The following is a 72,089-nucleotide window of genomic DNA, read 5'->3' as shown; positions in this document are numbered from 1 at the left end:
CAGCAGGGGCCACCGATCTTGAGTGCTTGACTGAACAAATACATGCAGGGCTTCAAGCTGAACATGAGAACATAGCAGCAACATAAATCAGTGTTTTCTTTTGAAACTGTGGTTGTGGATTGAGGACGGCTGGAAAGGCAGCAGCAACAGCACTAGCGCTCAGTCCGTTCTGGCTCCTGTCTTACCGCTGAAACTTTACCTCTTTCTAAAGACCTTGTCCCAGAAACGCCCACTTAAATGCGAGCTTTAAGATTGCAAAGAATCACAATGAAATATTTTCATAACTCGTAGTCACAGGGTGCGCAAGAAATTTTCTGCAAATTATTTAACCTATATAAATTTAGAAGCAGTTACGGTTGACCGACCTGGGTACCGGGGAGGGGATCACTGGCTTTCACACAGGCGACCTAAGTCCAATAGATGAGTATCTGAGCAGGGTTAGTAAGAAAAGCAACAGTGTTTAGTAGCAAACTGAAAGTTTCAATTTATGCTAAACTTTTGCTTCTCATACTCCTTTGCTGTATGCCAACAGACGCACAGGGTCTCCAACTCCTAAAATAGGATTTGCTGTCTTTAATAGGATAGAGCGTAAAATGCCAACTCTGATTATTAACCAGGTTTCCTATATGCTAGCCCTACAATATTGCTGCCTTCTATCAGCCAGCTCATTTGGGGTTTGCATGAACACCGTTAGCATAAGATAAATTGCCCTAATCACTGAAAGTAGTTTCAGTAGGTAATTTTGAACACAAACTTCAACAGTTTGTCAGACACATGGGAATGGAGTCTTGAAGAAAAAAAGACTACTTACACAGAGAATTATCCACTAGAAACAAAAAAATATTTGAATAGCTTTATTTTGTTTCTAATAGTATTTCTTTTTATTATTTAGATATTGTTGTTGTTATTATTATTATACATTATTATTAAGCATTATTATAGATTATTATTAGTTAGAACGTGGTCATCTAACAAGATTATCCATAGATGGATGTTTTTTCTTTCCTCTTTGGAGCCAATTGTGTTACCCTTCAGTTTCTGTATTTCACCTACAAAACTGGATAGTACCCTTAATTTGAAGGTTTCTGGGCAGCCATGTGTGAGGAAATATATTGGAAAAGATGCCACGTACATTTATGTAATCAGCACACATGGATAAGTGCCCCTATTTAGGCAGCAGGAGATGTACTGTCTACAAATGCGCAAGCCTCGCTTCGCTGGGAGAGCCATGCGTTCCTAATTTGGCAAGCTGATGGCAGCTCTATAATCACTGCCTCTCTCGGTGAGGGGGGTGACCACGGTGACTGGTGAGAGAGTGTGCTTTAGTGGTGCTGTTAAATCTGAAGTGATGTGTCAGCATCTGGGCCTTTATGAAGCTTCTCTAATTCTGGTAACACAAGTGAAAGGACAGCTTTTGGAGGAATACAGCATGTCTCTCCCTCTCTGGCTCCCATGTGGAAGGGTCAGGAGTGAAAAGGGAAGTGAAGACAAGTAACAGCCCCAAAGCAGACACTACACAGTTTAACATTTCAAGCAAAATATAAAGAAGAAAAAAAAAAAAGAAAAGGAGGAAGAATGAGGAGGGAAGAGGACAGTGAACCTTGCTTCTAGCAGTCTGCCAAACAGTTGCCAGATTTGCATTTGGGTAATTGCTATCTGACATGAAATGTTGCTTGATGCACTTGTGATGGACTTCTAGCTCAGCCCTTCTGCAGCAGAGATTGGTAAAATACTCTGCTAGTACTAGGAAAAAGTAGGAGCAATACCACAGGAGCAATACAATTAATGTACTTCTTTGAATCCCTGAAGCCAAACCATGAGTCTTACAAACATCATATGCAACTTGCTAAAACAGTAATTATGTCAGTCTTAATGCAAGTAAGGTGCTACTACTTTCAAGGCTGACCCTTTAGCTGTCTGCACTGGGTTACACTAGAGCTGCTACAGTGACTAGGGAAATATTGTGCCCAGTGTGTTCCGTTGCAGATATAAAGTGATGTTTCTCTTTATTCTTCGGTTTCTGCAACAGAGAAGATGATGTGGCCAAGCTCATAAGGAACAAATATTCATCATCAGCTTGAGGTATTGCCATTGATTTCCATCAGAAAAATATGACATGAAGAGGGAAACTTGCTTAAAATCGATGTCACATTTGAGCCCGGTATTGTCTCCAAAGCCAGGGATTCAAATCACCATGGCTGTGGCTGAGAGTCCTTTCAACTCGCTCCTCGGCTCTCAAGACCAGGCACGGTGCTGGGCTACACCGTGTCACATCCCGTTAAGTCACTTCACATATGACATGATGCAGCCTGACATAACATGTTTGGAGGGTTTAAAGAACGTTATCTCTGTGTCCACAGGTGCTGAACACCAAGCTACTAAGCCTAAGCATGTAGGCGGCGATTCAGGGAATCAGTGAATAGGGCTTTTCTTCTCTTTCGGGGAGATTACATTAAGGCATAGTCATGAATCATTTTTCACTTACTTTACACAAGTCATACTAGGAGTCTTAAAATTCAGATTTTATGCCTTTAGATACATTTTTGCACCTCCTAAGAATTAGCAACCATGCAGAGAACTCGAGCAAACCCCAGGACTCCAATGCCAGTACAGACATCTGGGTTTGGAAAAACACTCCTTTCGGTATTAGATTTATGAAATCTGGAGTTAGTGAATTTCCAATTGAGATTTTCTACTTATATTAGAAAGCGGTTTATGCTTATCTAACATAGACCCGAGCATAGGTATAGACCTATTTGTATGATGGGTGAGGAGGTTGCAAGGGACTGAGTGGTGACCTACTAAAATTAATAAACGTAGATTCTGTTTCCAACTTTGCCTGTGACTGTGTATGTGATGCTTATCAACTGATTTTTCTCTTTGGGCCAGAGATGATGAAGCAGTATCATACAATAAGATCAGTAGATGTCTACTGATTTAAAGTATAGGGATCTCTTGTCATATTTTCTCTGCATTGATTTAATTCTCACTATAAATAAGCTTCAAAATAAAAGATAATTTGATTTTAAAATAATCCAATTTTTTTCCTGTTCAGAAAATGACAAATCAATACACTTTGACAGCTTTGACATTTTTACCAAATGGAAATTAGATGAAATCAACCCTGTCAACTCATGTATTCTGATCCAAAAAAAAGAAAAGAAAACCAAAAGCAAAGTTCCTGGTCAAGCTTACCTGATAAATTGCTTGCAATGATCTATTTGTCTCCAATGAAGGCAATTAGCTTTACTAATTGTTGAACATATACTCCACTTGAAATTCAGTTGTTACAATACAATTGCATTGAAAACCCATGCAGAGGCTAAAATAGGAATATCTGTATCAGCCTCCCACCCCCATCCTCCCAAATTTCTTCCCTGGTAGTTAGGCGCATAAAGAGCACTTGCCAGCATTGCAATTGCTATGTCGAATCCTGTTTGCGGTGGGACTAGCTCCATGGCTCCAGGTCAGAGAGATGAGCAAAGTCCATGTGGGACACAGGTGTCAGGTGAAGGAGGTCCGCTGGGTGCAGCACCGGCCCAGGTATCTCCACCCAGAGCTCCTCAAACAGGCGCTGGGGCACCGCAGCCCCAGAAGATGATATGGTGTGGGGTGGATGAGGGGCTGGCGTGAGGCTCAGCTGCCCCATATTCGGTTCATATTCTTGTCCCTTCTCTGTGCACAATAGCATGGGAAAGCTCTCGGCGGGGCTGCCCTCCCTCTCCTGTTCACTCTGCTCTCTCTGAGCCATCAGCCTAAGCGCTGGTCCTCGTACCCTAATTCCTCCCGTAGCTTCTATTTGCAATAAGCCTAAATGCTTCCATATCACCTGCAAGCAACCCCTCTAGCTACACGGGGTGAGAAACGAGCGGGCTGTATCACAGCTATAGGTGCCACGATGAAAACTGACCACTTCTTTATCACGGGACAGCAGACGGGTGCAAGCAGTGCTGTGAAGCTGTGGGGCATGACAAGCATCGCTCCCGGCCTCCCAAACACTTGTTGCTGGAGAAGTTGTCTTGCTCAGGTGGGAATTCAGAGGTTTTGAGACCCAGGCACATTCCCTGGTTGATTCTCCCCTCTCCCTCCCTCTGTGGTATCCATGCGTTTTCTTCTTACAGTGGTGAACATACTGAAAGCATCCCTCATTCAGAGTGAGATGTTTCAGCCCAGAGCATCCAGAAACTCACAACATATTTTGTTTAGATGCCTGCCTCTTTGATCAGCTGCAGTCACAAGCTCCCGTGTGAATCTCCTCGAATGAGCAAGTGAGCGAATGTGCCTCAGAGACTGCCGTGTTCAGGAGAAGGTTGCAATTCCAGCTGAATCAGACCAATTTTACTGTCACCTTTTATTAAAGGCAGAAATCAAAACTTGTGCAGGAAACACAGGTAGGTGAGCTATACTATGCTGAAAGCGCATTTTTATATACATGCACATATTTATCACATGTAGAAGAAATATGGATATACCTATAGATCAGCTTCTCATAATACGTAGACATAAAATGGGTTTCTTTTTTCACTAGTTAGTTCTATTAATGATTTAAAGACAGTTACATATTCATGACCCCATGAATTTAACAGGTTAACTGCAAGAGAAAAATGGTTTTAATTTCATTGAATCATGAATACCTCTGGTTACTCAGCTAGTGACAGGAAAGGAATTGCATTATTTTCTTTTAAAGATGAGGGGTTTGATGTGCTCTGACAAAACATGGCTAGTATTGTCACACTGAAACCATCGTTACCATATATTTTTGCAGTCTGCATTTCCATAACTGACAGCTCCGAAACAACCCATATAAAGAGCAGTCATAAATAATAGCCCCAGTAAGGGTATATATACTGTGCTATCACTGTCCCTTGTTAGTGGAGTATTCACTCTTTTATGAACAAGTAGAATAAAATACTTATAACTGTTGAATGAAGGCTTAATATTTTTTAGAATTGCCAAGATACCATCATGTCCAGGAAAGCCAGCTGCGCGTGCTTCACACTTCCCTAATGCCTATGGCATGCCTATGTTTTCCGAGTGGGTAAAACAACAGAAGGAAGAAACTGAGACAAGTTCCCACATACCAAGCTTCCCATCATCTGGCTAGATGAAAAAACACACTGATAGGTGGTGAAATATAGTTTTCATAAATTTTTTAACAAGGAAGGCAGGAGACGCAATAGCTTTTAGACTACACTTTAACCTAACTTAGAAGCAAAATGAATAGCGCATTACTGAAGCAGGACGAGGAAAGAAAATGCAAATCCCCCAAACCCTTGGATAATTAGTAACTCACCCAGCTCTGCACTCTTTCTAAATGTTGCATTAAATATGTACATGGAATTCTGATTAACTGTTAGGTTGCTGCCAACATTTTTCTCCATTTGTATTCGCTTTGGACAGATTTCTGTCATGGAAAAAAATGTTTCACATACCAAATATCAGTCTCTGCTCTTGTAATTTTCTGCAATTATCCTAAATTGAGTGACTCCAAACTGATTTTGCTACATGAAAAAATATGGACTCAAAGGATGACAGCAGGAAAACATAACACTTAGAAATACAAGTAATCAACTTTCAACTGTAAAGGAAGTAGAGCAAGACCCACCTTTTGTGTATGGGAAAATCAGTCATTAAGTGACAGCAGATGCCCAATTTGCAAACGGAGCCATTCCAGACATACCACAGTTGTTTCGTTTAGTTTTGGTTTTAATATGCTATTGATTTTCTAAACAGTTGAGTATGGTTTATAACAGCAATAACCTGCAGGAAGCCAGCCATTACACGGCATAACACCTAGCTTAGAGAACATTAGCTTTTGCCTCTAGTAGTTAACTGAGAAACTAGATTGAAAGGGGGGGGTTAGTTGTTGTTTCTTTCTTTCTTTTGTTATTAGTAATGAGTGACACTAAGGTGAGTATTATTTGCATATTTTCGGGTGCTCTTGGAGTGGGGGGAAGATAGGAATGGTCAACCATCCCTTTGTTTTAAAGACATTAACTTCCCAGTAGTTTTGCAAATGGTTCACATACAGGCTGCATTTCATCAATTTATTTAAGCATGTGTTTACTCCCTACTGGAATTACACGCACTGAAAATTAAACATGCATTTAAGGGCTTTGGCTGAATTAGGCTGTTTAAAAGAGCTTTGGTTCCTAAATGAGAGGTGGCAAGGGATTATTTGTATGTATCCTAATGCGAAACATTGGAACCTGGTCTTCATGCTTTCCCCGAAAGCAAGTAGAATATTGCCCAATTTATCATGTGTGTTAGATGTGAATAATTTGGGGGTGTATTCAATTCTGATATTATTAAGAAGCCTTAAGAAAGTTATTCCTACCTTGTTAAAGGATGTATGAATGTTCAAAACTACAAAGTGCAAAAATTATTATAAAAGCATATTTCAAGTGTACCTCACTGCAGGCTGTTGCTGGCATCTTCTCATGCACTGATATCTGCCCTGCAGCATTATTTACTGGCTCCACCTCTCTTTCTCTGTTTTATCTTTTTTTTTTTACCTTCTTTTTAACAAGCATATTGTTTTGCAGCACATTTAGCATGCAAGCTTAGTGAAATGGTCATGTTAGTTATTGATGGTTGTAGCTAATGTATTATTATTCATCTTGTTACAGAGAGTGAAAGTCAATATTTTTTAATCCCGTAACCACAAGACTGTTTATGCTGTGGTGTCATCTCTTGTACTGTGTCCTAATCCATTTCCACAGAGGTTTGAAGTGTTCCAGAAAATTTTGTTTGTTTATCTCCCTACTGGTTGTTTCATTTTAGTATATATATATTAATATATATATATATGTGCTAGTGTTCATAGTTTTGACAAAACATATACAGTCATTACACAAAACATAGAAAAATCTCATTTTCCTATTTTGTTTAAAATATGTTCAAGTCAACAGATAGTTAGTTACAGGCACAGACTGTGAAAACGTCCAGACTGGGATATGCTCTGGTCTGTAGATATGAATTACTACAATAGTAATAAAGATCATTTGCAAAAACCTGATTTCTGTACTTCAGTCTGAGGTGCTTGGTTCAGCCCTCTAAATTAATTTCCTTTTAATCAGTACGTGTAAAAAGCTATATGTTTAGAGGAGGCATTATTCATAGAGGAGGCTGTTCTTTTTCTTAGAAGCCTGAAAATTGTAGTAACAGCCATACAATTGTCAGCATTTACAAAAGTGAAATATATTGTGTGTTGTTTGTGAGTAGGACTGTGTTTAGGGGTGGTTTTTTTGTTTTGTTTTTACCAGAATGCATGATATGCACAAGATGTACCATCCTTGGAGGATATATTGCTGAAAGAACTATGAAAGCAAAGGGGCTGTAAGCTTTTAGGCCATCTATCAAGTCCAATATTTTGACCACTGTAAATTGTAGTCTTCTACTTTTGACACTATTTTTGGTAACTTTTCAGTGATAATTCAGTGGATTTAGAAGAGAGCTCTAGCATTCAAATAACTGCTTCAAGGTAAGTGAAATCTAAGCTCTAAATAACTTCATACTGGTTGTAGAACACTTTATTACGACATCTCAAAAGCTGTGTTTGGATGAACTTAGTGGAGCTATTAATTACTTTCTGTACTTATTACTATTAATACCATTTCTATAAGCTCTGGAATTAAAAATGTAAATAAGATATTAAGCTGCCTAAGCATTCAAAAGGTTTAAAGGAAAAAAGGCTTGCATCACTGTTTAGTGTTCCAGTGACCTCCAAAGGACTGATAACAGTGAAGACCAGCAAAATCAGACATTGACTTCAAAAAAACATTAACTTGTTATTATCACATATTAACATGTCATATATCTCTCACTCTTCCAAATTCTGATTGTAATTCTGGAAGCCGTAAAAATACCATGCATTTCTCCATATTTTGATTAGAATACAAATATATTTACATGGAATCATGGTAAATTGTTGGTGGATGGATATATTGATTTCTTTTAGACTGCAGAGTAAAAGCACAATAAGAAAGACAGGAGAGACAGCACAACAGAAGCTATGGTTTTGGAAAGAGTAGAATGCACTAAGCAAAAGTTGTATTGAGATGTCTAAATCTATAAAGCAAGCTCTGGTTAGGTCAACATCATATTAGATTTTGTTGCCAGCATAGCTTACTTTCCACATTGAATATATTTTTTAAATCTACCATTTTCTTCATAGAAACTATCAGCTTCCATATAAACTGTCCTAAAAATTAAAAAAAAAAAAAGTAAAACTTTAGTTTGAAATTCAGCCCTGCTGCGGCAATGAACAAGTGCATATTCTGCACCCATTTACTCCAGCAGAACTCCATACCTATCATATGGGGTTTGCCTTGTGCTGAGGTCTATTTGTATGTTCTCCATAAGAGTTTTAGCATTTAATCACGGAATCACAGAATGGCAGGTGTTGGAAGGGACCTCTGGAGATCATCTAGTCCCACCCCCCTGCCAGAGCAGGGTCACCCAGAGCAGGTTGCACAGGAACGCATCCAGGCAGGTTTGGAATGTCTCCAGAGACGGAGACTCCACCACCTCTCTGGGCAGCCTGGTCCAGTGCTCTGCCACCCTCAAAGTAAAGAAGTTCCTCCTCATGTTTAAGTAGAACTTCCTATGTTCAAGTTTGTGCCCATTACCTCTTGTCCTGTCACTGGGCACCACTGAAAAGAGCCTGGCCCCATCCTCCTGACACCCACCCTTTAAGTATTTATAAGCATTCATAAGATCCCCCCTCAGATAAGATCCCCCCTCAAATACCTGAGTACAAAGTTTTAGGCTTACTTGTTACCCGAAAAAAAAAAAAATGCTGCATGCTGCATTTTTGAACTGGAGTCTTACTGTTCGTTGTTGAAAATATTTCAGTATTTTTTACGCCTTTATTATTTCATTCAGCTTAGTTGTGCAGTAGAATGTGTGAAAAAACATGATTGCAGGCTGCCGCATGATATGCCACAGTACTGTTGCCCTTCTGGGCACCGTCTCCCCTTTGAACTGCCCTGTGGGCTGGATGGTAACAACCTCAAGAAATGGTCGTTTGTAGGGAAAAAGTGGAGACTGAATTGTGACTGTGTTCGTCTTTGATCCCTGCCTCCGCCCAGCCTCACAGAAGAAGAAAGTTTGCAAGTCCACTTCTTGGCATTGGGTCCCTTCGTGGCATAAAGGCTGAGCTCCCCACAAGTTGCTAGCCCACACCAGAGCCAAGCCTCCAACCATGTTCTCCCCTTTCCACCACCCACTCAGGACTCAAATGGGTCCTGCCCACACCATTGTTCTCACACACAGGAGAAATCATAGGGAACCAAAGGACTCTCCTTTTCCCCTTTATGCCCATCCGTAGTGTAGCAAGATTTCATTTTCCCCTGCTCCCAAGGCTGAGATGGCTAACAGTGTGGTGGTCTGTGACACTCTGAGGTACATACGGTAGCAGCGAGTGGCAAAGCTTGAAAAGCAGTGGGCAGAGCTGCTCTGTAAATCATCCTATTCATTAGTAAATGGTAACTCTGATTGCACTTCACTTTACAGGCTCATACATCAGCTGCACACTGCAGCCACTCTCGGTGCTGGTTTGCCAAGTAAGGAACACCAGGGTTGTTAGACTGCAAAGCTGTCCTCTTTCTCCAACATCTGAGGGACACAGGGCTAGCAATCTCACCACTCTGACCCCTCATTACTGACTCATGGCAATAGGCAAAGTAGAAAAGTCAGGCTGCTTCTAGTCAAATGGGAATTTGAAATGTGTCTAGTGTTCTCCAGACCAGTCAACAACGTAAGGCATTGAAAAATGTGTGGTTTAGATCATCTACACATTCAGTCCAAAACTCACGTGCACGTTTTACACCCCTGGTTCAGCTTTGGTACCTTGATTTGGGATAGCTCAGTTTTGTGTCCTGGACAGCCTGAATTTGATCCGCGGTTTGTTATCTAGGAGGGCACATGTCACATTAAAAGATGCTTTTCTATTATTCAAGCTTGTGTGAGTTTTGAGAACCTCTGTTGCTCAGAAGAAATATATCACCCACTGGCGGGTCTGTCTGACAGGCTCCCCCCAGCACCTACATGGCATAGGAGGTCCACTTGCCCCTGCTGGATTTCAGCAAAAGCCTGTGTTGGAAGAACATTAGTGAGCCACACCGGTACAGATGTCTTCTGTGCTGCAGCACGTTCACTACTCACAGCATCTTCATTAGAAGCAAATAATTCTGTGGCAATACCTCAGTCTCTTAGAAAATCAGCTAAAGTCATAACAGCAGCAATGTTTCCTTTACCTGTTTTATATGGAAAACATGAGCTGGGGAAGCTCTCCTGAACTGTGTTCATGCTGAAATCAAAGGTCTTCCTTCTCCTGACGCGTACCTGAAGGCTTCATCTGTACCAAGAGAAGAGAAGCCCCTTGCAATGGCTGCACTCCAGAAATGCTCCATCCTAAAAATGGAAGGAAGTATTGCACAATCCACCTAGATTAAAACAGATTAAAAGACATACCTATTAAGTGGAAAAACAATTGGAAGCAAATTTCAGGATAGTTCAGAAACAGCTGCAGGAAACCCTGGTTGAAGGTCCATGTCATGCAAACCCAACTAAACCTGTGATGGTGAAGATACAGTATGTACACTGGAACGGGCACATGATGCTACTATTAGGAATGCCTCCTGCTCCCCGGTTACAGTGTGGGAACTTGTATGTTCCATCACACCACCACCATTTTGCAAATGCACCATGCGTGTTTGGAGAAGCTTTGCTGTTGTACGGAGATGGGGACCAGGAGGTCATGAAGCAGCTAAAGACTTTCTTCAGCTGAAATTGCTTGACATAAACCTCTTGTGAGGTGTGGACTAGATGGCTTTTTCAACTGTCAAGTCTAGGAATGGTCATGTCGAGAGGGTATTGTGCAAAAACTTCTAGCTCTACAGGAACTAGAGTTCTTTGTCAGGTATCCAGCTCTCCTAATTTCACAAGCGCTGGTATCTATCTACAGAAGCTGTTAGAATCTTATGGATGAATGCCTTGTTCAATTTAACAGAAAATTCTAGTAAACCACTGATTTTGAAAACTTCTTGCTTCTGCTTTTAAATAGGAATATGGGGATCTAACTTTGGATTCTTAATTTGAATGGAAAAGATTAAGAGATTTCAGATCTTACTTAGCTTTTCAATTTGCAAATCAATTTTTATTCCATATATTCAAATACAGATATTGTAATGTTAGGTACTTATTTGTGATTTTAGAACTGGAATACTTATTGATTGCCACATTTGCAGCATTTGAATTGTTTTCATCTCTCAGCATATTAAGGGAAAAGGGAACATTTAGGACAGAATGGGAAATTTTTTACTGGGAATTATGTGCTTGCATTGAGAAACCAGAACGCAGTCTGAGAGCAGGGAAGACCAAGGCTGAAGTAAATTCCCTGACGAAGACCAAAAGGACTATACAGTTCTTTTAGCAATACAGTTATCTTTCATGAAACAAAATATTGCATCATATTGAATCTGATGCATAATATAAAAAACAGAAGATTGTTTTAGTGCCTGGATGATTACTATTCTCAGCAGCCATAAGAGAGACAAATCTTCGTCTCTTAATCTCATTAAGGACACTCCAGGTTTTGCTCAACCCTTGAGAAAGGAAATGTTTTAGGCTGCTCTGTAGCGATTGTTTTATTGTCTGCAAGAAAGGTTGCCGATGCCCCTACAGGATCTGCATGTGGGGAGCCCAAAATCTACCTGACATTGTATCTTATACAGTCATATAAGGATATGGCAGAAGATACAACAAAATGTTGGAGACCTGGGGTTAAAATCTGACCAGGTAAATAAATTGAAGCACATGGAGAAGTATGTGAAGTTGCACGTATGTTTGGAAGGCCCAGGCTCAGCTATGCATTTCTTTCATCTCTGTTTTGTGTCAAGCAGACTCTTAACACTCTTCATGTACTTCTTTGGAGGGTAAATAACAAGAAGTCAGCATCAACCATCTGTTGCACATTAACAATTTTAATTTTAATGCAGCCGATGATGCCTGGTTCAATGGTCTTTCTGACTTAGTTGCCAATATCAGCAGGATGAGCTTGATAATTGACAAGAGTATGTAATTGATTGTTGCAGGTGGAAATGTACAACTTATTATTGTATACACTGAGATAAGTGCCTTCAGAGACTGTGGGTTTTGATCTCTAAAATGCAAATTGTTTTGGTTTTGAAAGATGAAATTTGGTCATTAAGGCATTGTCAAAGGCTACATGAAGGAAGAAGAAAACAGCCCATTCAGGAAAATCAAATCTGAGCTGTAAACTAGATATAAATTGCTGGCAAAATATCTTTTCTGCAGATCAGTTTTCAGCAGCAGCTTTGACAAAGGACAGTGAGGAGCAACAGAAACTAAAAGCAGAACAGGTGCCCCTAAGAAAGTGTCACTGATGTCATCCAAAAGCAGTAACCAGGATCTTGTATCCGATGACAGTTGAGAATGCAGTATAGAAAAAAAAGTCTCGTCAACACTGGTATTGCTTTTAAGCATGATGTTTGGCTTGTTCCACAAGGATAGAGGAGAAATAGGCATCACTGCTCTTATCCTAAGCTGAACGGAAATGGGCAATTCTAGTACTTTTTCAGGGGAAAATACAGGCTTTAAACTCCAGTACAAAAAAAAAGGAATAACCATGCCTTATTTTTCTCACCTTCACAAATAAAAATTTGGAAGAGCAGAGAAGTAGTTGTCTTAGAAAAAAAAAATGGCACAAATTTTTGCACCCACCTATTAAAATAGCATTCATCTAAAAGAATCAGACACGTGCTATGCCCTTTAATGTTGAATACACTTCATAATGTTCAAATGGCTGAAGGGGACCATCTTCTTCAAGATTTTCACCACAGACGGTTAACTTGTGGAAAACATCTCTCGTGACTATTTGAAATTTACTCTCACATAGCAACATGGTATCTTCACGGTGGAATTCAGGAGCTACCAATTACAAGAGGAGACAGAAAAGATCCAAAGATGCCACGGAAGCATTTGTTCTGAAGCTTGGAATAAGATATATGACCTTCCTGTCATATTCAGGAATGATAGATAAGTGAATTGGGCTAATGGAGCGACACAAAGGTGCACTGTAGAGCTATTCATCCAGAAAAATGTTATCTGCATTTTAATGTTATGGGTGGTAGCAACCTTTGAAGCTGGTTTAATAAAATAAGTTTTGGAAGTTTTGCCACTTCATTGTAATGGATGACTGTACAAGAAAGTCACAGCTATAACAATATCTGGTAGAAATACATCAAGTTGGGCAAATACAGCCTGCAGGTTTTTCTGAGCTTTTTCTTTCCCAGAGCTTTTGTGCCACTCATCACTGCAGTATCTAAGTATCCTCTGGTTAATTAGATATGCATGATAGGTTCCTTACTGGGAGCCTGCTTCCTAGTTTAGGAGGTTTTGCTTTGAGTAAACATGGCATTTTTACTCTTCTCCATCCTCCATTAATTTAATGATGGTGAGAAAGCTTCTCTCAAAGAGGCCCCTGCAGTGCACCCTGAATGACATCATTAGTCTGGAGGTTCATTTCTCTGCTAAATATTTCAGCGGAAATTATAGATTTCCTGCTCTTGCATACTTTGATGTAGGCTCTTTAGCTTACCTTTTCCCACAAGATTGCAAAATACCTTGACAGATTATGGCCAAAGGCTTGGCTAGTTGGACCCTAACTTGCTGAAAGTGTTGAAGGTGAGCCTTATGTTGGTATTAAAAGTCTGCAAGAAGCTCGCCAAGCAATCAAAGCACAGCAGCAGCCCGGACCGTTGACGTGCCATGTATGAACTTGCTTCCATGTTCATCCCTGATACAGTAAGTGCCACAACTCGGTTTGGGACTTCTGACGGTGGGACATGGTCTTGGATGGGGCTCTGCGAGGCCTTCCCAGATGTGACTTTTGTCTGTGCTAAGTGAAAGATTAAGTCTAACAGAACCCCAGAGCTGGACATGTGTCTCACAAATACCATTCACTCAGAGCACAGGCACAGCTCCACCAGACTATTGCCCTGTTACAGCTCTTAGCGCTTCTCTCTTGCCCACATGAGGTTCTGCTCTGGTCTGTATAGGTTCTTACACTGTGTTGGTGTCCTATACTTTTAATGGCAATCCAATTATTTCTTTTTCTTGGGACATTTTTGTGGCTGAAGCCTGTGAATTTGCTTTGCTGAGCTTACCACTTTGATTATTTATCTATATATATTTATACATCATAATCTGCATAATAATAATTTTATCTAAATAGTCGTTTCCTACTCTAACTGGCCTCCAAAAATTGCTTTTGTCTGAGAACTTTGCGAACAGTGGAGAAAGGAAAAATCCTTTCTTTTAAACTGTAAGATGCCATGAGTGGCCACATTTTTATAAAAGCTGTCAGTTTTGTGAATCATGAAGAAATTAGTAAGACTGCAACCTGTCTGTCGATGGCTTGTAAAGAACTTTGAATACATTCATTTTAATGGCTAATTTTACCACTGTTAGCTCAATCAGCACAAGAATTATATTTCTGAAAGCTAAGACAACTTGGACACATTATCCAAATTTCTTTCCAACATATTGGAAGCAAAGCAAACTGCTGTGTTTACCGAAGAGGACAGCTTTGCTGTGAGAGTTTATTTTTATTCCTCTTCTTACTCAGTTACAGGGAAAGATCCTATAATTATCGACTACCTTTTAGTGGTGATTTACTTGCCGAAGATTGATTAGCACAATCAGTCACTCTAAAGCAATTTTCATCACCAAATATTAGATGGTTTCTGTTCCTACTTGATTAGCAGCCCTTCTGCAGGTTACATTGTAGATGTAATTCTATAAACATGGCTTGCAAAGTGTTGTTATATGGCAAATCCATACCTAAATATAGAAATTCTTAAATATTTATGGGTACTAATTGTGTGCATGCGCATGTGCACACGCGTGTGTGTGTTGGTATATATGCATATGAAGAAAATCTGAAAATATTGGTTATATTCTAAATATGGAGCTAAAGATTTGGATTCAAAGATTAATCTTCCATATATGTATATGAGTAATATTTTTGTTTGATCTTATCATCCTGCCCCAGCATAATATGGGTAAAAAAAAATATAATAATAATACAAAAAAATAAAACCCCCTTAGATATGCTTAGCATTTGTCCTTAAAAGTACAGCTAGCTTAATACATTTTAACTCAGGAATTGTGTTCAGAATGTTTTGCGTTTTTTTATTTATTTCAAATGCTTGCTTTTTGAGCTATTCTGTTTTAAGCTTTGGACTTTAAAGGCTGCGGTGTTCGGCTCTGTTCTCTAGGGCTGACCTCACGTGAACTGCTTCCCCAGCTGAAGAAATCATACGTAATTCCTACCCTAAAATCTCCCTCAGATTGAAAAGAAAGCAGAAACAACCATGTTCAAGTACAGATTCAGCAGAGCTGCTAAATTGTCTGCAACTCTAGGTTGTAAGGCAATGTGTATAGTATAGATCAAATAATAAAAAAATCTCTTACAGCCATGTAAATAATACATTTGCCTATAAAGATGTTATACGTGCATTAACAAAAACCCAGGTCTAATGAGCAACTGAACATCATTGATTCTGCTTCTCGGTGCAATTTCCTATGCTATACAACCACGAGGGCTAGAAAACTGCAGGTATGTGCACAGGAGGCACAGAATATCTGCCAGATGGGAGGTTTCATTGCTTTGAGTAACTTCTTAACCTAGGGCCATCTAGAAAAAAGGAAAGACGCTTCTACCTCCAGACCATGGCCTGGGGCAGCAGTCGTTGCTCAGTGAGGAGCAGTGATTGTGCTGCAAAAGGAGAGGCGGAATGTGAAGCCGGTATAGGGGACGAAGGACTTGGGAGAGGGATGGGTCCAACACAGGCAGCTCTAGCAGGAGCCTGTCTCCCACCTCGACTAGCAGCCAGCGTGAGGATGTTCCCAGTCTCCTTCAGTGGCCGAGATGAAATTATTTCCTGATTTCCCAGAATTTTTTATTATTTTTTTGGCGGGGTGTGGTGGTGGTAGTAAATTTAGTATTTCACTTTGCCTTGACTTTTCTTGCAGCGCCAACTTGGCTACTCAGTTCCAACAGCAGATAGAGCATTTTAGACCAAAACAGGAGAAATGAACGCCTTTTGAAGTTTCAGCGGACTTTCTCAGTCTTCAAGTTGGGCAAGTCTTCCTGGCTTGGCACAACCCAGCCCACAGTTGTGCACAGGAGAATATACTCTCCTGTATCTCCTACTCCCCTGCAAGTCACAATGGCAGATAAAAACAGGAAGGCAATCTTGCACTTAAAAATTAAAACTGAGAACTACTTCTTAATTTTTCTTGAGTTGCTAAATTTGTAGCCCTGTTTTCACTGAAAACTTAGCTCTGTTTATATCTCTTATATAAACACACAGTCCCAGAGGTAACAGTTTAAAAAGGATTCCCCCGATCTAAAGACAAAAACCGCATGTTCACATAGAGGTCTAAGTTTGAATTCTTGCTTACCAAGTGCCAGAAAAGACTAAGTAACCAGGCTAGTACACACAATTCATTTTTCTAAGCATGGTACCAGGCTGTAAAATAATAATTAAAAAAGTCTGAGGAAAGAAAGGCAGAATATGTAAGCTTTTAGAAAGGTATAGGCAACTCTGTTGTATCACTGTAACACACACAAAAAACATGACAGTATCATCACAAGGAAACGTTATTATTCTGTGTAATTTTTGTATTCTTTCTAACAGAGAGGCTTTAAGTCACTAATGTAGATCCTAAGTTAACAAAAATAATAGGAAAATTTCTTGAGTCTCCAATACTCCATTTTTTTCCTTAAATATACATATTTAGTTCTAAATGTATAGGATAATAGCAAATATAGCATAGAACTTTTTACAATGTAAGAGATGTTAGTAACAGGAATCGCTGGTATGCTAAACTTACGCTGTAGGCTCTTTGCAGACTTTTTCTGCAAACTCTCGCTGTTACAGGCAGTGATGGTAGCAGGCAGCATGCAGCGTGGTGAGGCGTTTCATGTCAGGTCATTTTCCATTTCTGACTTGCCTCTGTGCTACTAGTAGTATACACGTACCACAGTTTGAGACCCCTAAATTTATGTCAGGAATCTGGCTGAAAACAGTGAGCTCATGTAGAAGGACTGCAAAAGTTTTTATTTAGCCAAATGGGAGATGCTGAGATTATTTTAAATAGTATTTGTGGCAAATCACTATATTCCAGTTGAACAATAATGAAGAAAACTCACTGATCTGTAATGATTTCTGTTTCTTGTAAAACCTTTGATTATTCAGGTGGAGAAGATCTCTCAGATCATGCGGTATGACCTCCTGAGTGCAGCATGATATTCCTGTGCAGTAAGCCAACAAGAAATGTATCTAACTTATTTTTGATCTCCATTAATGAAGGTGACTCAGGTTCATCAGTAGAAAGCATTTTTTCCATTATCTAATTGCTTGTCTGCTAAGAAATGTTTCATTTTATCTAATTCTGATCTTTTAATTTTGCACCATTAATTCTGATTTGATTTCTAAAAAGAAAGCAAGCAGTTATTCCTTTAGCTTTCTCTTCAGATGTAAGCAACTGGTAAATAGTTTCAAATATAATTAGTAATGCCAACCTAGTGCTCCAAAATATATAATAATCACCTTTGCCATGGCTGTGTTTCAAATGAGACCAAAAAAAAAAAGGGGGGGGGGGCAACTTAGATAGGTATGTGGTTTAAAAAATAGGCTTTAAAAAAAGATCTTCTGAGTAGCCAAGTCTAAAACATTAGTCACAGGAACCAAACCCAACCTTTTATAAATAATGTATTTCCTCCTGAAGTGAGGGATACATTTAGGTTTTGTTAGATCTGAGTGGATACTTTCAAAATACTCTGGCAGACAAAATCATCTCAGTTATATATTTGCACTGAAGAACATACTACTGAATTAGATTTATTAGCACAAAATCCCATGATAAGCCCTCAAATCCATTTGAATGCTACCTATAACTATTACAATTTACAAAAGGAGTAATTAGAAAATGTATAATGAACCTTTAATTCAAATCCCTAATCTTGCCTTTGAAATGTGTGCTGTAAATAGCAAATCATATAAGACATCAAATCAGGAAATAATCAGTGTCTTCTATGACTTGTTTTCGTTACGATGCAAGCTCAAACTTTTGCAAGAAACCTTTTAAATGATAGGCAGGAAGTGAAGGTTTTCTGCTGAAGAACATTGCAAATTCCCTTCTCGGTGAGTGATTATGAGCATTGCCTGATGTCAACAGCCAGTGTAGTTGCTTATACCCTATTCCACTCTCCTTTTAAGTCCCAGGCTTATATCACACTGTCTTCTCTAAACTCATTGTAGTTGGGACTAGAATGTGCCGATAAGTCATAACGTTTTCCTAGAGACCATCTGGCGTCCAAAGTCACGGGAATGTTGGCTGCTCTGCCTGACCTCACATGCAGTTAATCTTAAATGTGTTACTCTTCCTTTAGTGGAGGAGAAAATGAAGTCAAGAGTGTCTCCTTCGGTTACAAAGACGACAAGTTTAAAAGAAAAAAGAAACATTTGAAATAGAGGCCAGAACAGTTAAGAGATAAAACCTAACCCTGTGGAGCTGAGGTTGAGAGCTTGAAAGCTCCTTTCTAATTTTCAGATGAAGGGCAATTATTACACAGCAAGCTTCAAATTCAAAAAAATAACAGTAAAAGTTGCAACACGAGAATTCAGACAACAGACGAGTGATGATGGAGAAACACCCCTTTGTTTTGGACACGGTGGAATTTTTAACGCAGGTCTTCCTTCCCATGGAGTGAAAGTCCTGCCTGCTGCTGCTGTGAGGGGTTCAACCCTGCAGCCCCTCTACCACCAGATGCTTCCCCAAGAGCTGCCTCCCTGCAGCTGGTGCCTCTGCTTGTCTAAGAGCACGTGAGGGACACATCTCCTCACCCTGCTCTGGCAGGATGCTCTGCGTTGTCCCTCCAACAACAGAAGCCAACTCTAGCAAGGGCAAAGGGGATTTATATCACCTTCAGGAGGTGTGACACCCTGAGCCTCGCCAGAGGCTGCATCCATAACCACCACCTTGACAACCAGCATCTGCAGCCTCTCCTGTCTGTACAGCTACATGGGGATGTATTCACCTAGCAGCATTCTCAGGTCATTTTTTCCTCTTTCCCTTCAACACAAGACTAAATCCATAATTGTAAAGCTGCTCAGAGGGATGGTGGAGAATTATTTCTTCCACGCTTTAAGGAGAACTCTAGCATGTAGACAATGCTTAGACCAAATCCTTTGACCACATTTATCCTCATTCTACAGGGAACTGAACAGAGCCCTTGTCTGCCAGAGTTTTCTGCCAGTTTATTCATATAATCAGACATGGTTACTTTATTTGTATTTACTTTTATCCACTGAAAGAAAACAGCATTCTTTTTTCCAGAAGAGATTAATTTTATTTCATTTTTTCCAGAGAAAGCAGCATACCCCAAATTGGAAGATATACACTTAAGGACATTATAACACTGAAAATAAAAAAAAAAAAAAAGCAACCACAAATCCAGCAAGAAGTCTGGGGATTATTCTGAAAGGCAAATAATAAAACAACATTTTACTGGTGATGATGCCTATTCTAGACAGACAGTGACAGTTGAGTGTCAGTGATGGATGAAGCAATTCCTGTGTGTGTATACACAGGCACTAGCAAAGCCACCAGGACTTTGTGTTCTTTCCAGTAATGTTAATTGGGGTTTTGCCATTAAAATTAGCTTGAGCAGACTTAGGTCCCTAATTACCATGAGTCTAATTGTACATATCCACAAGAAAGAATTTAAATAAGCAATATTTTTAAGCCTCTTCAGCTATATGAATGAGTATTTGACACCCAACCAAACGATTTTAAAGTGAGATAGCCAGAGACCTCCCAAGCTCAGACCTAGCTGGAGACCGGGAACAAATTTCCTTCCAGAGGCATTAAGCATATAATTGCAGGGTGAATTGATGCCACCTGGATAAAAGAACCCAGATGATCTGCAGATGTCAGGTGTCCAGTCAACCAAAAAAAAAAACCAACTCAACTGCACAGTACTGAAGATGGATATAGCATTGTCCCACCTTGGCTTTAGACAAGGTAAATGCCTGAAGAGATCATTAATGCTGGGGGATAAAAGAATTAAATATTTCTCTGTGAAGTGGGTGCTTTTAATCAAATGGCAGATGCATGAAGCTGCTATAAGATTTAGCACATTATAAACCTTGAAAATATATATTAATAACCCTACCATTGGTAGTATATGTAACTACCACTGTTACATAAAAACACATCCATATCCTCTTATTTGCACAAAATTACTGCCATTAAAAAAACATGTGCTGATGCACCAGTGTTGTGACCCTTTTTACCTTTCATTGAAGTACTTGTTATGTCTTTGACTTACTAAATTCTAACTTGGGGAAAAGCATTTAAAAAGTACTCTGGTCTGAGAGGCATAACTGTTTCAGAGACTGATGTTTAACATAAATGACAATTCATCTTTTCTACGCCAAATTTCATAGCTAAGCACTGTAATCTATTTCTTTATTGTAACCATTTGATAGCAATCTATGCACAATGCTCAAGTCTAAAACTATTAGATCAACTTTTATAAAAGAAGTTTGGCTGACAGACAAAGTCTGGAGAAGATAGCAGATTCCTGCTAATAGTTGTACTTCATGTGGGAAATACAACTTACCTGAGTGGGACTAGAGTACCAAGGTGTTCACGAGAAGACATATTAATAATGATTAATTTAAGGCACTGAAGTCCGTCTCAGGTAGCCCCATGGGATATGCTTTTCATCCTACACCTTTAAAATGAGCAGGGATAGCAGCAACGCAAAGATAATACTACTAAACTAAAGTTTACTTGGGTTTCAAAGTGATCTTAGGTATTTTGAAGCATCTGAGATTATTTATTTTAGGAGTTCCATATTAATACACAAAAGTATATATTTTATAGTCAATTGTGAAAAGTTTTGCCTTTATATACAGACCCATATCTTCTGATTTATTTATCCTGAGCTATATCAAGGTTAATAGGGTTATACTAAATCTCTTTACCTGTGAATGCAATTACCAAAAATTTGACATGTAGTTAAACAAGAACCTTCAGGAGGTCCTCCTGCTGGAGTTAAATCCAGTTGGTGTCCAGTCACAAGTGGTGTCCCCCAGGGCTCGGTGCTGGGGCCGGTTCTCTTTAATATCTTTATCAATGATCTGGATGAAGGGATCGAATGCACCCTCAGTAAGTTCGCAGATGACGCTAAGTTGGGCGGGCGTGTTGATCTGCTTGAGGGTAGGTTGGCTCTGCAGAGGGATCTGGACAGGCTGGACCGATGGGCTGAGACCAATGGTATGAGGTTCAACAAGGCCAAATGCCGGGTCCTGCACTTGGGTCACAACAACCCCATGCAGCGCTACAGGATTGGGGCAGAGTGGCTCGAAAGCAGCCCATCAGAAAAGGACTTGGGAGTGTTGGTTGACAGCCCGCTGAATATGAGCCAGCAGTGTGCCCAGGTGGCCAAGAAGGCCAACAGCATCCTAGCCTGTATCAGGAACAGTGTGGTGAGCCGGACTAGGGAAGTGATCATCCCCCTGTACTCGGCACTGGTGAGGCCCCACCTCGAGTACTGCGTTCAGTTTTGAGCCCGTCGCTATAAGAGGGACATTGAGGTGTTGGAGCGTGTCCAGAGAAGGGCTACAAAGCTGGTGAGGGGTCTGGAGGACAAACCTTATGAAGAACGACTGAGGGAGCTGGGGTTGTTTAGCTTGGAGAAGAAGAGGCTGAGGGGAGACCTTGTCACCCTCTACAACTACCTGAAAGGAGGTTGTAGAGAGATGGGGGCTGACCTCTTCTCCCTGGTGACAAGTGATAGGACGAGGGGAAACGGGTTCAAGTTACGTCAGGGGAGGTTTAGATTAGATATTAGGAAACATTTTTTCACTGAAAGGGTTATTAAACATTGGAATAGGCTGCCCCAGGGAGGTGGTGGATTCACCATCCCTGGAGGTGTTTAAAAAAAGGGTAGATGGGGCACTTAGGGACATGGTTTAGAAGTGGCTCTTGTCAGGGTAGGTTAAAGGTTGGACTCGATGATCTTAAAGGTCGCTTCCAACCTCAGCAATTCTATGATTCTATGATTCTATGATTCTATGATACATGTTGCTATATGAGAACCTCCCTGTTCAAGTGCAGACATTAATTTTTACCAGTGTTTATATTAAATGTTTGATTCTGTGCCACAATAACGTAAATTGAGGGGAACAGTGGGGATCAGTGCTACTCATACTATGTCTATATTATGCATGCATCTGGGGCTTTACCAAGACAGAAGGATATGAATTTCTGACAGTTACTCTTTTCTTTCTCCCCTTAAAATAAGTGTGGTATAAATATGTATTTATAGGCAGATTATGGTGGATAATTTAAGCATATTATATGTATGTTGTATGTGTTTTATATGCGTGTGCGTACATACGTTTGAAGGTAAAGTAAAACCATGAAATAAGAAATATTCCTTTTATTGACATTGTTTTCCATAACCAATAGGTATGTTAAAAGGTGATTAAAAAAACACTGCAATTCAAATAGATTATCAGGCAGTTCCCTCATCTAAATGAATGCCTATGTTTCTGGAAAAAGTTGCCTTTTTAATAGGATGAAGGTACCTTCTGCTGTGACTAATCTTATCCAACCATCTGAGAAAGGCATAGCAGGAAACAATTTATTGAGTGTAATTATTCAGTATGCAGGTAGCAGCAAATAACAAACACGAACTTCTTAGAGTTTACAGTCAGTAGAAGAAATACCTAATTACTCAGGATTTTTGCAAGTCTCTTTTTAGACCAGAGTCAACATCGAGCTCATGATCATCGATCATGATCTCCAGATCATGATGCACTATCTAGGAATAGTGCACCATGATCTGCTGTGGAAAGACTTTGGAACAACAAATCAGCATTGGTTATTGTTGCTGTATTTCTGTGACAGAGATAAAATGGATAATATAGTAGAATATGGATAATATAGCAGTCTCATTTTATGAAATAGAAGAACTCATATTTACTCAACCAAGTTGTTAATATATATATAAAATAATCCTAATTAAATGCTTCTGCTGCATTGTCCTCTTCTCTGGCTACATAAAATGTATATTTTTTCAATTACAGTATTTTTGAATCTATCAATTCATCATCGTCTAGATGGCTATTATCAGAAATTATACGAGCTTGATATATAAGATGGGTCAAAATGTCCTTTAGACTTCATAGTCCCTCCAAAAGGAAATCAAGTATTCATTACATTGATCTCTTCAGCATATAAAAAGGGAGCCTGAATGTGCCTTCCAGAAATTTGGCATGTGCAACGTACAGAATGCTAAAACTAATATTCCTCACTTCCTACTATTCTGCTCCCTTTTTGTCTTATTTGGCTGCTTCAAACAGCAAGATGACTATTCTGGTAAGAGGTTGGTTCTTATTTCTTGGCCTCATTCTCGTAAGATAAGAAGTTACTGGAAATAGACTGTAGCTGTTGTTCCCCTGAGAAAGAAACTTATTTTTGGAATGGGTTCCTCCCTGTCCCTCACTCTATCAATGTCTTTCAATACTAATTTACCTTCCAAGGACCTGAAGATCCTTGAATTTTACAATTTCATTTTAATCCCACACATAGTTTAAACTTTTTTTTAAGTCCTTGGATATGTAAATGCATTAAAATAGTAATTTACAATTTTTAATTAAATATTTTTAAAGATATTTAATTTCCTAGTAATAAACTGCTATTCTAAGCATCTTTATTCTAAGCATTAAGGAAGTTTAAAGCAAAGACAGTGCTGGTAGCATCATCTCTGTTTTGTACTTCCTCTTTCAGAGCCTTGAAATATTTGCAAATATATCACCTGGGTTGTTCATTTTATACTGTTTTTTAGATTCTTTAGTGGATATGCAAAGAATTTGTATGGCTGATAATCCTATAGACAATGCCACAGTGCCTAGTGTTCTGAAAGCTTGACAAAAAAAAAAAAATTGAATGTGGTAAGGGGCTAGTGAACAGTCACACTGGTTTTGGCATATTTTTTTCCTTGTTTTATGATATTTTTAATAGTGGTAACAGCTGTTCCGATTGCAATTTTATATTTAAAATCAAATTTAATCACCTTTACCTAAATGCAGACTCAATTTTGTCTTCCTTCTTTATTGCTGATACCACATCAAGAAACATAGAATAATCCCCCAGTAATAGCATTTTATTCAAGAACGTTCAGTGGGTTTCTAGGTGACCTGGATGTGTTATTGCATGGTATTTCATCTCCTTCGTTCTACCTCTTTTGCTTTACACAAATATTATTTAAACTGTAGGCTGGTCTCTTCCCATATCTTCTGCAGTTTTCAATGTCTTTCCTCCTATAAATATTCTTTGCCCTCCCTCTTTATGGCTCTTCATTGTCATGGTATGAGCTTAGTCCCATTGCTTTTCTCAGTTTTGTCATTCTGATATTTACAGTATCGGTGTTATTGGATGTGGTATCTCCTCTGATGCTAGCATATACATCCCAGCGCTGCTTTTTTATGGGGTTTTTTGGTTTGGTTTTGTTTTTTTTTTTAATGCTTTGGATTGGGTTATAGCTTCACTAGTATTAGACTTTGCTCTGACAACTTAACATGCCTTGCATCTATTATCTGTCCTAGCCTATATTCTTTGTAAAGCCCTGTACTCACAGTTTGATCACTCTATGAACTGCATCAAAAATAAACTCCATTTTTCCTTTTGCTCTTTCCATTCTCCTTTAAATGTTACTTTTTTAATACGGTATGCCTAGTAAATAGCATCAATTTTTTGTGTCTTTATGTGTAATCCATCTTTTGATGTCAGTCACAGATAGCACATAGACTATCAGGTATCCAAACCTTTGAATTCAGTAATACATGACTGCATCTGAGTTTCCACGACTGATTACTCTTAACGTTGTCACAGGGATTACAAATCCCATTGTATTGCATTGACATTTCCGCAGTTTCAGTTTAGCAGTTCAACCTTGCTGCTGTTTCTTGCACATTCTGAATACGTCCTTGTACATTATCATTTCCTTCATCATTTTGCAGGTATTCCTGGTGTTCTATTTTTTTTTTATTTTTACAATTTCTGTTCAGGATCCTTGACATTTAATCCCCATCCTTCTCGAGCTTCCACTCCAACCTTCTTAACTCTCCGCTGCATTTCTTCCTATTACTTCCCCAACTTTTCATCAGCTTTCCTCACAGCTAGCAGTTCAAAGGCATTTGGAAGACCGTTGTATTTTTTTTTTTAATTTCTCTGTACTTTCTTTCTGAAGAAAAAGCACATAGTTCTGAAGCAAGGAAAAGGCAGAGTTCCCAGCCTCCTAAGTATGAAAGGTCAGCCTGATCCAGGAGCTTTCAGAAAACCTTATTAAACTCTGTCTCCACATTACATTGTCTTTTAAAGTTCCCGAATGCAAATGTGTAACAGCCACCAAAAGCAAGAACAAATGCATATGGCTCATTAATACAAGAAATAAACCAATGCATAGAGTGGAAGTCAGAGTCATCATTTGAAAGTGCTTTGAGATAGGAAGGCCGCTGAATATTTGACAGAAATTATTGTCTCCAAATTACATGGCTATTTCTAATTCTCACAACAGTCCTTTGTGTCCTCCCCCCACTGGGAACTATTATTCTTGTCACAGAATTCATTAATTTTAATTAAGAAATCAATTTGAAAAAAAAAAAACAACCAACCAACATATTTTGCTACAACATTTTGAAATTCACATTCTTCTTTCTTCTTTCTCGGAGTGCGAAGAGGAGACAAATTCAGTATGACAAACGTTAATTTGCATAGTTTTGAAGCCAGGGACATGTAGTCACTCCAAGTCAATATGGAGACGCTAGCTTATCGTGTCCACGTACACTTGTTCATACACAGCACCATCTGATGCTTATGTGCTAAACAGAAATACAGGCGTTAAGCTAAAGTTGTCACACAAATTCAGCAAGGTTTGAAAATAATTATGGCACAGACAGTTTGGATCTGATCCCAGCCCTCAAAGATGTCACACAATTTCCATAAAGTTGAAACTTAAAAAAAAAAAAAAAAACACAAAAAAAACCCCAAAACCCCATAAATTTAAAACTTGGGGTGGCTGTAGACAACAAAACAGAGTTAACTCACTTAAAATAGCAAGGAGTGGAGAATTATGGGTAAATACTTTGAAATTAATTTCTATTTTCATTGGTAATAGTCAGGCCAAATTCTGCAGTGCTTAAAAGTGTGCTCTCTGCTAACTTTCTTCTGGCAGCCTGTGAGGCTGGTTCCAGCCCTGTTCTCTGCCAGATGGAGCGCAAAGAGGGAAACATCTGCCTGTGTCTGCCAGGGCACTGAAGACATGTCTAACCTAAAGTATGTGAATGCTCCTTCCAGAGCGGGAATTGGTGCACAAAAGAGGCCAGATAATATTCTCTTTTCTATCAGGGTGCCTTTATGTCACTGCACTCTACCAAAACAATGCGAATTGCTATAGGTGAGAGGTTGACCCAACGCTGCTGTAAAATCATTGACGTTCACACGGAGAACTTCCCTGTCGGGCACTCTATTGCCGGGGGGAGGCAAGGTAGTGGGATACGAGTTGATGTAGGCCAAAAAAAGAAGAACAAACTCTTCCAACCAACTCCTGTCTCACGGCCTTCTTTTGCAGTGCTGGGAATTAATCTGCTTTCGGTATAGTGCCACTGTTTCTAGTTATTTTTTAGATCCCAAATGCCATTTTTAAAAAGCCAGACATAAGACACAAGACAGCCAAGGAATCTGTTCTTCTCAGACCCCAGACCTGCGCTGCCGACCTGCAGCTGCCTTCATGCAAAGGCAAGCACCCAGCACATGGCTTCCCCGCTTCCTAATGCTCCTTGTACATTCAGGCTGCGCCCATTTGTGAATCGGTTCCTTCATTCTTCACACTGATGGGGCTCTTCAAACACTTGAATCCTATTCAAAACAGAAGGGCAGTTTCTAAGCCACATTTTGGAGGTGGCGGGATGCGCAGCGCGAAAGGTCTATAGCCGTTCATCTCAAAATGAGCAGCGTACCACAGACATCTGTTCTTAGTGCGCCTCTGCAATACGCTGCCTACAGCCAAGACGGCAGCAGCAGCAGGGTGAAAACCAGCAGCGCCGGTGCCAGCAGTTGGCTCTCGTCCCACCGTGGTCGCAGAAGGACATAAAGCTGTGGGGATTATATAACGTTTCTCTGAGTGATAAAAGAAAAGGGAAAAATCTCAGCGCACCCCTGCACTCCTGGAATTGAAAAGGAACTTGATTTTTTTTTATGTATTGATTTTTAAAAAGCAATACCAAAACACAACTGTTTCAAGGGGCTGCGAAGGGGAGAAAGGGGAATGAAATGATACTGAAAAAAAGTATGGGATATTTATTACCAGTGCTTGTTCTGTACCTAGTCTGCATTCGTAACGTATTCATCTACTCAAATCAATACGAGTTTGGGGTATGCAAAAGAATCTGGGACTGGGTTTAATTTTCATGCTAGTCAAAGTGATTTTTCTTCAATCTATCATATACTATATTTGACATATGGCTTTTCTCTCAATCAGTAATTGACTGGTACATGCTTTGTGCTCCAGTGAAGGTAGATTTAATTCAGTAGACAAGAGTGTGAGCTATTTTTGTCTTTTGAATGACAAATTTCATTTTTATAAGTTGTGTTGTAAAATTGTTTCTACTAATTTCACATTCTTCACAAGCTCTTGGGTCCCTCATTTCATAACTAATGTTTTACTTCAAGTGAACACGGATCTTGAAGACACCAAAGGTGTCTTGACATCTCTCAATAGACCATGACGGCCTCCTTCATTCTCCATATTTCTTAGTGTGGAGATATCCAGTGAAGGAAGAAACACAGGACTGTGGTAAACAGTGACTCACTGGTTTTTTTCAGTGATGTTTCCACTGGATTTTCATTACCCAGATTAAGTGGACTAGGGGATTGAGCAATTTACCTAACCATCTAGCAGAGAGATGCGCATGTTAAAAGAAAGTGTAGCAGTCATTTTCCATGAGATTTTTTTTTTTTTTTGGCTCAAACTAATTTTTGGCTCAAGATTAAATTCGTTTTTATGGTTTTAAAGGAATTTTGAAACTTGATTTCGTGTGCATTGTTTCTTTATGAAAATGAAGGGTTTTGATGAACAAAACTCATAAAAATAGATCTAGAGAAATGTCCTAATTAACATCCACTATTTTTTCAGTCTTCTAAAAATTTTGCCCTATTTGCTGAAGCTTTGTATTCTATTATCTTAAGAATTTATTTTAAGTTCTTAAGACTGCTCACTGCAAGCCATTCTTGGCTGTATTTCTGACTGCAAGCATCCCTTTACTTTTATTTTTACTGCTTCTTATATGACTGAGAGAAGCCAAATGAAAATCTTTTACTGGCAGTCTTAATATGAACAACATAGCAACTGGAGCTGTAGAGTACCACTTCTTGGCTAAAAACAAGTGGTGAGTGTGCAATGTGGAGGAGGGAGCAGGAGGAAAGGGAACTGCTGGGTCTCAATTTTCTTTTTCTTAAATGTTAAATATGCATGAAGTTAGTCTGACAGGGAGGAGATTACAAGAAATAGCATGGGTCTGAAACACGTGCTATAGATTCTCAGAGTGACCAAAAAGAACAGTCAGAAGACTGTCCTTTCCCTCATTTAGGAGAAAGATGTGAACAAGCTGCTTGAAGGCAGTGCAAAGTACAGCTGTAATTCTCCCATGCAATAATAAAACAATAGTCTTGCTAGACTACTAATAGGGATTAAAGAAAAAAAAAAAAGGGTAGTTAGAATTAGCCTCCAGGATTGTCCTCAACAAGCATTAGCTGCCGTTCCTCATCTGCATTTCTACTTAAGGGCAACACAGAAAGAGAGGAAACGTAAGGAGACGAAAGGGCTGGAGTTTAGGAAGAAGGAACTGCAGAACTGCTGCTGGGTGACGTCTTGTGCCTGGTACATGTCGTGCCAAATGGACCACAGGAAGGTAAAAGCCTGGGGGAGCACAAACCTGGGATCGGTCTCACACCTGGAATAGCAGCGGAACTTCCAGCCTTGGCTGTCCTTCCCACTAGCAGGGGAGCTAGATCCACTGGGTGGACGCTGGGTAGGAATGGATTTCTAGGTGACCTTCACATGAACCAAAGTAATCAAGGTGCCTAGATATAGCACAAATCCTCACTTCTTGCTGTGTTTTGTAAATTCCCATATATCCGTTTGTTCAGATGCTGATTTTTGTCATTAATTTTAATTAGATTAGTTCTAACACTGCAGTTAGAGGCATTCTGTTAATATAACAGAACAAAATAAACCAGCTTGCTCTCTCTAAACACTTTGCCATTTTAAGTGGAGTACCAGGAGAAAAAAATGAACCAAAACAAAACAAAAACGAATGTCACGTTACAAATGCAATGAAAAAAACAGCAACATCAATCCAGCCAATGAAAAATGCATTTCTGTTGATGCTCGAGGGCATATGAGAAGTGTTAAAATATATGAGTGAGGAAATGCACTCAGTCAGATGTACAAATGACAACGATTTGGGGAAAGATTCAAAACATTGTGAAAGAAATTCCAACAGGCATCAACAAGCAGAACAAATACACTTTCTCGGATATGATGTCTGGGAGGTTTCGCAGTAGCTCATTTGACCATATGAGGTGACGATATATCAGGAGATAACATTTTTACAATCCCAGCCTCTGCAGAAAAAAAAAGGATATTAAAATTTGCAGTAACGATGCTCATCTTAGTTTTGGATAAACCAGTCCCACTGAATTTTCTGTGCGTCACTAGCTCAACCATGTATTTTCCCTTGGTATATCTACCACCTGTGGCAAAGAATAGTTTCTACTTACCTTTTTTATATTCTTTAATATGTCATATTCAGCTTCATCACAGTCTTCAAATGACATTTTATTTTCTTGTGTGGAAGTAACACTAGTTTCTATTCCTACTAAGGATAAACTTTTCCCATGCTTTTTCAGTATCTGCCTTGTTTTTTTTTCTCAGTGACTGTGCTCTTTGTGGCACAGCCAGTACTAAACCACTACTGGGAAACTAAAGGTTTTCCTCTGCTGCACAGTGACAGGTTCTCCATGGATAACGAAAATGTAGTAGCTCTTAGGTGGTGATGCACTTCCCAGTTTGGGTGCTATTTGGCTTTAGAATCTAATTTAAAACTGAGCATGCTAGCAGCAGCGACCTCAACCCATGCATAATTCAGACTCTAATCCACTTCAGGGAAAGACAACTGAACTGGTGCCTCAGTACTACCGCTATTATCGCAGGGTCCAGTCCTAAGACGCTATGCATAATGGAAGAAGTCCCACAGAAATCAACATCTTGCTTGCATGGATACTTGTTTAAAGGTTGCAGGGCTGGAACTTTCTCAAGGGACCTCTGCCGCACAGTTCTTCCTATTGGCTCTGCAAAGAATTGACAACAGAGGTAGAAGGCATCTTGGTAGATATGGGGACTGGGCTTCAACTGCTTGTTATTGCTCTCATGTAAGAGTCTTGTTCGTGACAGAAGGGGGAAAAGGCTTGTCTCCCTCAGTTTTCCTTATGCACTGTCTATCATGTTCAGGTCAATCTCTTCAGCTCTTTGACTTGGAAGGACCCTTGACTAAGTATACAGTTGTTGCAGCTGTGATTTATGACAGCATGAGAAGCACTCTGCAAATTTGCAGATAACACTGAGCTGAAGGGGGAGTAGCCAATGAACTGGAGGGTGGGACTGTCGTTCTGAAGGACCTGGTCAGGCTGGAGTAATGGTCTAGCAGGAACCTCACAAAGTTCAAGAATGCGAATGCAAATACAAATCTTGCATCTTGGGGGGGATTATCCCGTGTACCGGTACAGCCCGGGGGGTGATCAGCTAGGAAGCAGCTTTGCACAAAAAGACCTGGTGGTCAAAGCAGGCAGCAGCTGAACAAGAGCCAGTAAAGGCAGCCAACAGCATCCTGGGCTGTCTTAGCAAGAATGTAGCCGGCAGGTCCAGGAGAGTGATCCACCACTTCTATTCAGCAGTTGTGAGACCATTTCTGGAGTGCTCTGTCCAGAATTTTGTCTCCCCAGTACAGGAAAAGTATTGACATACAGGAGTGAGTCCTGAACAGGGCAAGGAGGATTGTCAGAGCACTCGATGTATGAGAAGACGTTGAGAGAGATGGGTTTGTTCAGTCCAGAGAAGTAAAGGTTCAAGGAGACCTTATTACTTCCTGACCAGAGGACACAAAAATGATGGTGCCAGACTCTTCGCAGACTTGCGTGGTCATGGGGCACGAGGCAATAGAGAAAAGTTGGAACATGGTAAATTCTGGTTAGATATTAGCATAAGCTTTTTTACCAGGAGGGTGTTCAAACACCAGGTCATTGGGGCACAGAGAGGCTGTGAGATCTCCATCCTTGGAGATGTTCAAGGCCCGAGCAACCTGATCTGATTAGACCTGGTTTTAAGCAGTGGGTTGGGCTAGATGACTTCTGAAGGTCCCCTTCCAGACTAAATTATTCTTTGAGTCTATGGCTTATGGAAGTAGTGGTACAATGTATGAGAGAGAGGGAGAGAGAGAGAGACAAAAGAAAAATAGAGAGGTCAGAGAGAAAGGGGGGAAAAAAGGTTAAAATAGTCAAACCACTAACTGGAGAAAAAACAGCAGAGAAAGCGTAAATGCTGATATCCTAAGAAAAAATATCTCTGTTGAGAGACAGGGTGTCATTTGGGAAATTAACTACTACTTTTTTTTTATAGCATTTTTACTTTTTACTTTTTTTTACTTTTTACTATAGCGTTTACTTTTATAACATCCTTTAGTATCTTAGAAAAATACTACTTGTTGGAAATGCTTTAAATTAGCGTTATTCTATTTTAAATTATATGTAGAATAATACATTGTATTTTAAAAGGTATTGTTTTTCCCAAGTGTATCACTTAGAAGTCTGAAAATGACAAGATTTAGACTGATTTAATTCAGCTGTTTCTACGTATGTACTGAATGATGTTAATGGTAGCATACTAACTTAATATATGAGCATGAGCTACGTTTCCAGAGGATCCCTGCCTCTCCAAGGAAATGAAGCAGGCAGGCAGTACTTCTTAGAAGCTTTCCTATTTATTTATTGCATTTTACCTCCATACTGGCTTTTTATTGAGTACAACAGTATTAATTCTGTTGGGATACTTCTGTGGCCTTTGTGACTTTAGCATATGGGTTCTCATAGACAGTAATGAACACCTCTGTCAGATCTGGAGATGGTATATTTTCTCTGTTTCATATGAGGGACTTCACGTACAGACTGATCGAGATTCCTTGAAACTGTCCACTGATGGTAATACAAATTTGGGTGCTTTGCACTCAATATTTGAGACTACAAATGATATTACAAGCTTGTAATATCATACGTGTTTAAAACATCCTTGCAATCGATTTCATTTGTCAACGTGAGCTCCAAACCTGAATGCAGGCAAGTCATTCAGACATTTCAAAAATGAGTAATTTGTACAGTGGAAATCCATGTTGTGTAAAATTACACTGACCCGCAACTTATGTCATCAGCGAAGGTTAGGTTTTCGTAGTGACACAGGAGAGATCCTTATCACTTGAACTAATAGCTTCCATAGATATTCCTTCTGTGGACTGACCCCCCCCAGGGAGGCAGGGCAGAGACTTTTCCAGGTGATTTCATATCCATTCACTAAAGGAAAAATGATGGTCACAGTACTCCTTAAGTCAAAGATAAACTTCCGAGGCAATGGTGCGTATTACTTTGTGATGAACTCTGCTATTTCAGGTTTTCCTTGCTGTCTTTTCCTATTTTGCCTCTATTCACGTAATCTTTGCTTGTACATTTACGCTGTCTCTGTCTCCTTCTTTCCAGCCCTCCTTGCCCTTCTGTGAAGGCCAGGTTCCCTCCCTAACCCTTGAACCCTTGATGTCTGATGGTGCCTTAGGACCCAGCCGCCCCTCCACTTGGGCTGTTTCTCCCATCCTCCTTGAGCAAAACATCTCTGAGGTGGGGAGACATGTCCGTTCCCACAGCCGGCTCTCCCAGGTACTTCAGGAACAGTGGGTGGCCAGAAGGCAGAGGCTGGAGTGTGCCCGAGCTGATCCATTTGCTGATACACTATTCTTTCAGACACAGAAGCTGTAAGCAGATGCAGCATGCTCACTACAGATGAAATCCTTGGAGAATTTAAGATGCAAACACATCTCTCTTGAGCATAGGAAACTGCAGTGCGTTGTGCAGGTTGTGGTTGGGTTTGTGGGTTGGGGGAGCTGTATGCCGGCTTTCTGCTTCTCAGTGAGAAATCTGTTGAAGTTGTTTGTTTTGGGTTTTTTTTGTAGATAGTGAAAACATATATTTTTCAGACTACATATGACTGAACTTTAGGTGGAACTTTAAAAAAAATATAAAAAAATCAACCTGAGGCAGCTATGTTGCAGAGGCAACTCCAGCCCAAACAGCAAAGGTTTGATAAAGTAAAAAGAAATTGACTCTTGTACAGAAAGTGCTGGCAACATTAACTATAGGCGCCAGTGCTATTTCTGTATATAATATCCCAAGTTTTCATATATACTGGTCAACTGTTGACATTTTCTCCTCCTTTTAATGAAATACTAGAACAGAACCATGATCCTGTATTTCATACAGTTCTGGGACAGTGTGTTTCGCTTGGAACACCTATGTTCTTTATTAATTTTAAAATCCTTTGTCTTTTTTTTAATTATATTTGCCATGTTCTTCCAATAATTAACATTTTACAATTGGGAGGCAATACCAACATGACTCAAACAAATTAATTGGCTAACACAATTAATGTCTGGTACATACCTACGGAAATAATACCAGACATCAAAAGAAACCCACCAAAACAACCAATCACAAAATCCAAAATCCAAACATCTAATTTCCCTCCAAGTTCTAGCAGTAACAGGTAAAGGAAATGCATTTCTTCTTCAGGATTAATGACAGACTGGCGTTAGCTGATTCACTGATACCTATGGCTTAGAGCCCTTAGAAACACACCTAGCTTCTGCTAACATCACACTGTTTGTATATGCACTTTGATACAACTACTACGGTATCAGGGTACTGAGCTTTGATGGTTGTGTTTTTAACAGAGGAAGCACCTAAATAGTTAAGAAAAGGATAAATCATTGCAATACACTTAAGTGTTCTCTAACGGGGACAAGACCTCATACCTAACTCCTATAAACCGCCATATGAACAAAGCTGTTTGTGCTCCAAGGAGCTTGCAATGTAAATAATATTCTTTCTTTCTCTTTCTGCCTTAAAGGACTATTAACAGAGTGAAATGAAACTTGGAAGAAAGTTGTGTAAGCCATTAGGATTTAGTCCTGCACCTTTTGAAATTAATGAGAACATTCCCATAGTTGGATGAAAGAAAGATCATGATCTCAGAAAGAAAACTGAAGCTTTGGGGGGGGGGGGGGAGCTAAATAATATTAACAGGGATATTATAATTAGAACTTATGAGACAGATTTTTTTCTGTTTCTTCACTAAATGATAGCTTTCCTGGCTTGATTTTTTCCCTTACCGTTTTATAGTTCTGACTCAAATGTAAGTAGCAGCATTTGCTTTCAAATCTGCGGGTTGACTCTTCCTCCTCTTCTTTTTTAATAACCCTTAATGGACATTAAACTCTGTCTCCGTATCTGTGTGTGTTTCTATCTCATGAGGGAGAGCTGCTTTAGACTGTGAATTATACTAGTACCCATGTTTAATAACTAAGCAAAACATTTGCCCTTGACATTCTCAGCACCGTAATGCTAATTAAGCAAAATAAACAGAGATGAAATGAAAACTGGGTAAAGTACTCATCCTTCCTCAAGATTTAATTTGGGATCAGAAACGCCGCTGACAGGAGAGGGAAGCGGGAACTGCAAGTACGTCCGCGCGTGGACAACGAAATGCTGAATTATTATTATTATTTTTTTAAACCTTCCGCTAATAACTTGCGATTTAAAGGTCACTTCAGAAAAGGAATCAAGGTCAGACGCGGCTAATCCTGCACCCGAAGCGGCCATTCCTTTCTCCCGCTTCCTCGCCCCACCTTATCGCCGAGCTGCCAGCGGGGGCGGCGGGGACCGGGGCTGCCCAGTCCCCGCTCTCCCCCCACCGCCCGGCACGGCCCGGCACGGCCCCCCGCGACACCCTTCGCTTCCACGCGTGACGCCCGGCCACACGCACGATCGCGGGGCCGCCGGGCGGACCGGTGCCCCCTCTCTCCCTCCCCTCCGGCGGGGCCGGGGATGGAGGGGTCGGGCGGCTGCCGGCGGGGGGAAAGTTGCCCAAACTTCTCCCCGGAGGGGCGGGGCGGAGCGGAGCCGGCAAGGGCCTCACCCCCGGCCCCGGCGCACACGCCACGGCGGCTCCCGCCCCTTCCCCGGCGGAGCATGGGCCCGACCCGGCCTCGCCGCGGCCGCCACCTCCCCCGGCAGGGGCGGGCAGGGGGAGGAGCGCGTCGGGCCGGGCCGGGCGGTGCCGGGGGGGGGAACGAGGGGGGGCTGCTGCACCTGATACACCGGGGCGGGAGCGCGGCGAAAGAGAGAGGGAGGGAGCGGCGCTGCCCGCCGCCTGCGAACGCCTCTCCCCGCCGTTAGTCAGCGCTGGTCTCGCTGCTTCTCCCTTCTCCCGCCCCTTCTGCGCGGAGCTGGGCTCTCGCTCCTGTTCCCCTCGGGGCCGGCGGCAGCGCGTCCTCCTCTTCCTCCTCCTCCTTCCCCCTGGGCCCCATGGCTTCGGCCGGCAGCGGCATGGAGGAGGTGCGCGTCTCGGTGCTGACCCCGCTGAAGCTGGTGGGGCTGGTGTGCATCTTCCTGGCGCTGTGCCTGGACCTGGGAGCCGTGCTCAGCCCCGCCTGGGTGACGGCGGACCACCAGTACTACCTGTCCCTCTGGGAGTCCTGCCGCAAGCCCGGCAACTTGGACAGCTGGCTCTGCGAGTCGACGCTGCACAGCGGTGAGATACGGCTGCCCCGGGACCCGCCCCGGCTCCGCTCCCTCCCCCGCCGGCAGCACCCTGACCCCGCAGCCGCCCTCCGCCTGGCCGCTGCCCCGTCCCTCCTTCGGCCCTTTCTGCCTCCCCCGCTTCCCGCTCCCCCGGCCTCACCCCGAGCGCTGAGACTTACCGCTAACACCCCCCCACCCCCCGTGCCCTGGCTGCCCCGCCAGCATCACCCGAGCCGCCGCTCCTTCATCCCCCTTTCCCCCCGGCACTGTGTCCCAGCCCCTTCCCGGGGCCATCCCACCACCCCGAGTCGGAGCAGTGCCCGGGGCCCTGCCCCGCCACCCACCGCTCCCCCTAGGGCTCCTTGGCTCGCCCGCTACCGCCCCGCACCTCCTCCCGGCACCTTTGTCCTCCCGCCCCCCGCGCCCCTCCCGTTCCCGAGCTGCTTCGTCCATCCTCCTCATCCTCCTCCCCGCTTCCCCGGTCCCGCCGCTCGCTCTCCCTGTCCTCCTCATCCTCCTCCCTGCCTCCCCGGTCCCGCCGCTCGCCCTCCCCGGGCTGCGCGGCCCCGGCCCCGCTTCTCCCCGGCTGGCGGGTTGGGGGGAAGGTGGCGGCTGTCTCTGTGCATGGCGAGTGCTGGGGGTGGGGGTGGGAGGCACTGGGAGTCCCCGCTCGGCTCGTCCCTCTGCCTGCGAGGCGGTCTGGGGCGCAGGAGAGGCGTGAGGTTGGCTTCTGTGAGCGAAAGGGGTGGCTGATTTCCTATCTGGCTGATTTCATGTGTGTCTTTGACTCTGTTTTCACGAAACATTCCGGGTTTGGACTAGTTCTGATGATTTTTCCAAGTGGCAGTCCTTTTCGTATAGTGAGAAGCTGCTGGGGATCAAGGATCTTATAATTTACACACACCCCCCTCCACCCCTATCCCCCGAAGTCACTAGTCGTGGAAAGTTGGGGTTTCCTAACCAAAAGCGATCGCTATTTTGTCCCGAGTGAGGCCGCCTGGGCTCTGGCTCGCTCTCTGTCCCCCTGGTTGTGCTTGTGTGTGGCTTTCTCTAGCAAGTACTGATCTTCCCATCGCCTTTCATACTCCTCCGCCTTCTTGCCACAATCCCTCTTTCGATTTCTTGCTGCTCATTCGTTCTTCAGCTTTCTAGGTCTTTGGTCATAGATTATTTTTTTATTATTATTATTTTTTTAATGTCATTTCACTATTGCTTGGAGTACTAAAAAAAAAAAAAGGTTGTGAGTGATAAAAACAAGCTGCCTGTTGAATATTTTTCAGTAAATTCTTTTGTGGTACCACAATTGTTTAGGTTTTCGTGGTTTGTTTTATTTACTTTATGCCTGATAGCAACTTCTGGAGTCCCAACAGAAACAGTGACAAATGAAGCCAGCCTCTTCCCCCCCCACCCCCCGGCCCTTTTTCGTCCCCATCCCTGTCCTCCCCACACACATGCTTGCATGGCTAAATCATCCATTTGGATCGCTGTGCTCTCCGGTTGGGTAAATCATCCAGAGACAAGATGTTTCTTTTGGGAAAGAAGGCAAGGGGCTGGCTGTATATTCTAGATGCTTTCCTTTCTCCTTGCTTCTCTGAAATCCTTGTATAGGTTCTGGGAAATAACTGGTCTCTGCTTGAGTAGAAATTGCACAGGTTCCTTTGCTGCTGTGCTCCCCCCCCCCCCTTTTTTTTTTTCCTGTTGTTGTGTGGAGTAATATTTGAGGGTTTGAATGTTGTTTGGGGTTTTGTTTTAAATCATGTAATGCCAAAACGACTTGTAAAGAAATGTCGGTTTCAATCAGTTACCAGGGCATCTACACAAACTTTGGAGAGCTTTCTTTTCCTTCCCCAGTATAAATGGAAATTTATGTAGGAATGTCAGCTTCTACGTGTCTCCTTAGCAACGTGAATCCTTTGCCCCTTCTCCCTGTCTCCTGAAATAGTATCCCCTTGATTGCAGAAAGACTTTTCAGATGGCTTGAATGAGAACCTGCTCCAAATCCCGCCCCACCCCCCCCCCCAACCTCCGCACATGCTTTATTGGGCTCCCCCCTCAATCCATCTCCCCCCCCCACACGCATGCGTGTGTACATACACACACACACGCAGAAGTGGGACAATAAGAAAGCAGGACAGCTTATGGAACGGCCTTAAAAAGATGCTAATCTCTCTTGTTGCTTTATTGGTCACCTGTCTGTCGATGGGAAGGTGGAAGATGAATGGGTGAGCACGGAAAGGAATGAAATGTGGTTTTGTTTGGATACTGAGTGCTGAAAATTTGCCCTCTCCTGGTGTTTTCTTCTAGCCTGTGCAACAATTCCTGCCTGTCCAGTTTTATTCAAGTTTCTTGAATGAGCTTTACTTATTTTCCTTAGATACTTTCCACTCAAGTGGAGCCAGGTTTCACAAGCTGCTGCAGAAGAAGTGAATGATTGTTTTATTTGAGGTGACTGGAATAAACCCTTCATTTTCCTCATGTTTGGCACACAATGCTGTACTCGGAGGAGACCTGAAATACGAGAAACTGTACTGTTCTCCCTTTGCCTTCTGTGTTATGGTTCCCATTAAAATCAATGGGAAGGCTCCCAGTAAGTTCACCAAGTTGGATTGGGCTCGTATTCGAGACCATTTTGTGTGCTTGCCTTAGTATTTGAAGTGCACTTTCCTCCTACGTCAAGAATATAGCAAGCGGTATATTTTGGAGAGAGTAGAGAGCTCCCACAGGGAAAGCTCTTTTAGCTTGATACCGGTGCAAGCAGCTTTGCAGCTAGCTAGCTGTGAAAAGCTGTAGTACACACAGGAAAAAGGCATCTGCACCCATGGTTTTAAGAGATTTACTTCATCATCCCTTGAAGGAGAGCACCTCAAGTGGCACCATCAAGGGCAAGCTCATGTTAGAAACTGTTAAAGCATATTCGAGGTTTAATTAAAAACCTTTGTTGTAATTAGATGTAGGACCCCTGACTGCTATCAAAAGGGCAACTTAGTAGTGGAAAGCAGAGGGAAATGTACAGAGCATTATTACATTGGCTGTTATAGCAGGAGATAATCCCTCTCGGTTTTCCTTGAGATTTGCTAGTGGTTGGAGTATGTGTTCTTGCACTGGTTTGAGGGCTTTTTGTGTAGCTTGCAAACAATCCTTTGCTCTTGCACTGCTTTTAAAGTTGTGTGAGTGCTTCACGATACTGCTGGTTCAAGTATGTAAAATAGTCAAACTAATTTTTAGGAATATGAAGATTATATCTTATCTTAATTTACTTTTCCTCTTTTTGAGTCTTTAGGGTTTATGTAAATCACCTATTCAGTTTTTTTCCTCGTAATTGCAGGAGCAGGAAAGTTATTCTTGCATATCCCTTGTCTGCCTCTTCCCGTGATGAAATTCTAAAATTCCCACTAATAGCAACTTCAGGAGCTGAAAAACTAACAAAGTTGCCAGTATGGAAAGCTTCGTGATAAAATCTTGAGATCCAGCAATGCTGCTTTACAGTTTCACCAGCTGTCTGGGCATAAAATTATTTTCTATGATCAAAGCTTAACTTGGCTAATGCACAAGTTGTCTTTAAGTCAGCTGTATTTTAAACTCATGTGCTAAACTAAAAAAAAAAAAAAAACAACTTGCAGGGTTTGGAGTGTTCCTTTGGTGTCTCGAAACAAAATTTTTTTTTAGACCTCATTTGAAGTGGTTTATGTTTAATTTGTGATGGTTCATTTGCAGATTTATCAGGAGTTGAGAGTTATGTATGAATATTTATTTCTATCGCAGCATCTGCCTAAAATTAAATGTATCTTTTGTACGACGGTGTGTTCTGTCTGTACGTGTACAGGTAGTTATCTTCTTCCTGCAGAATTAATAACAGTAAATTTGAATGTATGCAATAGACTGCAGCCATTATAGTTCTTTAAATCAAAGATATGTAAATATGATGTGGAAGACATAAATGGTTCCATAGAATCTGATCCACAGGTAAACGTTGTGTGTTTTGGCTTTGATACATGTATATGCTATTCATAGAAAACAATGGCTCCTTCTCAGCATTTCAGTTTATTGTGAAAATAGCCTATATAAAAGTACGTTTGAATGGTTTCATACTGGTTAACTATACTGAATCTGATTTATGGGGGGGGGGGGGAGGATCTGACTTTGTAACTTCTCAACCTGTGTATGTGTTTATGCAATATTCAGTTTTCTATAAGGTCATTATACTCTTAAGAACTGTCCATGAATGTTTAAAAGACAGAACAATATCAAGGAACTAAGTGCAACACAGTCTCTGCATATGTTGAAACTTAGTGGCAAACACCATAAAGGTAAACTTAACTTACAGCATAATGCAGTAAAATAACTTGAGTCTATTTTTATGCTTATAATTCTGTTTTAATTTATTTTTAAAATAAAGCATCAGAGGCTGCTCATTTGGTAGCACTTGAAGGGGTTTAACCTTAATTATACATTAGATGCAGATACGTGAATTAACATGGCTCAATAGTCTTGGATGGTATCTGCTTGTTTTGAATCTAAGGAGTTGTTCCAAGGGGAAATTGCTTAGCTCAAAAGCAGCTTCCTCATTAGAAGATCTGGATCATTGCTCAGAGTTGATGTTGACACATATTTGTAAGAAGCTCAGCAAGGCTGATAGTTTGCTATAAGATGTCATAAGAAGAACAAGTGTAATTTTATTAAGTCTGAAGAAAGTGGCTTATACAATGTAAGGAGCAATTAATAAAACATTCCTTCTGGTTTTGAAAACTGTAGTCTGTTGTTTTGCATAGTGCTCTCTTTAATAGTCGTCCCCAACACTTCATATATAAAATCAAAAGCCACGCTACTTCAAACTCACCGTCTAAGACCCTGAGCAAGCTGAGCTAACTTTGAAGTTGAGTCTGACTTGGAGATTAGCCCTGCTTTCCATGGGGACCTGGACTAGATGACCTCCAGAGGTCCTTCTCAACCGAAATTATTCTGTGATTCTATGATGACTGATACTCTGTTTATGCCTGGTATCTTCCTGGCTCCTTCAACGTGTTCAAAATGCCTTGAATTTGTTAACTACCTGTCACAGTAGCCCCAGATAGACTGTTTTAAGGTACGCTCCCTCTTTTACAAATGGACCTGTTATTTTAGCCTCAGATGTCCAAAGGCCATGCTCTGTGGGCACAGCAGATCCCACTGTTCAGTAGTCTGGAACTTTTAGTAGGATGGAGGCTTTCACCCACCCTCTCCAACCAGCTAAGAGATGTGGTTACAGCACATCCGTGTGTACTGCACACTATGGGTTTATCTGATCAGATCAAGAGCAACATACATTTTGTCATTGATAATACTCTTTTTTTTTTTTTTTTTTTAAAAGGAAGACTTCCAGCCTTAGCAGGCTATTGGTACTGCTGTTGTTCATTGCAGTTTTAAAATCATTAATGTATCCTGTTGCTTTAAGTCTTGTTTATTTAATAAAGAAGTCTTGCACCAGTAAGTGAAAAGATGTTCCTTGTGTTAGGAATGATATAAGTGGTTTAAATATTTGATGAGATTTTATATTTAGAATCATGTAGAGAGTAACCTTGCCTCTGTTACTGATTTGTGGCCAAAGATGACCACATAAGATTCAAGGTAACAACCAGGTGCTCTTATGTGTTTTCACTTGTTCCATTTCTATAATATAAGGGCCATCATTTTGATGGGAAGTACTCCTTGAACTATTTTAAATGCTAATTGTTTTTCTGAAGGAACAGTGGAACGAGTTTTGAAAATTGCAAAAGATTGCCAGTTTGCTTGAAGAGCATCGGTAACTGTGGGAAATAATTACATTCCCGTTCCAATATGAAGTGTAATTCTTCCTTCTTCAGATTGCTAAAATGTAGTAGTATATATAGAAGAGGTCAGAAAAGGTGAGCTTTTCTTGAAAAGCTTGTGTAACACATCTCCCACACTTCTCTCCTAATGACATAATTCTAAGATTTCCAGGTTTTTGTGAGGTTCTTGGAGTTGTGGGTGTGTGTTTTGTTGTTTGTTTTTTTTTTTTCTTGAATGAGTGAATATCCAATAATTAAAATGCCACAGTAGTGAGCTCGTCTCAGAAGAATGCCTTGTATCCAATGGAAGAAGTGCCTGAGAACAGGCTGTACTATTCTGTGAATGAATTATAGATTACATGACTTTCTGTAATGCTGTGCTTGTCTTGAAGTCCTCTGTTGGCGAAAGTGATGTGCGATGCATGTTGCCTTTAAATAATAAAATAAAGATCTATATAATGGCAGCACTTAACTCTTTATTTGAAGGTGCACTTCATTTAACGTATTTTACGCCATGATTTTAGAAATACAGGCAGGCTACGGCTCAGAGAGCAGCTGTACAAAAAAACCCTCAAAGTGTATATATTTTGTATAAATAAGGAATGTAAGCTTTAATCTTCAGGAGAGATGTGTGTCATGGGCAGATGTGCAAGCACCTGCTATGTTTCAAGTTGCTCGTACATCTGTAACCCGCCCAGGCATTAGACTGTCTTGTCTTGCAAAATCTGTCCTCTTTGCACAACAGCAGAGTTGCTTACCATAATTTTATTGCTTTTGTTGTTCCGGGCGATCTCCTGTAGAGACAGGAGATAAAACTTGGGGTGGTGTCAAAGCGCACAGAAAGTTTGGGTCCGGCAGTCTCGGGGCCACACACAGTCTTATGGACACGGCAGCTGAAAGGGAGACATCAGGCAGATTAATGCCATCTGTATCTTAGGAGATACTGCCATAGAGTTGATCCTGAGACACTGAGACCATTTCTTCTTTGTGTGCTGCTCTCTTCTCTGGGAACCAAACTATCCCCTGTGTGCCCAGTGGCACCTTCAGGTGGAAGGCAGGAGAGCTCTGCTTGCCATTGAAAGGTGAGTGGAGCCTGCACCACGGCTGTCTAGTGAGTCCCCCCACCATGCAAGCGTGTCCTTCCCAGGCTGAGGAAGGTGGGTGGTAGAGCACCTACTGCCCAGAGCATCCTGCCAGCGGGCTGTTATCTTGCCTGGAATGGAGCTGGCCTCTTCCCCTCTGATCATGGTTATCTTGCTGTGGAGGAAAGGAAAGCCGTGGGAGGAGCCTGAGCAAGAGGGATGCAATTCTGTAGGTGGCTGCAAAGGACTTTTCCCTCAACTCTGAGAGCCCTGAGTCTGGTCTACCTTGTGCTTGGCACTCTTTAGATGTTGGTGGAAAGGTTTGTAAACAGCACTGAAAAGGTGTAAGGGACCAATTAGGTAAGAGGCACTTCAAAGCAAGACTCAGATTTGGGTTCCCTCCTACCTGGTTGTTCACAGACCCTATGGATCTCATGTTTGTCTTTTTCCAGCTTGGGTCTAGCAGACGGAAGACCTTTCAGTCTACCCTAGTGGTTAAGAAATTCCTCTGGGCAATGGGAGCAGAGGTTCAAGTCTGGAGTTGGAGCTGGGAAGCAAAGACCTTGCAGTTTCTGAGAAGTCCTCTAGCCCCTGGTATATTGCAGCTAATTAGTCAGCTGCCATCGTTAGCCATTAGCATCATTCTGTGTCTCAGCAAGACATAGGTGGACCTGGGTTTGTCCTAGTTAGCTGTTTTTTGGACATGTCTCTGGGCTTGTTCTCTTTTCCTTTGACTGGCTCTAAATGACTTTCCACGTGGCATCAGGAACACTAAATCATCCTACAAGCATCTTGTACAGTAAATGGAAAGTGACTGATGCCTTCTGTGGAGCCTCTGAATCGTCCTTAGGAGGCACTTAGGGATTTTCGCACCCAGCATAAAATGCTCAAATTTCTCTTTGGGTGTTGTCAGAATCCTGGTGAATTAGAGCTATGAGAAAGCCTCACTGTTAAACCCACCTGTGTTGTGCAGGACTTGGATTATCGAGGGCTTTGTCCTGCATGCTGCTGTGTGTGGATGAAGACCGATTTCTTAGGTAATAGCTCAGTGCATAAATCTCCTCTTGAAGAAGCAGCAGAAAATGTTTGGTTTTTTTTTTTTTTCTCTTCCACAAACAGCTTCTTTTTAACATATCTGTGACCTCACATAATATTTCATGTGTTCAAATTCATGGCTTTCAGAAGAAAGCCTTGTTGTAGCGTGTTTGAGTTCAGTCTGAAGGAAATTATGCATTCAGCCGCAGCTGGCTGGTTCCCACAGCTCTGGTAACGCTTTTTAGGTGTCTCAGTACTTCGAGGATACACGCACAAGCATTTTCATACTTTAGAAAAATCTTATTCTCAATCAATAAAATAAGAAGAAAATGTAAAAGCCTGAGTATGTCTGTGCAGCAGCTAGCAGTAGTAGCCATGCTAGACAAACTGACAATGAGGACAAAATATTTATTTATTGTGATTTTTTGTACAAGGCTCCACTGTGGAAAGCTGGGGCTAGAGCAACTTACTGGAGGTTTGGCATGGATCCTGCCAGGAAGCGCTTCTCTCTGCAGTGTGCAGAAGTGTACGCTACAGGGTCTCAAAACTCTATACTTGTGGGCTGGCTGTACGAGAGTGGAGGAGTGTGGACCGAGTAACGTATGGACAGTGGGCTTCCCGGATTTAGCCACTATTCCCTTATCCAGAGCAGAAGTCATCTGAGCAGCTCCTTAAAAACCCATCATTTTGGCTCAGGTGAGGTTCCAAAGGACTGACTTCTCTGTGGAATAATTTTATGTGAGAACTTAAGGGTGACTGCAGTACTTATTTTGCGCTCAGTATTTCCACTGAATTCAGAGGAGCTTGGCCTTACACAGAAGTGTGTGCATCTGGTCGTGCTGAAGGAAGAGGAAGTCTTACTGACCGTGCAACAAATGCACTTCTCAAAACTAGATTCTACCTTTCTGGTTTTATATAATCACTACACTTTTTAAACTTTCATTGGCTATTTGATGGCTAAGTTGATGAGTGTTTATAAACTTAGAAATAGTTTTGAATATGAAGCAATTAGGATTATCTCTAGCTATCTTATTTATCTTAGTTGATTGTTATGACATTCAGTGGGTTATATTTAATTTTCTATGCGTGGGTGCCTCAACTTTCTATGCTTTGTTTGACATGTTCTTTCAAATTCATTATTCTTGAATTTGAATGCGGTATTACAACTTCTAAGAATACTTATTGGCTGAGGGCAGATAAGTGGAAGCTTTGCAATGAATCAGAAAAACTTACCTAAGAGTGTTGTTCTGTTTTGTTGCTTACCAAGGTTTTGTTTAGTGCTAGAAGGTCAGTTGTTACCTTCATCGTGTAACAGCTGCGTGCGTTTTCTTACTTCAGCCTCCATGAGAGGACTTGGTGGAGAACCATTGTTTGAAAGAAAGGAATGCTTAATTGTTTCTTAAGAGATTAATTCAGTTCACTTGCTTCATTTGAAAGAGCCATATACACAAATGTTTCACATATTCCACAATATGTTTGCATGTCTACAACTTCTTTTACTGTATGTCGTGGTTTGGGCCAGATTGGACAATAGTGAGACGACAGATAAAATGTTTAATTTTGGGGGAGCTTGCTGAAAGCTATGAAATCTATGACAATGCTAGCCTTTTGCATTGGTCTTTCTTGTGTTAAGAAATGACCTATTTATTAAAAGAAACATTTCAGAACTTTGAGATGTTTTCTTCTTCTGTTATGGCTTTTCCTGATTTTATGCTAGTACTGAAGTATTATTTTGCCCAAGAAATAGAGCAGATAGAGCTGCTCTTAATTAAAAATGAATATACGGCTTAAAGCCTTAAGTCATTTCATTTTGGGGGGAAGAGGGGAGGAGAGTCACACATTTCAATGTGCAATTAACACTGTGATTCTGTATCATGAGGAAACAGGCAGAATTTCCAAGGAGCAATGAGACCAAGCTGTCCTTACAAAAAGGCACTGACTTACTTATGTATGAGACATTAACTGAAAAGGAACATTATCGTCATGGTTTGGGGGTTTGTTTATTTTTTTACTAAAGATGGTAATTTTTATAAATTTTACACCATATATATTTTGAAAAAATCTGTTAAGTACCTAGGTTCGTATTTATATATATTTCCAAATATTCAAATCCACATCCCTAAACTAATAGGAAAAATGTTGTAATAAAAATTACGCAAACGCTACCATCGCCGTCAGAACTGCAGTATGTATTTCCCATGGCTATAGACATTGTGATGCTTCTTGTGCAGTAGAAACACGTGTTTGGATTTTCAGACCTAAAAATAGTATATATGAAGTGAGGGTTTTTGTAAGAAATCTTATCTTGAGTTACTTAATGATTGTCAAAATGTATTAATTCTAGTTGTTCAGATGGGATAGGTGACAGCATCAGTGTAGTTCTTAACATATTGCTGAGATCGTGAACACTGAAAAAATCTGAAGTCATGCTTTCTGTTGACACTACAGTTATAAACCAGCAAAGCAACTTAATTTGGGCATGACAGTGAGATGAAAGGGCTTTTTAAAATCTAAAAGTTTATTAGGATTTGTAGAAGTGCAATTTTAGTAGTTCCTGACATTTTTCTTAGATAGTGGATGTATAGTGTAAATAAATTGTAGTGACGTATAGCGAAAAATACTGATGTACATTCTTAAAGTGTAACCAGATTGTGTTTTGAATCCAGGAAACTAATAATGATCATCTATAAGGTCCCATTTTGCTCATGTTTATGCACGTTTTCTATCTCTAAGAACAAGCAGCCTCGCTGAACTGCCAAGGCTCCTGAACTGAGTATAGTAACTTATTTGCAAGATTGGTGCGTGCCTAGAAATGGTGCAAGTATACTTTGGATACTCTAAAGTAGGCTTATGACGTTTATGTTCTGTGTACCAATAACACTATGTAACAGAGCAACCTGCTGTTCCCATTTTGATGCTGTGTGTTATAAATCACTCCTGGGTAGTCGGAGGAAAACTACGGATTTTTATTGTAGAAAACTGTGTTTGCTGTACGTGGTTATATTGTTGTAGCTATCTAACTTACAGGGTGTTCTTCCTTCAGAGGCAGCGATTCGATTTTCTTTGGATGTTTCTTTTCTTTTGTGTAAAGTCCAGTGGCCTGGATTTTTTCTTAAAAAATAATTGCTGTTAAGTACAAGGCCCATGCAGAAGGTTTTACTTCCTTAATCCAACATAAGCTTTATTTTGTCACCAGATTAAATGGCTTTCAGAATGGAAAGTTAAGATTTTTCTAAGATGACAAGGAGATTTAAACATGTAGTTTCCATGGTAGTCAACACAGGAAAATTCATTCCAGTATTCTTTGTGCACTAACGCCTGACCTTCATGATGTTCTTTAACCAGAATCCTCAGCTGCAGCTCAAGGTAGAGGCTGGTGGCATTGTATGCTCTTGTAAACAGAGGCTGGAGGTAAAGTAGAGAGGCAATTCCAGACATTGTGGCCCAGAGCACAACGTTCAGCACCTGATCCTCAGCTAGTAGTGAGGAACATTAAGACCCTCAGTTTTTTTGCCACTGTCAACATCACTGAGTAGGTTCTCTTAGTCAAGAAATTATTTTGTTTTAAGCCAGATCTTTTTTAGTTGGGAGTGTAGGTGTTTTCCAACACTGATTTGTCCTTCTACCTCCGACGTCAAAACTATAGTAAGGTAGTCTGTCTATTTTTTAACCTTTCCAAATTCCATAGATATATCTGTCGTGGAAGCTAAATTATATTCTAACCTCACACTCCTATCATCTTTGCCTTAGTTATTTTCACTTGTTTGGTGGTCTTGCCAATGTGGTTTTGGAAAGCAATAGGATACTCAACTTTTTTTTCCATTTAGTTGAAAGGTGTGCAGCATTGGAGTAGTGTTTGCATTAGACTTCGGTGTCTGATCAATGTGAAGACAACATTTAATATTTTATTATTTGTAGTGGCTTTCAAAAATCTTAGTTTCTGAGTTTTCCCATCTGGCACTTTGATTTATTTCATCAATTTTGTATGGCTTTTAACTTTGGGGCGATATGGATTTATGTGTCTAGTCTTTGTATCTTTGTAATTTTCTAGTGCAAGGATTCCTTTCATGTTGTTCCAAAGTGGTCCATTCTGTTTATTTATTTCTGTATTTTATATCTGTAATGCACTCTGATATTGGAAGAATACTTTCTAAATCATCAGTACACTAACCACTTGGTGTTTCTGAAGGATCATGGCAACATTAAAAACCACTCTTCATAACATTCCCGTCCATAACTAAAATCGCATTTCCAACCCAATAATAGTAAAGCAGTGGGACACAGCAAACTGACGTTAAAGCTTGCATGCTTAAGGCAGGAGAAAGATTGTTCCCAGCCTTGGTGTTTGGTCCAGTAAGAAAACAAGGAGTTAAAAGAGCTTGGAAGGTCGAGTACTTAGTAATTAAAGTATTAGTAAACATGACTGGTTTTCTAAAAAGAATGAAAATGAATGTGTGTACTTGCACCAGCACACCTTTAAAATGACTTTCTCGTTTAGCAATGCTTTTATACCTCTTCTGTTCACTTTCTTCTTTTAATCTCCTTCATCCTTTTTCATATAGTATACGAAGGCTTTGTGGTGCTAATGGCTGCCAGCCTTCCATTCCCAAACCCCACAGCTGCACTGTCGGTACCTTCAGCAGCTTAGCTCCCTCTTGAAGCTGGATGTACTGTTTTTTCAAACAGGGAATTTTGCTCTTTTTGAAAAGAGTATGTGGATTTTTGTTGTGGATTTTCTTATTTTAGTAACCTTAAGATCTCCAAATTTATTTTGGAAATAATTAATCTTATTGTCTTTGAATTGTGTAACACATTCGGCCATTTTGTTCCAAATATCATATGGATTGCTAGTATTTTCAAAGTAATGAGATGCATTGGATCCATAGGTCTTTTTTCCACAAGCTGACTTTAGATGATCTTCCTTGAACTACTATTTAGTAGTCATAAACAGTAAATAGTGATCTGAATCTTTTTGTTGATGCCCGTTATTGCAGAGAGGCAAGGTCTTAAATACTGTTTTGCAAGGAGAGACAGCACGAAGCCTGTGCCTTTCTAAAATCCTACAGACGCTTTTAAGTTAGATCTTTGATGCTGTATAGACCCGTGGTGGCCATCAGCTTGCAAATGGATTTTGTTTTATATGGTATAAGACAGCAAGGATGTTGTTTGTAACTGCATCCATTATGTATGAAAATAACTAGAAAATACACTGGGCCAAGTCCAGAAGTTGCTCTGGGGAGAAGAAAAGAAAAACTGACACTTTAGGATAACCAATGTTTTAAAACAGGCTTTGGATTTGACTCAGTCTACATCTAATGATCAGTACTGCCTTTATAAGGGCTTAACTTTCACCTTTTTTAGTGTTGAAAATGATTTATTTTTTATTCCTTCGAGCATCTCTTTCCTTTACCTTAGTTTTGTTATTCCTATTATGTGGCCTTGGTACTTCCCAAGTGAGGTGTGTATGTGACGATCCTCCATGCATTTCCCTTCCTATGTCACCCTAATCAGCTCAAACAGAGGTTTGACTTTCATCTGTGGGAAAGGTACGACAGACTGGGGTCAGCTAACACACGCTAGCTAATCCTGACCCAGCCTCAATTGCTCATTCTAAATTGGACAAAACCAGGGGACCAAATCATTCAGTCTTACCTGAGCCAAAATCCCAGCGAGGCCAACTAAGCCTTGGAAAAGTGTGGGAGGTTGCGGCACTTTGCTCCTGAGTTGCATCTGTTGTATAAAGGTGTTTCACTAATTAGGAGAAAAGGAATCCAAAGCCCAGTTGTTTATTTACCGGAGCTGTGATGCAGACTCCTCATATTCTGCTGTTTCTGCCTATGGGCTTGTTTTACTGAAATTGTACTATTGTTTCTTCCCCCCCTCTCTTTTTCACCCCTAGACTGGCAGATAGCTACTCTAGCTCTGCTGTTGGGTGGTGCTGCCATCATTCTCATCGCTTTCCTGGTTGGGTTGATCTCTATCTGCGTGGGATCTCGGAGGCGGTTCTACAGACCAGTCGCAGTCATGCTCTTTGCTGCAGGTAAGCAGATTACTGGCACCATTATGAAAATTTCATGAGAGCAGCTTCACTTTTGTGAAGGAAGACGTGCCTTGTTCTGCATACTAATTCAGAGGCATTTGGTTTACTTCTGTGTTAACTCCGGTGAGGTTTTTCAGGATACCGGTTCCGCACAGCATCAGTCATTTTTGCAGTTGCACATAATGGTTCATAAAGAATTATTTATTTGCATTATATTTATTGTTTTGTGACATACATGCAGCAGGGGCAACTACAGAGGATAAATCTCAAAGTACTATTTTTAGTCTGTGACTTTGTGCTGCTTGATGTCCCCATTTTTATTCTTCATACAAAGCCATTTCTGTTATTTTAATGTTCTTGCTTTTACAATTTTAAAACAGGATAATTAACGCTCAAATGTCAACCCTTGAAGCCCTACATGTGAAAATAAATAGGATTGTGTTGCAAGGTGTTTATGTATGCCTCTGTGCCACGAGGAATTCATTTTATTGTGTCAGCTTGCTTGCTTGGTTATTAATTTACCAAGCTGTCACAGTTCAGTCCCTGTTTGGTTTTAAAAACATGAAAATGGAACAGTTTATATAGACTATCACAAAATCTTAAGGGAGACCTATGAATCTGAATTGTCCATAGGACTGGTCCAGTGAGGTATAATTACAATATCAAATCATTTCCTTTTGTACACGCTGGTGTTTTGGGGCTTAGTCAGCACTGGTGTTTCTGTTTCTCCTGAGACTCACCGAGCATGGTTCATCTTCATCCTGTCACTCATTTCTGCATTGGAACCAGGAGCTTAAGCCCCTTCAGATAGCACGTAATGAAGAGGATGACAGAACCTAGTCTTCGGGATGTATTAAAAAAAAAAGCCACTTACAAGGAAGGATGTGAAAAGATAACGGGCGCAGAATTTGCAGGGTATTGAGGGATGAAACAAAGCTCCAGGGAAGGCTCCTGCTGCCCCCTGCTGTTAACGATACCTTGATTGAGCCACAGCTCTTTAAGATGCCCTTTTATTTGCTCAAGAAATGTTGGTAGGTTGTATTTCGCTTGCTTTTAGCAAATGAATGTAACCTTGGATCAGATTTCCTGAGCGGAAATCGTATCTTTTTGTTCTATGTGTCGTATTGCTTGCTAGGTTGAATGAATAAAGGCACTGGTGCCATTATATTAAAATTTAGTATTAATTCTGAGGTTATAAAGCATGCTGGGCAATTAACTTTGGAAATGGGATTATTGAATTTCTGTAGTGGTTCCTTATTTGGATTTTGACTTAATTTCTTGTAACAATGTGTGAATAACTTAGTGTATGGCTGAACAATTACTATCTTGCCATATTGCTCATATAGTATATAGCAAAGTTTGTACTAAAAAAAAAAAAAAAAGAAAGCAAAAAAAAATTGTCAAATCCCACTGTTTTTCTTAATGCTTAATCTATTTTCCTCTGCATAAAAGTAGTTCTGGTCTTTACTACAAAAGTTAGGAAGGAAGGGACATTTAAAGCTTACTTGGGTCAAAAAAGGAAAATACCTTGGTGCTTTATCTCATGAGTGGTGTTCATCTCTTTCCTTTGCCTCTGTGTGTGTGTATATGCACATGTATTTTAAATAGCCATGACCTGAAGCATATAATAAGAAGAGAGATGTTGAGGCCAAGACAGCCTACCCCATTCTTCTTCATTATCTGGCAATTCTGAGGAGAATCCTTTTGGGACTTGATGCTGACATTGTTAGTGTCATTTCCTACAGATCTTATCTTGGATGGCAGCTATTTTTAGAGGTGAATATGGACTGGCATATCTTGGAAGAATTACGGAAAGGGTCTTCTACTGAAAAGCAGAAAATTAAGATTGCAGCGCACTGGAATTTGTGACTTATGCATCTGTCCATGGATTCAAACCTTCACCTGTGGATTTCACAGAAGATCTTTGAGGATAAAACCTGCCCCAGCCTGTGAATCTGCTGACAAGACCAAGTATTCTGTATGACTCTGGTTAAGACTCTACCAGCTGCCTCTGCAGGAAGGACATAGGATGAATTGCCCAGAGATAGTTAATGATCTGTGTGAGTGTCAGGTAGAAAACATCACTGTGTGGGAGAAAGGAAAAAATGGAAAAGTGGTTTCCAGGCACTTTAGTACCAAAACAGTTGGCTCCAGGTTTTTTTTTTTCTTCTAGTTTTGATTTTTTTGTTGTTGTTGTTTTTTTCTCAGCTTCAGATTTCAGTTAGCGACTCTGTAGGTGAGGAAGAAGATTGACTGACTAGGACCGGAAGACTTGAAAAAGCAAAGGGACAAAAAGATAACACAACCTAGATACTGAGAATAAGCCAGCAAGTGATCAACGGATGTGAATGTGTTTAAAATATGTACTGTCAGCTCTGCCTAATGGGGAGAGGGACAGGAATACCTCAAGTAACGGAAAAATGTGCAGCAGTTGCAGGACGCTCTTGTGTGGAGCCACCTTGGCTCATACAGCTCTTCCCAGCATTTCTGGTTCTAGTAGAGGTCACTAGTTTATGTACTTGCTGGGGCATCTTAGTGCTCATGAACCAAACTGTCCCTGAAAGCTGCATCCTCAAAAATACAAGCTCGCAAACTTGTCAGTGTAGGAGTCTCATGATGTGGTTACCAGATAACTGAGTGCTAACTGAGCTTTAATTTAGGGGTAGAAAGAGGAAGTGCAATTGTTGAAAGTCCATAAAAGCAAACAAAAAGGTAATTTAAAAGACATTTGCCTTCTGGGGCTATGTTTCACCAATGTTTGGAAGAATAGCCTGTTGAGGTTAGTAAGCTTTTAACACTTTTCACAGGATGCTTTTACATATAAGCTAGGGAAACAGTGGCTAAGTGAAAGTATTAGAGGTGAGACAGTAAAAAAAAAATGATGGCAGATAATATTTGGAGAATACTTAGAGGATCTGTCTTTCCATTCTGACAGAGAGTCAAAGCACAGTCTGGCTGGATTGCATCCTATTACCTATTTTCATAATGATGGGGAAGATAGAATAAAAGGCTACTTGTCAGATTTTACAATGCAGCTAGAAAAAATTGCAGATACATTGGAGAACAGAATCTGATTTTGAGAAATTGATAGAATGGTCTGAAAAAGTAGGACTGACTTCAGTAGGATGTAGCGCAAGTTGCTACAGGGCAGCAAAAAGAACCATAGCATCAAAGAAGTAATGATAGGAAAGATACTCTGTAGGTCATGTAGTCCAACCGTCTTGTTGAGGCAGGAAAATCGCTAACACTAGGTCAATCAGCTGCAGCTTTGGCTGGACCAGTCTCGAAGAACTCCAAGGATGAAGATTCCACAACCTCTCCAAGCATATTGTCCTGGTGCCATACTACCCTCCTTATGATATTTCTTTCTTTCCTGATGTCCATCCTCAATTTCTGAAACTGAGATTTGTGTCCGTTGCTGTTACCTTAGGTTACCTGACACTGCAAAGAGGAGGTGGGGGGTTTTTTTCTGTTGAGGCTGCAGCTACATTTTTGGCTAACTGTAGGATGGTTTGAAATAGGTCCTTATCCACTGTCTCATGAGTCTAAAGAAACCTAGCTCCCTCATCCTCCTCTTAAGGATGATTTGCTCTAGGATTCTGATTATCTTGGCAGCTCTTTGGACCCTTGTCCTTAGTTGGTGAATCCATGTTGGCTACCAATTGCTGCTTTGTTCTGCATGTGCTTGGTGGTGGATTCCAAGAGGATGTACTCCATAATGTTTCCAGGGATTGAATTGAGGCTGACCAGCCTATAATTCTGTGGATTTTTCACTTCTAGCCTTTTTAAAGATTGACACAACATTAACCATTTTCCATTCATCTGAATATCTCCTGGTCAGTGTTTTTGCGTAGGTGATAGGGGGCCCAAGATCACATTGGCCAACTCCTTCATCATCATTGGGTCAATTCCATCTGTCCCCATAGCTATGGTTGCAACTTTAAATCATCCCTAACTTGCTCCTGCACTGCTGACACCCTCCTAAACCATGCCACTTAGAGGTTTTGGAGAGTGTGTCATGGTGCATCATCTGTCACCAGTCTGGCTTTCCTGTCCATCATTATATAAATATGTTTTCTGAACTACACTTTGCAACTAATGCACCTGTGGAAATCCTTCTTTATTACCCTTTTTGCCATTTCCCAGCTTAATGTTGGGCTCCAGCTGGGCTTCAAACTTCCTGATTTTCTATCTAAGTATCAAAACAGTGCTTTTATACTCCCCTCTCATTGTCTGTCCTTGTTTCCTGCTCCTGTGTGCCCCTTTTCTTGCACATTCATTGAGAAACTCCCTGTTTGACCAGCTGGGCCTCCTGCTGAAATTCCTGGCCTTCCTGTGTAGCGGGCTGGTCTGTTCTTGAGCTAACAATATTTTCAAAATCCGCACGGAGCCCCTCTCTCTTCATGCTGCTTCCCAATTAATTGCACAGGTTGTATTAAGTACAAACAGCTTTCCAGTTAGCAGTTGCATGTGTGTTAATCTTTGAAACAGCAACTGAGCAGGAGGAATGGTGTAGAGAACAGAAATACAGAACTTAGTAGACAGCAGCACTGCTTCAATAAATATAGACCAATTAGAAAGCCACATTGTAAGGTTTTCTGGACAGCAAAACTGTTATAGTCAAACATTTGAACAAGGAAAAAAAGATTACATTTTCCTAGTTTGAAAGCGTTTGTTGTGGTTTTTGCATGTTTAATATGGTGAGTACATATAATTGCATATATTTTGTGTAAATGGAACAAAACTAGTATTCTTGTTCCTGTGCAATTGTCTTGCAAGCATCATAGTGCTAGTCATAAAAATGAGTCTAAACTTGAAGTGAATAGTCTAGTTTGAGATGACTAGTCTTTTTTGAGTAGCATGTTGAAGTGGAATTTATTTTTTTTCACGGTTTCTTTTACAGCCTTTTTTTCTACAGAAAAAGGCTAGTGCTTTTGAAGAAACGTAATACATACACTTCCTATAAGCAGGTCAAAATAGCATGAAGTTCCTTTAAATTCATTGGAAGCAGATCAGTAGTTGCAAGTATTGGTTTTAACATCTTTTTTGGGTCATACTGGTCATTTTTCATAGCTTCACTAACTGTTGTTTCTAGCCTACACAGGTCTCTTCCCCCTTTACAGGGAGCAACAATGATTAGAGGCAAAAAAAGTGCAAAGCAAGGGCAGTATTATGCAGTGTAATTGTTTCCACCGGCCAGTTGCTGCCAGCACTTTCTTTGAGTTTTTCAGTAACGTAGCTGGGCCAGTAGTAGCAAAAGCAGGAACCCTCACTGCAAAAATGTCTAAAATGCCTGTTGTGGGTGTTGCTGCTTTAGCCGCATGTTCCTCTTCCAACAGAATCACTCTTTTGTTTTGTTTTGACAAGTCCAATCTGTAAAATAGAATTCAGCATACTTCATGTGTTAGATTGAGGGAAGATGGAGAGCTTCCTTGGTTGGCACTTGACGTGCACACAACAGAGCAATTCCTGTGTTGACTCAGCAGAGATGCTGCGGCCCCAGTTCGGGAAGCCACTGAAGAACTTGCTTATATCCATCCATCTCAGGAAATCCTTTTTGACTTTGAATGGTCTTAAAGATGTGTCTGAAAGCTGAGCATATGTTCAGGTATTTTTGAGTGTAATGATGCTCTCATTATACAGAATTGGAATGCATAATCTTTTCATAAGTGTAGGCGCTTCCCCTAGTGTACCCTGTCAAAATTTCTCCAGTGTTGCGCAGTGTTTTGCGAGCTGGCATACAAAAAATATATTAAAATGGAATAACATGAAGTAACACTTCAATAACTTTAGGATTAAAAAAATCCTGTGGATTTTAGTATCCACATCAGAAAATCCACTATGCAAACATTATTCAGATTGCCAGTCTCAAGTAAGAGTCCAAAGACTAGTCTGTAGGCTAAGTGGACGGGGAGGGGAGAAGAACTTTTCAATGAGTGTTTTGTAAAGTGTTATCACAAAGGGTGAGTAGTGAACATTGGAAATCGTTTCCCCATACCAGTCTCCATCCAGATGACAGGAGAGCGTTAGTCTCCGGAGCTAATGAAAGGTGCCAGTCTGACAACACTGAAGAGTGCGTGGGGGACTTAAAAGGCAAATGAGAGATTTTGTGCAAAGTGTTCAAGCAATAGGAGAATACAATTAATGTTATTTTCCTGTCATTTCTTAGTGAAATTTCAGAAGGCCTTCTGTAGTCCGAAGCAGTCTTCCTTTCTGTTATCCACTGGCATTTTATATTGGCGCTGGCTTTATAACAATTCTCTAAATAGCGTTCGTTCTTCTTACGATACCTGATAAAGTGTAAAAAATGACCCAGTCAGTGTTAAAGAAAGTAGTTATTATGGCATTACGTTGCATACCATTGGACTTTCATCAGCATATGTCTCAGGCCTGCAAATACTTAAGCACGTGCTTAACTTTGTGGATGTGCCCACCGTGACTGTAATCTGGGGGCTGGGGTGGCTTCCAGAGGCAGCCACGTGCTGAAGTCTTTACAAATCGCTAGTGTAAAATGCTGGAAGGGAGCGTTGCCATAAGGCCATATCATATATTTGAGGGGCAAAAAGGATGTTTTGTACATTCCTCTGATGTTTTGCCCTTTGTGGGTGGCAGAACTAGAGGCCTGAAGAATCCCTACATCATACAGCTTGTTCATGTCTTCAAACCAAGTGTAATTTTCACCTGCTTACTTTGGAAACTCTTGTCCCAATTTTCTGTTAACAGTGCGCCTGAATTTAAAAGAGAATGGATGACGATGAGACTGAAATCTTCTTGTGAAAACTGGGGTTTTTCATCTGTGTATTTTCCTTTTCAGGTTACTGTATGTGGGTTTTTTTGATGTAGCACAATAATTAACAGGTTTGCTGAATTCCACGCGGCAGATGTGTGGATCAGGCTGCAGATCTGGCTCTCTCAGAGGCAATGCTGTAGAGAGTAATGATTTTTAAGCTTTTTACTGCCTTGGATTTGATCTGTTTTGTTAGCTTTTTTTCATCACGAGGCATTTCTGACCCACCCCCTAAATTCATAATAATAATAAATTCGTAATGGCAATGTTTTGCCAGTTGGAAGTTTAGTGACTGATCAGACTTTATAGATTCCTTGGTATTCTGTGTAACAATATCATTAATTCTGATTACAGTACACAGTAATGCATACGAAAAATGTAATTCAGTGAGTCTCTACTGAACATAAATAAGTATCAACTACTACAATGAATTATTTCTAGGCTATTAAATTATTTGATTCTGAGCTATATTTCTTAATATTCGTTTATTCTTGATTCTCATTTTGACTTATTTATAAGGGGTTTAGAACAAGTGTTTGTTTATTCTTGCTTCTCATTTTGACTTATTTATAATAGCTATAGAACAAGTGATCTTAGTTTTGTTATTATGGAAGGAGAAATGACTGCAAACCGAAATACAAAGGAGAGACAGAAAAGAATTGGGAAAAGATTGCTTTCGTTGTTTATTTCATGGACACCTGAAAAATCATCATTATACCATAGCAATAACATTTGTTCATCAAAGAGGGAATATGGAGGAACTGCTCTGTTCTCTGTCAATGAAACGAAGGTGATTTTTTCTTCAAAAGGAGCAGTACTTACAAGCTAAAAATGCACCAAGAGCATTTTAAATGTGAATTTTAGTTATGTGATGTTTTCCTCATTTTATGGAAATTAATTAAGGCTTCTTCTGACATTTGTTGTTTTTTTTCTCTTTCAGTTGTTCTTCAGGTCTGCAGCTTAGTCCTTTACCCAATCAAGTTCATCGAAACGGTCAGCTTGAAAATATACCACGAGTTCAACTGGGGCTATGGCCTGGCTTGGGGCGCAACTATATTTTCATTTGGGGGTGCCATTCTTTATTGCCTGAACCCTAAGAACTATGAAGACTATTACTAGGATCGTTTAATGGAAAGAAAAATAACAAAAGGATTACCCCATCTTTTCTAACTCACAGTTTTTTTAGAACACTTGTGGAGCACCAAACAGTCTGCTCTGTTGATAAAATAGCCTTTGCCTTTTGGGTGTGAACACTATAACCAGCTTTTCCAACCATTTCAAAGAACTGCAAACACTAGGATTGCTGATCTTACATAGGCAGATGCTGCAAGCTGCTGATACATAAGCTTCATTTTTCCTGACAACAAGCAAAAGGATCTATGTGACACCGATCATTGTGAGAAAACTAGTTGGAATGAGAATGCAACGCCAGCATCTGCTATTGCCTTCAGGGGAGCAGCTGGTATAGGCTCCATTTAGAAGTTTCCCTGTATCATAGCGGATTCAGATGTCTGATAAGCAGGCAATGGCATCTTGTACAATAGGCTGTGTTGGCCCCTTGTTACTTGCTCAAAAAAGCTCTTAAGGAATTAGTTGCAAGCGACTATGTTGAGGGAAGTGAATGTAACTGGTTAATGACTGGTCTGATATCTGCATTCAACAGTCTTCTGGGAGAATAATAATTAAAAAAACCCCAACAAGCCACTAACCGCACAGGATTTCATGAATTGGTAATCGACATCACCGTGCCAGCTGTAGCAGATTGTTGAAGGAAGTCCAAACCCGGAGACATGTGCTTCTGACTGTGTAGTTGGAAGTTGTCTCAGCTCTGAGTGTTTTGCTGGGAGGGTGGAAGTAAGGGGGGGGTAGAAAAAGACCTGATCTGTCCCCGAGGCATCTAAAATGCATGAACGAATTGCAGTTGTCCTAAGTACCCGTTTAACTTCATGAAAAGAATGCATATGGAACAAGTTCAGTTATATTTTTGAAAGATATTTGTTAGTATAAATGAATATATATAGTACAAATACAAATGCAGAGGGAGAGAGACAATTCATCTTAAAATTGTAATATGAGCTGTGATGCAGTGGTTAAAATACTAACTTTGTACACATTCTTGAGAGTCTTGGATTGGTACCCCCAATTACGGCTGTTGTTGCAAAATAAACATAAAATGGTTTGTCTTCTGTATATGCCCTTGTACAGACTCTGTGTTATGGGAAATGCTTAAAAGTTCACATCAAGTTAAGGTAGAACTGGACGAAATAACTATTTGCTATTCCATGTGTAATCTAGTAATTACTAAAAATTGTTTTCTAAGGCTGTTGTAATGAAAAAACTGCCATTTTTTAAAATCTGGTTAGGTTGCAAGTGTCTCTGATCATCAAGAATGCAGCTGAGACCCCATCATGTCCATCTTAAAGCATTAGCACTGCAGGAGGTAATCTCTTGTTTATAAAAGCTGAGTTTACAATGGACTGGCTGGTGATTATGTACATCTAATTACTCCTTGCTTAGTATGTTTCCCACTTAAAACATCCAGAGACTGTACACGTGAAATGAAACCCAAGATAAAATAGGGAGAACTTTTACATGAACTTAATCCGCATCACTTTTATTTTTGTTTATGATTTGCTTATTTGGATATTTTAAATTAATTATGAGCATATTTTTATACAATTCTAATCTTTAGAAATGACTATTTTTTTTAATGGAGAAATTTAAAATATATTCTATGTGAACCTCTGCAGACGCAGGTATGCTGGGGTTGCACGTCCACCTCTATACCAGTGGATTTGCTGGTGCTGTGGAAAAGGCTGCTGAATGACTCGATGTTGAGACCGCATCTACGGTGTTAATGCCTGGGCCACTGTTCACAAGGCGCAGAGGTTCTGCGGCCACCGTGGGACCACAGGGCTGCCTTTAGGGGGTTGTTGTGAAAGTATTGCTGACGTACGGAGATGGTTTATAAAACTCTGGGGCTCTCAAGTTAAATCTTTACTGCCATGGCAGAATATTCCGTGTCAGCAGTCTTTCCAGGACCAGTGGTGATTAATTAGATTAGAGGGAGCAAAATGATAGCTTGACTTGGAAGGGATTGTATGGCAATGCCTGGAGAACAAAAAGGATGGGAGGAAAAATTATGTCTACTTGTTTCACAGGCGCCAGAGAGCATTTGTAACTCTGCTTTTTTTCCTGAGACTGGCTTAAGGCGGATATTCAGTATATAGTTAACTCTGTATCTTTCTGAACAGCTGTGTAGTTCTGCTTTTATTTAGCAGCATGGAGAACATTGTAGTTTGGCATGGGAATTAGGTTTACGTAGAGAAGCCCACTGTGAGAAGATGTCTGTACCTTTCTAGGAGAACAGTGTTTCGGTGCTGATGTTGCGCAGCACTTTGCCTGCGCTGACAAGAAGGTGCAGTGCTGGACCCGTATCATTTCTACTAATTTATCAAGTAGTTTTTCTTTATGTAGAGTTTGAGCGAAAACAAACGTCAGGCCTAAGGCATATACAAATTAATGGCATGCACTCCGAAAGTCACCCGGCTCTTAATATGAAAGATGTTCAGGCAAAAAAAATCTACAAACGTGCATGCCCAAAGACAAGGTTCTTCATTCATATTTGAGTCAGAGATCTGATTTTCAGTCTCAACGCCTGCATTTCCTCTTGAAGATAATGCAGTCTATTACGACTCTCAAACTCCTCAGGTCCTTTGCGTTTGGGTGTCTAGGATTGGTTTAGGTACCTACCTTTAGCTTAGGTTGCTACTGCCATTTCTTTTTTTTCCCCCTTACCATTGCCAATTTCAGCAAGCATTCTGTTTCTCGGCACTGAACTAAAAGTAAATACGGCATTACACTGATTTTTTTTTTTCCAGCCACAAAAAGGATACATATCTGTGTCTTGACTGTACGTACGACAAATCCATCATTTTGTACGTTGTGCTTGTGTCATGCCACCATTACTTCAGTTGTTTGGTTTTATCTCACTGGCAGGATGATTCTCTCACACAACAAATCCATTTTTTTTCTTCTAAATATATATGAATAAATATATATATATAGCAAACTTGCAAGCAGGGCTAGTTATTTGTATTTTTTAAGCTTAAAGTATACCGTCCGGTGCTGACAAGTACCTAGCACCTCTTCTGGATTTCTTGCACAACTTCGTTTAGCTTTTGTAAATTTTAAAAACAAATATAGAGACACCTGTGTGTTTGAAATATAAATGATATATATGGATTAGCATGTAACTGTATATTATTAAACATGCAATGAACTGGCTGGTAAGTGAAGTCTAATCTTATGGCTAGCAATGTAATTTATTCAGACTGTATTTTTGTACAGAGCAGTGCACACTAACCTATTGCCTCTGTGTCCTCTATAATGCCTAAAACTGTGCCTAGAAATTTCATTTCTGTCTTTAAAGGAAAAAAAAAAAAAGAGAACTAAATGCTTCATGTTGTTGATGGTTTTTCTGATGTTGTTCTTTATTTATTTTTGAGAAGTGTATGGTATGTTTATTAAATGAATCCATCAAAATATGGTTTGTTTTAAATGGTCATTGTTAGCAGGGAAAGACATTTTTTTTTATCAAGACTTTTAAGTTTGCAGTTTTAATACCATTTCTGCATTTCACGATTTTCGTAGCTTACATGAAGTTATATGTGAAAAGGTAACTGAAATAAAAAAAATTGTTACGCTAACCAAGTGTGCCTGTTTTGCTCCGAGTGGAATATATATGTACGCAGCTGAATCTGGCCCTGGTTTTCTGGTGGGCAGGCTGAGAAGGAACAGTCTGCTTAGGCTGATGAATACGCTGGTATTCCGTTACCATGCTAAAGGGTTCTTATCAAAATACACAGGGGGAGAAAGGGAGAGGTGCAGGATCTTGCTGATGTAACCCCTCCCTCTCACCTGGCCATAGAACAGGTGTCTGGGTGTCACAGAGCCCATACTGCCTTTAGAAATATGAAAGTAATTGTCACCTCAGAAAACCAAATTGCTTTTAATGTGGTAAATAACAAGGCCATGTGTTGAAACAGGAATCTATACTGAGCGCCTTGTTCCAGTGGGGGAATTTATTCATTATATACAGGTTTCTTTTTTGCAATAACATTTTTCCATTTTGATTCTGAAAGCCGGGTTACTTTTCACCTTGAAAAAAACCAGATACTGGTTTTGAACCTGAAAAGTGGTGTTGCAAAAAATGGAAAACCATGTTTAAAACATTAAGGATGTGGTACTCTGTGTTGTTTTGACTGGTAACGTACTGTCATCCTCTGCATTTCTGGGTCCATCTCAGGTGAGCAGGCAGCAGCGTGGAGAAGACGGCTGCCAGCAGAAAGCGATAGCAGAATTGAGGGGAGAAGCCTTGGCTTCAGTGGACCACTGCAGCGAGCGAGTACAGCACGTGGGTGGGGTGCACAGAGTGGAAATCAAGTGATGGAAAAGGAATTCAGAGCCAGGGAGTGAGTATGATGAGTGTCAGGGAGCAGGGGAGGGAGGGATGGGAGGGTGTCTGAAGATTTGTTTTCTTTTGGACTGCAAGCACAATGAGGGAGGAAGTCCATAGGGAACGCGGGAACTATGAACTTACAGCCACTGGGGACTGAGGGAGCAAGCCAGAGGTGATGGAAGGCGTATTTCTTGAAATCTGCATGAAAATACTGGATGTCGTGGGTGCGGCTTTAGAGGGCGTATTGCCCAAGGGTTTGACTTGGGCTTAATGCCCAAATTCTAGGTCATCCGTGTGCCTACGTGTTGGCACAAGGTCAGAGGGGCCCACGGGCTTACCAGAGGAAGGAACTAAGCGTAGTGTGAGGGTGCCATACTCAAACCTTGTCTATCCAAACGTGTTGAATGACAGGAGCACTGGCCTGGCTGGCATGAGCTGGCATGCCCTCGGTGTACCAAAGACGTGCCAGCACACTTGACGGTCTTGAGCAGCATGTCACAATGTATTTGGTATCCGCCATAGAAGTAGGCCTGCACTCTGCTGCTGAACCAGATGGAGTGCAGCTGGATGTACGGCATGTTGTGAACAAGAGAAATATGTGGAAGATACTATATGAGCCCAAGTTTGTTCCTACCAAAATGCAGTTTGAACATGAGCAAACCAAAGAGTACTTGGCGGAAACAAATGGTTTGAGGTCTGCAAGTGATGCTGAAAACTCCACTGTACAAACTCAGGCAAAAGTAGCCAAAGCAAAACTCCTGGGGACTTTACAAAATCTTTTAAGTTGATATTTTGGTGTTTTTTCTGTGGACAGGGCGTCATAGTTGTATGCTTGCTTGTTCTGTATCTTGAAGGAGTACCTCCCAAATCAACGTCTTTGTGTTAAAGGTATAGATGCAGTTGGATTTTGGAGATACAGAAGAATTTTCTGCTGTGTTCGTGATTTCCTGGCACCCTCTTGATGGAAAGCAGTACTTTTGGGCTTTTCCAGCAGGCAGTATCTTTGAAGAAGACTTTAAATCTTCCAGGTATCCAAAAAAGCTGAGTGTTTGTCTGGAATTTGATGCGACAAGCATTGCAATCTACAGGAAGGCTGAATTTTGTGATTTTGCTTTCATTCAGTTAATACTTAGACCATTTTTTCTGATTTGTGAGGAGAAACACTGGGTGCAGGCAACCAGGTGGAAAACGGTAGTTCAGTGTCTCATTAAGAGCATGGTTTGTACATAGTTCCTCTACAATAAACCAAATGGGTCTGCAAAGCCGTAGGCCATTGTTTACTCTTAGAGTGACTGGTTTGATTGGTATATAGAAACTCATAATTTCTCTGAGGAATGTATGAATTGTTAGTGAGTGAAATACAGGCATCCAACTAAGTTTTGAATGGTAATAGCAAAATCACAAAAGGTATATTCAACAGTATCTGCTACCCACTGCTGCTTATTTTACTTCTCCAGCCTTCCTTTCTCCGTCCCTTTTCTTTTGCTTTTTCAGGCATATGATATCATACTATTGAACTATCAGATTTGATACATAAATGAACGAATATGTTAGGCCTGGCACTGCAAGAGAATATCTAAATGCACACAGCTAGACAGCAGGTGTTCATAGTGGACAGGAGCCCAGGGCATGTTATCGCTGATGATGGGTTCATCTCGGTGGAAGCAGCATATCCTAGGACAGATGAATGGTGACTTCTGTGTTTCAGGAACTGTATTTGAGTTGGGTTCAGTTCCTGACTGCAGTGTAGATCCTCTGCCTTGCAGCCTCCTCGCCCTCACCTGTGAGAGGGAAGGTAATAATTCGGCACCTTTCCGTAAAGGATGCTGAAGAGTGATATGGCTGAAACACCTGAAGTGTGAGTATTGGGACAGGCTGCAGAACTGTTTTGTGTATCTGATTATGGTTACTGTAGTGGTACCATGTATGTTATGACACTGAAGAGGTTGTACAACAGGGCAGCAGAGGGAGGAGTTCTGTGTTTAACTTTTGTGCTCTGGATGGGATCTAATCCTCTTCTGAAAGGAAACCGACCTTCCCACGGGTCGACCAGGCATGCTTGGCGTGGATAAGGTTTTGAAGCTCAGGGTAAAATGAACAAAGAGAGAGTGCGTGCACAAGTGAGCAGTAAACAGGGAGCCTGTTGTCCCACGTCAAGGTGAGAGACACCTGGGAGAAGTAAGTGACCTTCCCGCATGAAGAAGAAACAGATGCAGAGCTGAGCTTCAAGGGTGACAAATACTAAAAGACTCCCAAAAGATCTGTAGAGTTAGTTTCAATTCCCTGAGAGGTGATAGACTGCAGCTGGGTTTGGAGACTTTTGTCAGCTCAAGTCCTCAACACATTCCCACCGAATGTAAGCTTCCTGCGATGCTTTTGCCCTTGTAAGTGCCTTTGGTCAGTAGATAGATACCTTCTGAGCATCTCTGTGTAGGGTACTGCACACCATAACTAAAACCTGTCCTGAAGGGAGATGTGGACCACTGTGCAATGAAACTTAAGCTGGGCAGGACACAGTAGGTTTTGGGATGGTCCTCAGTCCTGCCACAATTCAAGACTAGGTGCAGACAACCGTGTCTCTTGGTGAATACGAAACTAGCTGTAACTGAGATAAATCATAACAGTACAGCAGGGTACAAAAGAATTTCTGCAGTAGCAGACAAGCCTTGGTACATAACAATGATGAATGGATTCATAAATGCCTTCCTAAATAAGAGGAATATTTTCTGACTGACTCAGAGCTGCTGTGGGCCTAAATATTACCTTTGTCTCCAGGTTGCTGTTCTAAGAGCTGTTGCCAGAGGCAGAATCAGAGCCATTATCTTAAATTATTTTCAGTGAGAAAAAGTCATGTTTCTTCTCAGAGAATTTTATAATATCAGAATTATTTAAAATACTTAAATGTATTCAGGTTGTGAAACTTCAACTTTTAAAAAATAATTTCTTAGCTGCTACATCTGGTTTAGGTTTTGGGTTCTTTTTTTCCCTTTCACCTGCTTATCTATTTTTCTCATCAATAGGAAAAAGAAAGCTAAAATATTTGAGCCACTTGGAAGTTAAGAGAATGGGAAAGCAAGGCTGAACATTATACTTATCTTGAAATAACAGGACTAGGGAGGACTAATTTCAGCTCCATCAGCTGATAGCTCAGTAATGAAAATGTCTGATGACACGTCTAATGAAAAAATGAAATGAATAGCAACCGAGAAATGTGTCCCCTCTTTCCTACACACACAAACTTTGTTTCCATCTGTTCCCATCTCTTCCCTTGATGCTACAAGAAAAGAAACAGTTATTTCAGGATTTGTCCTGGTTATCATCTTTTGAAGTAAGTATGCCTGTTGTAAAGCTGTATAACAAAGTACTTGTAAAACCAATATCAAGAATTTGTAATGGAAATGTTTAGAATACCTAATTTCCAAGACCTAATTGGAAGCAACTTAAATTATTACATCAATAAAGTTTGCTTGAGGGGAAGCCAAAAGGGATTCATGTAATGAAATAAGAAGCCTTAGCTGGAGAAAATTATTTTCACTGCACAACATCTGAAAAGCTTTGCAGCTGTTGGATTAAAAGAAAAACTACTGAATTATCCCGAATTTTTTAACACATGGACATTTTAACATAAAAGATCCTGCAACTTGCAAAAGGAACAGGCAAAAAGAAGCTGAGAAGCGTTAAGTGTGAACAGATTGCACTCCATTTGTTTGAAAACAACGCCTTACCTGACTGAAGTGCAATGCCATTATACTCCCTACCAAACATCTCGTAATTCTAACACGCGTATTTTTATGGCTGTTTTTAAAGCCGTAAGAGTGTGACAACATGGTGGTTTAGGCCTCGGGTTTTAAAATCCCAGTTCTCTTGGGAACCGAAGGTGCAAATCCAAACTACACTCAGCTCATGCCTTCATCCTGCCTGCGATGCTATTTGCAGCTTGCGATTCTCGAGTCTCATGGACAAAAGCTAAGCCCCAAGATTTTGACTGTCCTGTGTCTAAACAACAGACGTCTTTGCAGCAGATGTGGGAACGGGGTCTGGGAGGGAGCCGTTTCAGTTTTCTTACAAATTCTCCCTCTCGCCCTGCAGTTATCCTCAGACCTGTGCCTGTCTGTGGGAAACGACTCTACACACCAGAGGGGTGGGCAGTCCCGCAGCGCTGCTACTGAAGGGCTTCGGCCAGCTGCTCTCACACATCTGGTTTTTCCCTGCTCGAGTCATATGCATAAAGAGGAAGATTTGTGTGCGTAAAATGTGAGTAAGTAATGGTGTGACCAGCTATTCTGATGTTGGCTGACCAAGTCCCAGCCTCTTTAAAAAAACATTGAAATTGTCACTAGGTGGGCAGGACTCTGGTGCACATGTGTGTCTGTAATAAATGACCTACACTCACACACTGAAGATGATGAAGCTTTTTGCATGGGCAAAATATTCTCATTAAATAAAATATATTATAATGTTGGCAGGGAAGGATATGTAACTCATATCCTAGACTGATTCTGTATACAGAGAAATGGAATACCATCAAACACACACACATGCTTTCAACATATAAACTTAAAAAATCAGAATATATATTCTAGAATCTATATATACATTCTAGGATGCTGTTAATGCCATTACTTTTTATCAGAGCATAACAGAAGACAAAGTAGGTGGCCATCTTAGTAAGAAATTAAGAACAGGGAGAAAAAAAATGAGAATAAAAAGCTAGCAAGCCTTAAAGTTTCATTATTAATGGGCTACACACCTTTCCCACAGTAACTGGCAATTGGAGAAGGTTTTCTCAAATTCAGATTTTAATGAGGAAGTTTTCTTGCTCATCAGGTAAAGTTTAAAGCTAACATTGCTTTGCAAACTTTATTTTCTGAGAGTTCTGAATAGATACAGGTTAATTAATAGCTTACAGTAAAGCTCTTCACACCTCTGATTCAGTTTTGTGGGTCTCCTGCAGCTGAAGCTCCTGAGAACAGTTACACTAGTTCTTTTAAAGATCCCATTTTTAGTATTGCAGCAAAAGTTTACAAAAAAGTCAGATCAGCAGCCTCTGCCTCCCAATGCAGTCACATATCTGCGGAATTCAAAGCACGGTTCTCTAGAAGCTGCTAATTGCCTGTCAATCATCTGGCACACTAGCAGTTCACACATTTTTGCTATCGACCTAGCAGATTAATAGTATAACCCAAACAAAGGAACAAAGGCTAAACTGTTCAATTGGGAAGGGTAATGTGTGGTCTTTTCAGGCCAAGATTAACAGAGAAACAGAAAAATGGTGTTCTTTGTAAAACTAAAGCTGCAGTGACCTTAACTCTGGCAAACAGACTGTATGAGTTCAGCACTATTTGCCAGCAAAACCTGAAACGAAACAGCAGTGTTAAAAAAAAAAAAAAAAAGAAAAGAAAAAAAGGAAAACCCCCAAACCTTATATTGAAAGATCTTTCCAAGCAAAATGAAGTAAAATTAAAATTAATTTGGTTCCACTTTTAGGAGGCAGCAGCATAACTAAAATGATTCACAAAGCAATGCTAGCAACTGTTGACCATTATGCCACAGCCTTATGCTGAATGTATTTTTAGCATTTGTGTGAGTCTATTTTCAGGACAAAACAGCACTGTTTAAAAAAGGGTGTTTGAATTTTCCTCTGGTATCTTTGGGACTTGTATTCTTGGATTGAGGTCAGTCAGAATAAGGGTACTATTATTACTGAAATGAACATTTTTATAGTTACTTGTATATTCATCGTAGCTAGGAATTCCGACCGAGACCAGGACTCCAGTGTGCTAACACTGAACCAACACCAAAGGCAAGCCCCTGAAAATTTTCAGTCCCTCTATACTGTGGACTTTCCAGTCAAAGCTTCATAATTAAGATTGCTGTGAGATTTACTCTCTAAGCAGAGCAACGCTGGATGAAGAGAAAAAGGTGACTTGTGTGTGGACTGACTGCTCCAAAAGGCATTTATTGACATTTACTTGGTATTAATTAGCTACCATCTGGAAAGAAAAATTCCTTTCAGGAAAAATGAGAGAATATACAAAATGGGCCTCTGCTCTTCCTTGATTTCTTGAGGCAGATTTTGTTTCCAAGGGTGTAATAACATATAGTTCTCCCTTTACCTTTAGCTTCTTGTTCCTGCTCACCGTACCATGTCCACAACCTCAGTTGTTCTAATTCACTGTTTTTCCAGGACTGCATGATAAGTATGAGTCATTGAAGTGATCCACTACACAATGAAGTGGTTGGGAAGTGGGTATTTTCAGCCCAGACCATTTCAGCAGGGGTGAGCACCAGCAGGCGGGCAGGGGGGAACTGGCACCAGCTGCATTGCTGCAGCTAATGCATCGCATTATCACACTCTCAGTCTCTGTAGTGTGACCCCTTACTTAAAAGAACAGATATTCTCTTCATTGCTGCTGTTGCCAGTCCCAAATAACATCTGCTTTCCAGGCCAGATGAATCAGAGGTCCTGGAAAATGTTAAAAAGCAAAAATCAGAGAGTCTGAAGCAAGAATCAGCTATACTGATGTAGTCTGACCTCCTAACAGGCCCAGAAGGTTCTCCCACTAATTTCTGCAGCAATTGCTTAAATTCTGTTTGAGCAGTACCTCCAGCCTGTGCATTGCTCCCAGTGGCTTTAGCTTAACCTTGTAATGTCTTTCTTGCTTGTAGTCTCATGATCAGCTTAAATCTTCATTTGCTACCAAAGGGTCAGTTCCCATCAAAGAGTAGACACATGTTCAGTCACCTTCTCACGTGCCCATGTTTTCACATCCATGCTGTTGTGCACCCAGGACGTCGCAGCACCTAATCCCAGGGTGGATGAAACCCAGAGCTGTTAGATTTCAGCAGGGCTCCTGTTCAGGATAAGACAAGGCCAGGAGTGGACTGTGAAAACACATCCCAAATGTCCTAAAGATTTGAGCTTTATCAGAGCCAAATGAAAGGAGGAGCAGGAGTGGCAGTGTGCAGCTGTGTGAGGAGCCTGGTGTTTTACAGGTAGTTCCCGCAGGCGAGTTCTCTGCATCCCCGGGAGTGCGATGGGATGAAACACAGTCCTCGGCAAGCAGCAGCATTGGGAGTTTGTAAGATGCTTGCAGATATTTCAACTTGTGGCAGGAACGACAGTGTGAGCCGCGTGTTTGGAGACCTGTCGTGACTGTCTTAACTGTCTGCAGGCCACCACATACTCTCCCGAAAGCTTCACATACTTCATATGGAAACCTGACGTTTTCCTTACTGATATCCTATTACACCAGTGGCCTCCACAAACTGTACAGTGGAAGAAAACGTAGAAGTTAGCTTACCTTTCAAAATAATTAATTAATAATTCTTGCAACTAAATGTTGGTCTGAAAAGCACAAGTCAGATAGTCATTCTGAATGTTTGGCTTTGAAATTTCACGATAATTTAAATTATCTGTGTGACTCATGGTGCTGCCATTTTCAGTCCCTGATTCAATGCACATAATTCATAGAAAGGGATTTCTAAAATGCAGCCCCAAGGTTGGAACAAAGTTTTGTTTTCCATGAATATTCTGTAATATTAATTTCAAATTTTTCATCGCTAGAGATATTCAGTTCAGTAAACTCATTCATTGGCCTATAAATTCTTGATGAGTTATAAGGTATCAGCCCTTCTTTAGTGAAGGATGCAATTAGCACTATTTCATCTTATAGTCATAAAAAGAGGGAACTTCCAGCCTGGAATCAGAGCCAGGAGACTTTCGATTGCAGTCAAAGAAACTAAAGTAAGGGCATATATTAAATCCACGTAGGAGAATATTTCAGACCTTAGAAAATCAATTGAGAAGTAATGAACATTGATGAACGTATAAAACTTGCAGAAAGTCTCATTTATTCATTGTGAGCTTCAATAAAGGGCATCTCATTTGTCTGCTACAGAGCTGGAGCAGGATGGATTACACTACATAGTGAATATTTTGTTTTGCATTTTATTGATCTGAGGGGGAAATACAGATTGTGCAGTAGAGTATGAACTGGATTCAAAGCCACTAAAGTCAATGGAAAGATTTCTTTTGACTTCAGGGGGTTTAGAGCAGCTTACATCTGTGAAGTGTAAGTTGCACAATCAATGTAATTTGGTTACACAGTCTTGGACCAAAGTGAAGAATATTTTCTGTCAGGCCCAAATGAACAGTAGCCTTTTCTTCTATGAACCCAATCACATAGAATAAAACTACAATCCTTAATTTAACAGATCATCTCAGATAGGAGGGGTTACATCCAGTCTGTGTGTGCCCATGGAGGAACGTGCATGCACGTATCCTCCCACCTTGACTTTCAGGGCTGCCAAGAGAATATGGGCTTAAAAAACCTAATTTTGGGGCAGAAATGGTTAGGTGCTAGACGCAAATTTTGTCCACCCTCTTAGAACAATACCTCACAGATATGGGTGTAACCCTAAAATTACTGTAACCTTAAATGATAAGCTGAACTGTACCCAATGGGTTGTGCTCGGAGTAGGAGCACTCAGGGGTATAGTTGAAGAGAAAAACATCCTTTTGGGGAGACCAAGCACCAGACGCTGGGAAGATGAGGGACATTAGAATGGGTATCCTTTGTGCTTATGACTGAGTCTGATTGAAATATCACCAACAGGCAGAAATTTCTTCTTCTCAGCCACCTCCGTCAGTTTTTGAAGAGTCTAAAGGTAACTCTAAAACTGAAGGAAAATAGAGACCTCCCATGTCAAAGTACAGACAATGGGGAATGGATGCTGACTCTGCGGAGACGCTGATTTAAAAAAATTGTGGCCTATATCTTTTTGTTCCATTGATATTTTAAGGTAGATTTTTTTAAAGAGCAAATGCAGAGTAGGTAACATTTGGAAGAGCTACTGAACTACACTTCCAGTTGCATCTGATTCTGACAGGCAATAACTTAAATCAAAATTGCCAGTTTTTCTTTGCATAAGTGCACAAAGACCATGAGATAGCTCTTTTCCTCTTTCCCCTTGTTTTCACTTTATTTCAAGGGTACAATTCTTTGTACCCCAGAGGAACAGAACAGGTTTCTCCTGATTCTTGAATCATAGAATCACAGAATGGTTTAGGTTGGAAGGGACCTTAAAGGTAATCTAATTCCAACCCCCCTGCCCTGGGCAGGGACACCTCCCACTTGACCAGGCTGCTCAAAGCCTCATCCAGCCTGGCCTTGAACACTTCCAGGGATGGGGCATCCACAACTTCTCTGGGGAATCTGTTCTAGTGTCTCACCACCCTCACAGGAAAGAATTTCTTCCTAATATCTAATCCCATCTATTCTCTAACAGTTTAAAGCCATTAACCCTTGTCCTATCACTACTGATAAAGAGTCCCTCCCCAGCTTTCCTGCAGGCCCCCCTTCAGTACTGGAAGGCCACTATAAAGTCTCCCCGGAGCCTTCTCTTCTCCAGGCTGAACAGCCCCAACTCTCTCAGCTTGTCTTCATAGGAGAGGTCCTGCAGCCCTCTCATCATCTTTGTGGCCCTCCTCTGGATCTGCTCCAACAGGTCCATGTCCTTCTTGTGTTGGCAGCCCCAGAGCCGGATGCAGTACTCCAGATGGAGTATCACAAGAGCAGAGTTGAGGGGGAGAATCACCTCCATCAACCTGCTGGCCACACTTCTTTTGATGCAGCTCAGGATGCAGTTGGCCTTCTGGGCTGCAAGCGCACATTGTCAGCCCATGTTAAACTTCTGATTTACCAACACCCACAGGTCCTTCTTGGCAGGGCTGCTCTCAATCCATTCTCTGTCCATCCTGTATTTGTGCTTGGGATTGCCCTGAGCCACTGTCATGTCCCACTCTCAGTAAAGAGGGGGGTAAGTGACT

The 72,089-nt window shown here is 40.8% G+C and overlaps 1 protein-coding gene across 1 annotated transcript; it reads left to right on the top strand.

The window, feature by feature from the left end:
- Positions 1-35,389: 35,389 nt before the first annotated feature.
- Positions 35,390-61,497, top strand: TMEM47 (transmembrane protein 47). The gene is made up of 3 exons (XM_063343665.1): positions 35,390-36,076; positions 49,869-50,009; positions 57,737-61,497. The coding sequence occupies exons 1-3, from the start codon at positions 35,851-35,853 to the stop codon at positions 57,913-57,915; spliced, it is 546 nt and encodes a 181-aa protein (XP_063199735.1). The 5' UTR covers positions 35,390-35,850; the 3' UTR covers positions 57,916-61,497.
- The last annotated feature ends 10,592 nt before the right edge of the window (positions 61,498-72,089 follow it).

Source organism: Chroicocephalus ridibundus, chromosome 1, assembly GCF_963924245.1.
Source record: "Chroicocephalus ridibundus chromosome 1, bChrRid1.1, whole genome shotgun sequence".
Classification (NCBI taxonomy): domain Eukaryota; kingdom Metazoa; phylum Chordata; class Aves; order Charadriiformes; family Laridae; genus Chroicocephalus; species Chroicocephalus ridibundus.
The sequence above is the reverse complement of the archived record's forward strand: the minus strand, read 5'-3'. Positions and strand labels throughout refer to the sequence as shown.

What these genes read in the sequence shown, in the direction of transcription:
- TMEM47 (XM_063343665.1), top strand. Translation starts at nt 35,851, where the DNA reads ATGGCTTCGGCCGGCAGCGGCATGGAGGAGGTGCGCGTCTCGGTGCTG. An exon ending in CGAGTCGACGCTGCACAGCG is followed by an intron (nt 36,077 to 49,868) that starts GTGAGATACGGC and finishes TTTCACCCCTAG; the next exon opens with ACTGGCAGATAGCTACTCTA. An exon ending in AGTCATGCTCTTTGCTGCAG is followed by an intron (nt 50,010 to 57,736) that starts GTAAGCAGATTA and finishes TTTCTCTTTCAG; the next exon opens with TTGTTCTTCAGGTCTGCAGC.